This window comes from Sminthopsis crassicaudata, chromosome 6 (genome assembly GCF_048593235.1).
Source record: "Sminthopsis crassicaudata isolate SCR6 chromosome 6, ASM4859323v1, whole genome shotgun sequence".
Taxonomy (NCBI): domain Eukaryota; kingdom Metazoa; phylum Chordata; class Mammalia; order Dasyuromorphia; family Dasyuridae; genus Sminthopsis; species Sminthopsis crassicaudata.
Window position 1 is genome coordinate 42718449 of NC_133622.1, and position 72089 is coordinate 42790537.

At 34.8% G+C, this 72089-nt stretch overlaps 1 long non-coding RNA gene across 1 annotated transcript; it reads left to right on the top strand.

The window, feature by feature from the left end:
• The first annotated feature begins 490 nt into the window (after positions 1-490).
• Positions 491-60396, top strand: LOC141546832 (uncharacterized). Its single transcript, XR_012483432.1, has 3 exons — positions 491-700; positions 57588-57654; positions 60246-60396. It is a non-coding gene; the product is annotated as an uncharacterized LOC141546832 (long non-coding RNA).
• Positions 60397-72089: the final 11693 nt, after the last annotated feature.

The window sequence follows — 72089 nt, forward strand, 5'->3', positions numbered from 1 at the left end:
GAAGACTGACTTGTCCCAAGCCACATTGGCAATACTGGGGCTGAGATTGAAATCAAGGCTCTCCAGCTACAAATCCAGTGCTTTTTCAGTATCTTGCCCATTTTGCTTTTCTGTGCTCTTGTAGATGACCTTGGGCTGAGATTTTGATTTCTCACTCATTTACTACTGAGTCTCCAATCTGCTGAACCTCATCTTTAAGTAACTGCTCTACAGCTGCTCAATGTGACTAGAAAACAAATCTCAAAATTCATTAGATTTCACTCCTGTAATTCGGGTAAACAGTCTCAGCTGGGTCCTCACGGCTGTTCACAAACCAATCTCTCTACTCTTCTCTGATCTCATCCCTCTTAAGCTGGTTTCAACTTTTTTCCCCTCTTCCTTTTCCAGTTATTCTGTAATTCAAGCACTTAAATAGGGTATTGTAATATGCTACTTTAAGGAAACATAAATTCCTCATATTACATGTATTTGCTTATTTATGTATATTTTATATCCTTAATTGCAGTTGCAGATATGGGTTTTTCTTTTGGAATAGAATAAGAATAGGAAAATATACTCTCTTCTTAGTATTGATGGTAGAGCTTCCTTCACCTTACTTAGGCTTAAAAACCTTGTCAGTTTGTGACCAGGAGGAGTTTGGCTAACAACGAAATTCAAGGATGAGGTCTTTCTTCTGGTGTGAAGAGAGCTTCTAAGCAAGGTATGATTGTCCCCTTATCCCACCTTCAAAAAAAAAAAAAAAAAAAAAAGAATTTTATCTGCTCCAGAACTTGGAGTTCTGAACTTTGATTTATGTTTATAGCTTCAGAAATCTTTCCTCTTCTTATGTGATCCAGAACATTAAGACAAATGTTTGCTAGAATCAGTTCTAATTAATTGGAGAAAGCTGATTGTTAAATGTTCAGTTGGAATATTCATACTATGGAATTGCAAGTGTTATAAATCAGGGACTGATTTATTGTTTTGTTGGTTATGTAGACTTAAGATGGGAATGGAAAAATATTAACAACACAGATTAAATTTTAAAGTGTTTGTGCACATATTTTTGAGAGCCAGTTATTAAATATTTACCAGCACACAAATGTATTACAACTACTGTCTCAGAAACAACAAAATTTAATAGATTTGAAAGGACCAACTTATCAATATATTTTCTCTGCTAATAGAAAAGAATTGTCATTAGAATGATCCAAAATTCACATGTTTTGGGGTTGGAATGATTTGCCCATATATTTTTAAGTGGATGTCTCCAATTCTGTTTTGCTTTGGGCTAATATGAAAATTCACCCACTAGGCTGGATTTTGAGTCCACATACACTGACTGGGAAATGGGCAAAAGTTGGCTGAGTGATGGTTAAGATTTGATCTACCATTAAAAATATATTTTGGATAAATGACCAAGAGAAAAATTTTAAGTGCAAGTAAATGTGTGATCATTCTCCATATAAAGCCAAGATTGCCAAAAATATAGCAGATGCAATCTGCTGTCTTATTTTAGTCTTCGTCTTGCCATGTTACTTGTCATAGGGAGGAAGTTGATACGTGGCATTATTCTGTTCTGCTCCCCGAGGATCATGATTGATAATGTCTTTAGATTTCAGTTTATTAGATCTTATTTTCAGTACAGATAGTCCTAAAATGTAATTTCTTTATAAGCAAAGCCTTTTCCTATCAATATTCCACCTGAAGCATCAGAAAGGAATCCAGTTTGCAAAAGTCCACTCCGAGGGATTGGTTTATACACTCGCAGCCCTTGTCTGACCTCAACTGTCTTGGAATTTTAAAGTAAAATTGAATGCAATGCTGCTGGGCTTTGATGATGATGGTTACTAGAAGTAACGAACAACTGACCCTTTAATAAGATTTAAAACTGGCTTATTGAGCTGTTAGGTTGTCAGGAGTAATGAGATTTCACTCTCATTTTCTCACATCTCTTTTAATTTAAAGCAGGGCTGAAAAATATTTTGTTTTTAGGGAAATTTAAAAAAAAGATTCATGATTCTTTCTCTTGGATCTCCTACACTCATTACAAAGTTATGAAGATACATAATGCTTAGGATAAACTAAAGGGTCATAAAACATTTTAGTTTAGTTAAAATTGATTTGAAATGTGTGCAGGAGAGTAAATTTTAGTTAGCCTTCAAATTAATTTCAGCCCCAAGACTGCACTGTACTGGACACGGTAGTTCTTTAAATTAAGGATAGCATAATTAAAAGTGCAATAAATTGAAAGAATTACAGTATTTTATATAATTTCTATGCAGCCTTGTCTCATTGTCTAATCCTGCCCTAGCACTGCAATGAATGGGGATGACTATGTTCTGGCTTTCAGTTCTATTATTCTTCACTGTAATCATCCCTTTATTATAATACTTCTCTGTGAGGGTACATCGATCAGGAAATGCCTATTTATTATACTCCTAATGGTCAGCTAGTGAGAGAATTATGCTAACCTGAATAGAAAATGTACTCTTAATAACTTTGAGATAGTTGTTGGAGTAAGGCTAACATGGATGAAAATCGGACTTGCAGGGATGCTGCTGCTTGATTTTGAAACCTTCCATTTTCTAGACAAACTGGAAAACAGACAAACTTGGAGCACAATATTTGACTGAAGACTTGGAACATTTTCCTGGGGAGGGACATTCTGAAAAAAATAGATGTCCATCTGATAAGTCATTGAGCTGAAGAAGTTTCTACATGACACGGCTCAATCATGCTTTATGCTTTCAAATGGCTCTTTCTGGAAATTAGAAAGAATGAAAGTTGAAGCATGAACCACATTCTATTTAAGACTTTGACTTCAGAAGCTGCTTATTTTAGACCACTAGATTCCAGATGTTTAGGTTAATGGGCATCCATATTAGCACTTGCATTTTTAAAGCCAAATAAGAAAGTCAAAAGAGTTATTTTTCTCCTAATAGTTTCTATGTGTTTTTCAGTTTCTTTGCAGTATTTACCAGTATATTAAAATGTCCTATTATAAAGGAAACTACACAGACCTAAAAGCCCATGTAATCTCACACCAGTGACATTTTATGTGAAATTTTGGCTTGGAAAACTGTACCTAGTGAGTACTAGAAATTCTTTCATTTGCCAAGTACCCCTTGTGGAATGGGGATGTTGTGAATATATTTTTAAAATGAGAAACTTAGACATACACCATGTAAAGTAAGAAGATGGGGAAGGGAGACATTTGAATCTCTTTTCTTTGGTAAGAAAAAAGATAGATTGTTTATTATTTTCCTGAAGAAATGATAACAGAAAATAGTTTAAGTCTAGTTTTATGGGAGGATTTTGGAAGTGGGGCAATTGATGAAGTTTGAAGAGGGGAAGATAATGGAGAGAGTGGCAATAATTCCTAGTCATTTAAAAAAGAAAGTAGGTAGATTCTGTTCTTATCTGACCTTAATTTTAGCACTGGGAATTTAGGAAGCTTTTTACCCCCATGGGGATGGGAGAAAATGTGAAGAATTCTACAATCTTGCCACCCATCATGATTCAGGATATTCAAATATCCTGCACTATTAAGTACCAGTCTGCAACATAGAATCATTGAAATGAGAGGGTAGATGGGAAATTTCAGCATTAAATTCATCATTTTCAACAATCTTTATATCTTATTGTTTTCAGATTGCCTTAACTTACCACTTGATTTCTGGCTTTGGAGAAACATAGCCTTTGTCTCCAATCCCTGCCAAATGTAAAATAAAGCTAATTTTCAAAAATCCAATTTTCAGAAATTTAAAAATAGTATTATTTTTGAGCATAGTCTTATATGCCTGTAATTTGTGCTGTTGGAGAGACTGAGGCAGTGGATCTTTTGAATTTAGGAGTTCTAAACTTCAGCAGCTTTGACATCATTATGGTGGGTTTTTAGGAGTAGGAGACACCAGATGACCCAAGGAGAGGAGAACCAGCTCAGGTTGGAAAAAGGGTAGATCAATGCTCCTGTGCTGATCAGAAGTAGGATTTGGCCTGTTAGTAGCCTTTTCAATTTCTGCCTGGCTGATGAAATAAGTAGACCTAGTCTTAAAAATATAATAATATTACAGTACTTCAAGATGATTCCTTTGATTATAGAGATGTATTTAATTAGGCATTAAAATGAACTGTTACTTAAAAATTGGAAGTGATTTTTATTATTTCCATAATTCTTTTGCCAAATTAATTAGATATTGTCGACTAAACGTTGTAGTCTGAAAGTATCAAATTAATGTAAATGACATTTTGTATGTAAAAATTAAAGGGGAACCATTTCAGAGATTTCATGATTTAATTTGAAAGCCAAAATGGTTCTCTGTACCAAAATTAAAGCTGTTATTTAAAATTGATGTTAAAACTAAAGGACAAACATTACTTCAGATTAAATGTTAAAGGACAAAGATTAATGGTGAAAAATCTTTAATTAGTAGGAAGGAATTGAGTAGAAAATGATTAACTTGTCCCTTCATAAATCTTTAATGTTAATTGATTAGTCTGTTATACCTAAAAATATAATCAGCAGACTGTAAATAAGATGTGTAACCTTCCTTAATATTGAAATAAAATATTCCATCACATATTTGACGTGTCTCATCTCCTTTGTGAGAGGCACCTTATTCTGTAATAGTAGCAGAATTTTTCCTGAGGAGAAAGAAACCATGTTAGGCTCAGTTTGACCAGGCAAAGTTTACACTCTTGTATTGTAAAGGGTCTAGAATTGGTGTCTGGAATTATCTTTTCAGATGGAATCTAGATGTCTTAAGGTATTCCATGAGAAGGTCATAATAGATGCAGAAATTCACACCCAAAGTCCAGTTGGTTGTAAAAGGACAGAGTAAAAATTTGAACCCTGGGCCTCTATCACTTTCCAGGGGTCTCTCTACTATAGAAGAACTGTATACAAGGAAAATCTTGATATTAGATAGAGTTTACCTTTAGTAAGACTTTACTAAATGAGTGTCCTTTGTTTGAATATGTGTTCCAGTATTTGATATGGAAAATATGATTGCTAAATATATATATATATATAAATAATATATAATAAATATATATAAATAATATATATATGTATATATGTATATATATATATATGTGTATATATATATATGTGTATATATATATGTATATATGAATAGCCAGGTGACTCAGTGGATAGACTGCAGGGGCTGGAATTGGAAATATCTGAGTTCAAAGCTGGTCTCAGGTCATTCCTAATTGTGTGACTTTGGGCAAGTCACTTAATGTTTGCCTCAGTTTTCTCATCTGGAAAATGAGTAGAAGAAGGAAATGGGAAACCACTCCACTTATCTTTGCCAAGGCAACCCCAAATGGTGCTCCCTTTTTCTAGACATTACATAGATAAACTTGGATCTTTCTGTTAAGAATAATTAAATGCTATAATTATATAATCACAATACATATGTTATAATACAGTGAGTAGATTTTTTAAAATGTCTTTCTCCAATCTGTAAAAGATACCCTGTTCTTCTGAAAAGAGCACTAAACTTGGAGTGAGGAGATTCATATTTAAACATACTTAAAAATACCAATCTCTTGAAGAATGGTCTTTGATATTTATTTTTAAACTCCATAGCTATATTTCCCCTTTTTTTTAGAGCACTTATAAAATGTGCTCACTTGATTCTAAGATGAGAGAGTTATCAAAAACTATATGCTCTTTTTATAAATAGAATATAAATTACATTATATGATCTTTCAATTCTGATGAAGACTAGATACTAAAGAGAATATTTTTACCAAGCTTAATATACAGAAGAAGTTGGTGCTTTTTTATGTCACAGACCCTTTTTGGCAGTCTGATGAAACCAATGGATCTCTTCTCAGCATCATATTTTTTAAATGCCTCAACAAAATTCATAAGGTCACAAAGGAAATCAATACAGTTATCAAAATGAAAAAAAAAATAAAAATGTCTATAGATCCCAAGTTAAGAATCCCCAATATAAGAATTATACAGATATCCAGCATTTTACCCATTGGCCCTTACTGCAAGGATCACTGATTTCATTAGTGTGAGTATTTTCTATTTTGCCATTGCATATTATTCAGTAGAGAATCTTTGAGAGTTGATACAACCACAAAAAGCTGATCACCTTTTGTCCAGTCTTGTGGATATCTCAATACCTAGTCTGATTCTTGGAAAGCAAGCCTGAAGTCAATCAGGACTGCACATAAAGCATCTCTATTTTGACAGTATACTCTTCCAAAGTTTGTTCTCTCCTGCACTTGCCTTAGTGGAGGCATTTTCCTTAGGTGATACAAAATAATAGATAAAAGATGCAAACGTTTTTAAGAGACAGAAAACTCCAGCTATTTAAAAAGTTATATATTAGCTGCAATCTGTGAAATTTAAAAGTCCCAAGGCACAATGTTTCTAACACCTTGTGCTCACTGAAGGAGGTTTGTAAGAGAACATTTATTTTAAAACCTTTTTTATTAATATCTTTTATTTTTCCATCACCTTCGATTCTAAATACATCTTTCTTCTTCCTGGTCTCCAGGGAGCAATTCCTTGTCACAAAGAATAAAAAAATTATGAAAAACCAGAACATGAAAAAAAATAAATTCAGCAAAACAAACCAATGCATCAATTAAACCCAACAGTATAATAATGATAAATAATAACAATAGCTAGCATTTATAGTGGATTTTAAGCTTTGCAAAGCATTTTACATATATCATTTCATTTGATCCCTGCCACAATCCTATGGAATAGGTGTCATTATCACTTACACTTTATAGAGGAGAAAACTAAGACTGAGGTTAAATGATTTTCTGAGTTGTCTAGCTAGTAAGGATCCTTGACGGAATTTCAAATCAAGTCTTGCTGATTCTAGATCTAGCACTTTATATACAATGTCCCTGAACTGCTTCATTTTACATTGATAGTTTCCTCCCTACCTAGACTCTTCAAAGAAGGAGGGGAGGAACACTTTCTTTTCACTTCTTTAAGGGCAAAATTTGATAAGTATAATTACACGATGCTGTTGAATTTGTGGTATTGTTGTCAATACGTGTATTCATTCCTGTTCAGCTTACTTCACTTTTCATCAATTCATTTAAATCTTCCCATGTTTTTCTGAATTCTTCAGTCATCATTACTTAAACCACAGCATTATACCAGCATATTGATATGCCATAATCTGTACATTAACAAGTCAATGTAAATCTACTTTTTCCTCATTTCATTTAAAATATTTAAACAGTTATGCTAAACATATTTTGTTTTCTTTTAGTTTTTGAACACTTGATAGAATATTCTTGGCAATAGAATCTCCAGGTCAAAGGAGATAGAACATTTTGAATAAGAATTAAGTTCAATACATATTTATTGATTTCACATAGTAGACTCTCGATAAATGCTACTTGACTAAGTGCCTGTATGTGCAAGCATTCTGCAAGTTGTGAGAGTTCATGGGATCATTTATTGACAACTGGAAGGACTTCTGGGGTTATCTAGTCCAAATTCTTCATTTTATAGATGAGGAAACATATAACTTGTCCAAAGTCATATAAATAGTGACAGGATTTGAGTCATGAGCTCCAAATCCAAATCCAATTTTTTTTTCCTACTCTGCTGCCAAAATGAAGAAGAAATTGTACTTTGTGCTCAGGGAAATGTTAATGTAGTTAGAGTGCTCTATAATAGGTCACTGGATTTTTGTTGTTCAGTCATTTCAATTGAATTTGATTCTTCATGACCCCATTTGGATTGTCTTGGCAAAGAGACTACATTCCAGAGATCATTGTTCATCCAAATAAATTCTCACACCTTCATTTTCTAAAAGAGTTTATCTCCTATCTACAATTTCCTTTTTCAATCATTTGAGAGATGAGGAAACCATGGCAACTAGTGTCCGAGGCCAGATTTGAACTCAGGAAAATGAGTCTTTATGACTTCAGACCCAGAACTCTATCTACTGTACCATCTAGCTGTCCAAATATTAATGTTAAAATTATTATTAGAATGAACACTGAGGAAACATGAAGTGATATAAACACTTTAAGGTTTGATAATTAGGCAGTTTGTTGATCACACACATGCTAATGTATGGCTCTCACACCTTTCAGACCCATGAGCATCCAACCATAATCATGGCATCCAATGACAATAGTGAACCATTGGATGTACCGTTGGGCGCTGAGAGTCCAGCTCTGCTAGGTCTTTAACTTTGCATCTGATTGTTGGACAGATTCACCAGGACTGAATGGGAGGGAGAACTTCAGGAGAATCAATCAGAGGGTTACCTGGATTGTGGATGGGGACCCTCGCAGATCCTCATCAAATTGCAAGGACTCTGTAACCGTGAAGTTTGATTATTTTACATAACCGAATTAGATGAAATTTGTTCAATTGATAGTTTGCTAAACTTGCACTCCAATATCTAGATTTAGTTGACCAAACCAATTGTTGAATATTTAAAAAACAAACAAACAAACAAACAAAAAACCTTTCTGGTCTCTAAACGGGTCAGCTATCAAACAAGGAGTCCTTTCTGTCAACTAAGATCTAGAAATAGCTCAGTGCTCACATTTACAATTTCTAGAAATGCTACATAGCATTTTCTATTGGTGATAACGGGACACACAGTAGGTAAGATGGCATTTTATGAGATAGATACCTGCAGAATTTAATTTCTTCACACCTATATCATTGCAATAACCTGATGATTTGTCTCCTTGTTTCAAGTCTCTTCCCATCCAATTTCCTCAGTAATCAAAATGATCTTCCAAAAGTTCAAGTCTGAGTGGCCCTTCTATTTCAATAAACTCTAATCACCTCTAGGAACAAATATAAAACCCTCTATTTGCTATTCCAAGTCCTCAAAAACCTCTCCATACTCTCTGTCCCCTCCCTAACTAATGACTCTGGTCTTTTTGCTGCTCCTTGAACAAGAGCCTTTATCCCCTGACAACCTGGCATTTTCAGGGCTGTCAGCCTTGCCTGGAATGCTAGTCCTTTTCTTTATTGTTTCCTGCCTTTCTTTTCTTCCTTCAAGTCTTAACCACAATCCCATCTTTTACAGGAAGCTTTTCTTAATTCCTTCCATTCCACGGCCTTTGCTCTGTTGATTATTTCCACTTTCTCCTATGGATGGCCTTTTAAATTAATTTTCATTAAATTAAATTTATTAATAAAATTCTAACACTAGCAATCAATTAAATAATCAATAATAATGATAATAATAAATAGATTAAATTAAATTAATTTAATGTTTTGATGTTGTTGTTTGCAAGTTATTGTTCCATTAGATTGAGAGCTCCTTGAGAGCAAGGACCATTTTAAATATTTATATCCCCAGTGCTTTTGCCCAGTGCATAGAGATATTAAATAAATGTGCCATTGGTGAGAATAGTGAATGGTATTTATAAGTGTTAAAGGCAAAACAGCACCATTAATCAACGAATCTGTCCCAGGGCCATTACTTAGGGGACCCTGTGTTTTGACTAGTTCAGGAGGACAGCCAACTAAGGGGTAGGAAGGGTGATATTAGAGAAGAAGGAGAAAGGCAAAATAGCATATTAGAAAAAGTGCAGGACTTGGAGCTTCAAGAAACCTGGGTTCAGATCCTGCATCAGCCCTAGTTAGCTGTGTGAACATAGACAAATGACTGAAAATCTCAAAATTTCATCCTAAAAATGGGGATTTTTATAATACTTGTACCACTTACCTCACAGAGTTGCCAGAAAAGGTCACAGTAAACCTGGAAGCACAAAAGAGATGTGAGTTATTATTCTAGTTGCTACTAAAACCCCCTCAGGCTACATTCAGATGTAGTGGGAATTACCAAAGAAATAAATTTCCAGTAGTTAATTCCCCACATTTCTGAGTTGCAGAGATCATTGCTTCTCCAGATAAACCTTCATTTTCTAAAAATGTTTCTCTCCTACCCATAAAATCTTGATATCACTAGGCTAGGACTTTGACTACTGGGGAGTGACCTGGAAGACAAGAGTGGGGATGAAAGGGGGGAACATGAGTGCAGATGTGGGAGGCAAGTTGTGTGGTCTATGGTTAGAGTATATGAATGTGGGAAATAGTTGTACGTTCTCCCAAATGGAGGATTTGTGGATGAATCTGGATGCTTGGGGAAAAGGGAGAGCCTTCATCAGAAACCAAATGATCCCAAGAGGTTCCAGCAGGTACAAGCTTTTGTTGAGTTTTCCACAGATAACCATGAGGTAAAAGGTACTAAAAAAATTTTTTTTAAACTATTGAATTATTAATTCTGAAGTATATTTTCCCTACTTGCTTGAGGGAACTAGATTATAATTTCCCTGAAATCCATCAAAGGTTGCATCCATTGTTGTATGGAAGTAGAAAATTATATTTTTATTTAATTGCCTTCTGTTATAATTAAATTTTAATTACATATTTTTGCTAAAAGCCTTGCAATTCTTGTGTGGACTGAGATTAGCAGAGGGCGCTGCTTGGAGTGGGGTAATTTTATGACCGGCATAATTCAGTTACACTCAATCTAGAAAAGTAACAAGGGGTTCCAATAGTCAGAACTGAAAATAGAAACTTCAGGGGCTTAGTTCTGTGCATAAAATTGAGATGACTCTTTTACTCCTATTGTTTTTGTAAATTAAAACATTTTTATTGCTATCTTAGAACTTTTCTTTCTCTTTCAGGCTACTCTTGATATTCAACTTAAAATGTCATCTATGTAAAATGAAGGCTGCATTAAATGTTTTCTCTGATTCTCTCCAGCTCTAGTCCATGATTCCAAGATCATAAATTCATATGCACATCCACATATTGTTTACTGTCATGTACTGTAAATATTGTATAGCTGAAATTCTTTTCTTTCTGTTTTTTTAAATAAAAGTCTTTGAGAGTAGCTATTTTTTTGAAATACTTTCCCAGACTTTCTCTATTAATAAGGAAAAAAGACCCCACACATTCTCCTTTCAAACTTGACCAGAATTTCTGTTACCTTTATCACATTAAAGGTACCTTAACTGTGAAATAAAGTGTAAATTAACAAGAGAAACATATCCGCTTGATTCCCTAACAAGGGAGGGGAGGTTTCAACACCAGGGATCCAGCTGGCTCTTATTTTTGGCTTGCAAGTGTTGTATATTTTTTAGCAGTGCTGACAAAACTCATTAAAATGAATAATAAGCAAGGGATGAAAACAAGTACATTTGTAAAAGGAAAACATCACTCCTAAAGAATTCTGTCTGATTTATTTGGTTTAGGACATACATCAGTGCACATATCATAGTTGTGTATAACTTGATCTATAATCTGTATCTCAATAGGTTCTGTATCTTTTCCAAGTATAATCATTATAATTTAATGACATTAAGAACTTGAAAAAAATGACCCTATTTGTGTCCAAATGTAGTTAATTGTGGGATTGCGTTTAGGGCCTGACATTCACTAGGGCTGAAGAATTAAATTAGATATGTATTTTTTGTTAGTATTTAATTGTATGATCTAGATTAGAATTAGTAATGAATATGTTTTCATTAACTTGGAAACATTTTCACACAGTGTAATTTGTGGATTATGTGAAATTGCATAGTATTTTAGATGTAGTGAAATGTGATTTATTTGAAATAGGAAGGCAATAGATTTTGAAATTGGAAATCATTTTAAAATAGAAGCAACAACTATAATAACATGAAAAGAATATGTGATTTCTCCTTCTCTCTCTGCCCCAGAAATTCTCTAGAACCAATAGTGTTTTGGTTAATGCTTAGTAGCCATCTTTTCAAGGAAAAAAAGTAAGTTTAATCTGCATGGTGGAAATTTTCTTTATCACTTTGTTAAGTCCAGGAAAAACAAAAACAAAAACAAAAAACAAGCTCTGCTTTATAGAAATTTCCAGTTTCTTGGATATAAACCATGCCTGATTACAACCCTTTTATTAGTTAATAGATAAACCCTCTGGAGGTGTTTAAGGCCAATAAAAGGTAAATAATTTGCCCATATTCCCACAGCTAATGAGTATCATGGGTAAGATAGACCTCTGATTTTTTGATTCCATTTTTGATTTGATATTCAAAATGAGCTTATGGAGGCTTTTCCAAGTGTGGTTACTATACTAACTCCAGAATCGGCCCTTAAAGGAGCAATGCATACAAGTAGGACTTAATTACTATTAAGAAATGCAGGCCATGCAAAGGATGTCCCAATAGGTACAAAAACAATTAAACCACTTAAATTGCTCATTAGTTTCTCTTAGAAGAGATAGAAGTTGGTCTTGACATCGAAGCAAACCTTTGACTTGTTTTGACCAAAAAGTAAAAATGTATTGGTGGCTTCTGAACAAGCAACTCATTTTCCATCAGAGTTGCATTGCCATCTGCCATGTTCTTTTGCCAAACAATTGTTAATACACTGCTCCTTGATATAAGAGTGAAAATCTCCCTCCCTTTCCCCCTTTTCCCAATATACTATTGTGTGGAACGCTAGGAATATGGCATAAGCAAAAAAAGGGACTGGAAAAGACTAAAGAAAGTCTATCACTGTCCTATATAGCTACCTCCTTAGAGTTGTTCCTCTAAGAGAGTCTCTCCTGAGTCCTAGGCAATTCTACTAATTGAATGACATACTCAGGAGTTGCCTCTGCCTTTTAAGCAAGATTCCTATGGGCATATAGTAGGAGTGTACTTTACTGACCCCAGCCAAAGGCTCAAGCCTTGATAAGCTCATACAATTGATAATTGATATTGGATCTCATCAAATTGTTCCTCCCTGGGCAATTTAGCTTAATTGGTCTTATGCATAATAATCCCTTTTCTGTCTTTATGTCTTTACATGGATTGTCTCTCTGCCCCTCCTCATCCCCCAGCCCAGGCCTGGAAGGTGCTGATTCTTTACTTCTACTTCCTTCAGTGCTAAATTCAGTGTTATTTCCTACAGGTAAGTCTATTTTAATTCAACTCTCTTCCCAATTGCTAATAGCACACATATCACGCCCAAATATGTGAGGGACATTTTGTCTTAGCTGTATTCATGTTATTTTCTTTAAATAGGAGAAAACTTATTTAAATCAGGGAATATTTCATTTAGTCTTTGTATCTTGAGGATATACTATATTGCTTGGCGCACAGTAGGCTCTTAATGTTTATATCATGATTAAATGAAATATATTGCTCAGGATGTTAAGACAAATCCCTGGCTGTGCTTGGAGATTTATGCTTCTTTAGAGGGAGAACAGTGACCAAAATCATGAAGTCAAAGAATTCTAGGATTGTAATGGGATGTAGTGAGAAATGGGGAATAGTCCACTTTATGTAAAAGAGAATCATAATATAAAACTGAGAATGTGGAGTTGAGCCAGATTGAATTCCAGGCTAAGATATGTGAACTTTTCTAAATAGGCAAAAAAAAGATAAATTGAAGGATTTCCAAAAGAATTGTGACATACATAGAACATTGATAATTGATTACTAATATAATACATTAAGAAGGGCCAAATAATTTATGAGAGTATCTTGGTGTGCTATGAGATATATGATGGAACAAAGATTGTATTTGCCTTAGTTTCCAGGCTTGGATCTCTTTTGGGATTGATTTTGAATTTCATGACTTTATTCTAGACATATTGTTGAATGGGCTTAATGTTATATGTGGCTGGAACAAGAAGTGTACATTTTTGTATTGCATAAAAGTTATTGAAAGAGAATTGTGTGTGTTTACATCTATTTTGGGGCTCATGGGTGTCCTGAAAGTCTTAATGCAGTTTTACGATATTAACTTATCATGAAGGACTAGTAATTATTTTAGTACTTCCAAATACCTGGCAACAAGAAGTGAATTTAGGGTAGAAATAGGCAATGAAGCCATAGAGATGTAATTGCGCATATGATGAGATTATATAATCTGCCATGAGCCACATTTTCATACACTGGAAGTCTTGTTTTTTTTTTTTTTTTTTTTTTTTTTTAAAGATTGTTTTCTCCTAATGAACATAGTTAAATTCTCTTTTAATTGAACCATAAATAGAATTACCAGAAAAAAGCTTATGTTCTGCTGAAATCTTGATTTGATGTTCCTCCAATTTAGACATTCCAATAAAAGTTTCTGCTTCTGTCACTGCTTCATCTATTTGATTTTCTTTATCTGATTTTATCAGATTCACACTGGATCAGATTCTATTCCTCCCTAGAGAGGAGGATCTGTTTTATAAACACTTAGGAAATTATAGCTGAGAGCTTAGAGAGATATTGGCATTTCAGAGAAAAGGGAAAATTGGAAACCCATGGCAAACTTTGAATTTTGTTCTGAGGGTATACTTTATAATTTTATTTTGATGCTTTGTTTATATTAAAACAGAGCCTTGTTACAGGTGTTTTTAAGTGAATTTGTAGGTAAGTAAAATTTGGACGAGATTTTGTCTGAGTTTTTTTTCCTAAAATGTGGAAATTCTATTATTCTATGATTCATTGATTAAACATGTTTTTAGACATACTTCAAGGCATTCTATATTCACATACAACTCCATTCTGAATACAAGCTAAAGTTAAGCAAAAATTTTCTTTACCATAGAAGACCAATTGAAATGATTTAAATTCAGTGAAAGTAGTTTTTTGATTTATTTTCACTCAATTGCCCAATAAATGGATGGAACTGGCCAGATATAAGTATCATGTTGACATAGTCATAAAGAAGACTTGGTCTTGACTACAAGAGCTTAAGATTGTTGAGGAATTGATTTAGTAGTTTTTGCTTTTTTTTTTTTTTAATTCAAGGAACTCTTTATTCCTTTAGCTGCAAAGAAAGAATCATATCGTGCGTATACTAACAGGTGACAAAGGTAAATGCTATCTCAATTGAGAAAGGGCTTCTTATTTTATAGTCTTTCAGATGGATTTGAGAAAAAGTAGAACAACATTTCCTGTTGTATAAATAAATATATTGGAGATCACTATAGTAAATTAAGCACAAAAGTTTCTCTTCTGTTTAGACACCAAAGTTTTCCATACGAAAGGCAATTTTCCATAGTTCCTCAAGACAGCAGTCTAGCCTACCCATAATTTTTGCACTAATGGCAAGTTCTAGGAGGACAATAAATGAACCCTCATTATATGAGATAAAGTAAAATTATTTATATAAATAGACAGTAAATCATGAAGTACAATAAAAATGTCATGTTACTATGACTACTACTATTACTGCTACTACAACTATCATTATCCATTGTTTTGAGTAGTTTTTAAAAAGGTCTGTACCCCTTGGAAGGGTCAGTTTAATAGAGATTTTAGTTCTGGGTAGAATAAAGGAAAAATAAATTTCTCTTAAATATAGGCACAATGGAACATTTCTGAGAAATATATAAATGAAGGGATTAGATTATAGCAAGCAAATGGAAGTAAAAAGTTTTCTTAAGACCGTACCAACTTCTACTACAAATTCATGTAACTGAACTTTGTAAATCCATGGCAATCCTTTTATTCTTCTGTGACTCTATGATGCTTCCTTCCAAACTTTCTCCTTTCTTCTCCAATACCCTTTACTTTCTCAGTAAATGACTGTCCCTCATACTCAAAAGATAATCATTTGCCGGTTTTCAACAATTTCACCACCACAATTTTTAATTTAATTGAATGTGAAAGATACTTATAAAGTGCCTACTATGTGCGAGGCACTAGCTTGAGCACTGGGGGAATAATTGCACATTGAAAGGTAATACTTGCCCTCAATACATTTATATTCTAAGGAGAAAGAGGCATCAATTAAACTGATAAATATATACACAAAAATTTTAGGAGGGTTACCACTTTAATAACTATTGTAGGGGGAGGCAGATCAGGAGACAACATCTCAGTTAAACCTTGAAGGGGCCAGAGATGAAGGTGAAGAGCTGTTGAAGCATGAGGATCAACCTATAAAAAGGCACAGAGGAAAAGGATGAAATGTTGAATTGGTTAATTACTTTTAGAAAAAGTACTGTCAGGTTAGATCAGAGATTTCATGAATGGGAATCTTGTAAAATATCTTTACTGATACATAAAAATTCCCTTTTAAGAAACCAAGGATTTTATCATTAGCAGTAATAATGTAACCTTTCTATAATTTTACCAAAATATCAGAATTTCCATAGAAATTGAGAACATGATGTGTATTCTGCCTTTTTAGGAACAAAATTTAATTTGTATAAGTCATTTACATTAGGTCGAAGCTAGACTGTTGAAAGGACTTGTATATCAAGTTTAGAGGTATTTAAATTTTATTCTAGAAGCAATAGGGAGCCACTGAAGATTTTTTTAGCAAGGGACATACCTGTTCTGCAGAAAGATTATTTTTCCAGATGGGTGGGAGAAGGACGGGGCTGTTATATAAATCTACTTTAGATGATGAGCTCCCATTTTAGGGAGTTGGATAAGAGAATGAAGGGAAGAAAAATATAAAAAAGCAAAATTATAGATATAGAATTGGAGAGACTTGAAAAGGGATTAGATGTAGGGAGTGAAGAAAAAGGGAAAAGATTTTGAGAGGTTGAGATTGGGAGACTGGGCAGGTAGTACAATTAACTTTTAGAAATAAATGAAATAAGATGCAAGGAAGGCATATTTTTGAGAGAGCCCAAGTAAAACTTTGTTTTAGCTGATTTTGAAATGCTAGTGAGGAAAAAGAGTCCAGAAGAATGGGAAAATATCAGGATACTTCTACTCCTCTCTGCCAAAAAAGATTTCAGCTACTATTGTCATATATTCCTCTTTTCTTATTTTGTCTTATTATGTAAAATATTTACGAGAATGGCTTATACATGTACTAGAAAACATGATGAGGGAACAGGTGGGATTTCATAGATGACTTTCTACAGTTGACCACATCATTACTATTAGACCAATGACTTAAGCTATGAAGAGTATAATATATGTCCATGTCTATTAATTCATTTAATTCACTCTTCAGCCTTTGAAGGCCCTCTTCATACAAGAGTTTTTCCATGTGTACATGAAAATTACATAAGTAAGCATAAGTCAACCAGTTTAAAAGTACCAAAGGAATCCCTTGAACTTAGCTCTCTACTAAATCTACTTAAAATCAATGGATACTTTCTACTATGTCATTAAACTATAATGGGTATGTACTATGTTCAAGGTATTAGATACTATATGGGTTATCAAGAAGAATAAATTATAAGATAATGCCCTTAAGCAGAATATAATCTTGTAGAGAAACAAAAATATACCTAGGAGGGAATATGCAAGTATAATCTTGAAGAGAAACAAAAATATATACCTGTGAGGGAATATGTGAAAAATATCATATGAGTGATACATAGGACAATAGGATTTAAGAGATAAAAGAAGCTTAGAGGATCATTTCTCATCATTTTAAAGATAAATTAAGACCTAAAGAAGCATAAACAAACAAAATGCACCAAGTGATCTCTTCTGGCTGGGAGACATTTGAACTGGTGGGCTTTGAAAAAAGATTATAAATTCATTAAATGAAGATGAAAGTTATTTCAGGAAGAGGAAATTGATTCTATAATTCCCTCAGTCTTCCAACTGGTTAAATGTGAATGACTTATACAAGTTAAATTTTATTCCTAAAAGGGTAGAATACATATCATGTTCTCAATTTCTATGGAAATTCTGATATTTTGGTAAAATTATAGAAAGGTTACATTATTACTGCTAATGATAAAATCCTTGGTTTCTTAAAAGTGAATTTTTATGTATCAGTAAAGGTATGGACACAGATATTTTCATTTCAATAAGCAAAAACCTATAGGCATTAAAGGAAAATGGACTAAGATTAAAATGAATGATTTTGTGGGCTGGTAAATAACTAATAAAGACTGAAAAATATAGTGAATAAGTATCTGATGACTGCTTCTCTCAGTATATTATTTCTTTGCTGAAAGTTTATAATTTCTCACTTTTTTATAAATGCTTAAAATAGTTGGTCTTTTAAGTTTCGGGAACTAATTACAGAAAAAAGTTGATAATGAACTGTTAAATTAACTGGAAAAATATATCCATGACCAGGTAATCATTTCGTGAGGTGCTGACAAATCTCTTGAGTGAGTTAGAAAGGGAGAAATACCATTGGACAAACAGTGATTTAACCATTTCTCCAAGGACCTTTAAAGGACATTAGAATAGTTTGAAATTATGAGTTCAAAAGAGGCCAGGCAGGAGCTAGATTCAAGGAAGAACTCAGCTGCTGATGAGACATATATAAATTTGTCTTGTGAATGAAGAAACATGGTGGCTATGAGAAATTCAGTGTAATTATGTGATTGGAAACTTGAAAAGAGGCAAGGTTTGGAACCAGGAGTCCGGGGCTTGTGTGGGCTAATTGGACATGAGCAAACTTGGAACAGATTATGAGTTGCTGAAATACCATATTACTTCTCCTCACCTCCTACTATAACGTAAATGTGGTAATTCTTTTTTTTTTTTTATTATATATATATATATATATATATATATATATATATATATATATATATATATTTTATAATATTATCCCTTGTATTCATTTTTCCAATTTACCCCCCCTCCCTCTATTCCCTCCCCCCGACGACAGGCAATACCATACATTTTACATGTGTTACAATATAGTCTAGGTACAATACATGTGTGCGAATATCATTTTCTTGTTGCACAATAAACATTAGAATCCGAAGGTACATGCAACCTGGGCAGACAGATATTAGTGCTAACAATTTTCATTCCCCTCCCAGTGTTTCTTCTCTGGGTGCAGCTACCTCTGTCCATCATTGATCAACTGGAAGTGAGTTGGATCTTCTTTATGTTGAAGATTTCCACTTCCATCAGAATACATCCTCATACAGTATCGTTGTTGAAGTGTACAGTGATCTTCTGGTTCTGCTCATTTCACTCAGCATCAGTTGATTTAAGTCTCTCCAGGCCTCTCTATATTCCTCCTGCTGGTCATTTCTTACCGAGCAATAATATTCCATAACCTTCATATACCACAATTTACCCAACCATTCTCCAACTGATGGACATCCATTCATCCTCCAGTTTCTAGCTACAACAAAAAGAGCTGCCACAAACATTTTGGCACATATATGTCTCTTTCCGCTCTTTAGTATTTCTTTGGGATATAATCCCAGTAGTAGCGCTGCTGGGTCAAAGGGTATGCACAGTTTGATAACTTTTTGGGCATAATTCCAGATTGCTCTCCAGAATGGCTGGATTCTTTCACAACTCCACCAGCAATGTATTAGTGTCCCAGTTTCCCCACATCCCCTCCAACATTTGTCATTATTTGTTCCTGTCATCTTAGCCAATCTGACAGGTGTGTAGTGGTATCTCAGAGTGGTCTTAATTTGCATTTCTCTGATCAGTAGTGATTTGGAACACTCTTTCATGTGAGTGGATATAGTTTCAATTTCTTCCTCTGAGAATTGTCTGTTCATATCCTTTGACCATTTATCAATTGGAGAATGGTTCGGTTTCTTATAAATTAGGGTCAGTTCTCTATATATTTTGGAAATGAGACCTTTGTCAGAACCTTTGTTTTTAAAAATATTTTCCCAATTTGTTACTTCCCTTCTAATCTTGTTTGCATTAGTATTATTTGTACAGAAACTTTTTAGTTTGATGTAATCAAAATCTTCTATTTTGTGATCAATAATGATCTCTAGTTCTCCTCTGGTCATAAATTCCTTCCTCCTCCACAAGTCTGAGAGGTAGATTATCCTCTGTTCCTCTAATCTATTTATTATCTCCCTCTTTATGCCTAAATCATGGACCCATTTTGATCTTATCTTGGTATATGGTGTTAAGTGTGGATCCATATCTAATTTCTGCCATACTAATTTCCAGTTTTCCCAACAGTTTTTTCCGAATAATGAATTTTTATCCCTAATGTTGGTATCTTTGGGTTTGTCAAAGATTAGATTGCTATAGATGTACCCTTTTTTGTCCTTTGTATCTAATCTGTTCCACTGATCTACCGGTCTATTTCGTAGCCAATACCAAATGGTTTTGGTGACTGCTGCTATATAATATAGCTTTAGATCAGGTACACTTAGACCACCTTCCTCTGAGTTTTTTTTCATTAGTTCCCTTGCAATTCTTGACCTTTTATTCTTCCATATGAATTTTGTTGTTATTTTTTCTAGGTCATTAAAATAGTTTCTTGGGAGTCTGATTGGTATAGCACTAAATAAATAGATTAGTTTGGGGAGTATTGTCATCTTTATTATATTCGCTCGGCCTATCCAAGAGCACTGAATGTCTTTCCAATTATTTAAATCTGATTTTATTTTTGTGGCAAGTGTTTTGTAATTTTTCTCATATAATTCCTGACTTTTCTTTGGTAGATGGATTCCCAAATATTTTATACTCTCAACATTTGTTTGGAATGGAATTTCTCTTTGTATCTCTTGCTGTTGCATTTTGTTGGTGATATATAAAAATGCCGAGGATTTATGTGGATTTATTTTGTATCCTGCCACTTTGCTGAAATTTTGAATTATTTCTAGTAGCTTTTTAGCAGAGTCTTTGGGGTTCTCTAAGTATACCATCATGTCATCTGCAAAAAGTGATAGTTTGATTTCCTCATTTCCTACTCTAATTCCTTGAATCTCTTTCTCGGCTCTTATTGCCGAGGCTAGCGTTTCTAGTACTATATTGAATAGTAATGGTGATAGTGGGCAACCTTGTTTCACTCCTGATCTTACTGGGAAAGGTTGCAGTTTATTTCTATTGCATATTATGCTTACTGACGGTCTTAAATATATACTCCTGATTATTCTAAGGAATAATCCATTTATTCCTATACTCTCAAGAGTTTTTAGTAGGAATGGATGTTGGATTTTGTCAAATGCTTTTTCTGTATCTATTGAGATGATCATATGGTTCTTATTAATTTGATTATTAATATGGTCAATTATATTAATAGTTTTCCTAATATTAAACCAGCCCTGCATTCCTGGAATAAATCCTACTTGATCATAGTGTATTATCTTGGAGATGATTTTCTGAAGTCTTTTTGCTAATATCTTATTTAAGATTTTAGCATCAATATTCATTAAGGAGATTGGTCTATAATTTTCTTTCTCAGTTTTCGATCTACCAGGTTTAGGTATCAGTACCATGTCTGTGTCATAAAAGGAGTTTGGTAGGACTCCTTCATCCCCTATTTTTTCAAATAATTTATATAACATTGGGGCTAATTGTTCTTTAAATGTTTGGTAGAATTCACATGTGAATCCATCTGGCCCTGGGGATTTTTTCCTGGGGAGTTGATTAATAGCTTGTTCTATTTCTTTTTCTGAAATGGGACTATTTAAGCAATTTATCTCCTCCTCTGTTAATCTAGGGAGCCTATATTTTTGGAGAAAGTCATCCATTTCACTTAAGTTATCAAATTTATTGGCATAAAGTTGGGCAAAGTAACTCCTTATTATTTCTCTAATTTCCTCTTCATTGGTGGAAAGATCCCCCTTTTCATTTGTAAGACTATCAATTTGATTTTCCTCTTTCTTTTTTTTGATCAAATTTACCAAAGGTTTATCTATTTTATTGGCTTTTTCATAAAACCAACTCTTGGTTTTATTTATTAATTCAATAGTTTTTTTACTTTCAATTTTATTGATTTCTCCTTTTAATTTTTGTATTTCGAGTTTAATTTTTGGTTGGGGGTTTATAATTTGGTCTTTTTCTAGCCTTTTAAGTTGTAAGCCCAATTCGTTAATCTTCTCTTTCTCAATTTTCTTCAAATAAGCCTCTAAAGATATAAAATTTCCCCTTATTACTGCTTTAGCTGCATCCCAAAGATTTTGATATGATGTCTCATCATTATCATTATCTTGGGTGAAATTGTTAATTGTTTCTATAATTTGCTCTTTCACCCAGTCATTCTTTAAGATGAGATTATTCAGTTTCCAATTACTTTTTGGTCTATTTACCCCTAACTTTTTACTGAATGTAGCTTTTATTGCATTGTGATCTGAGAAGAAGGCATTTATTATTTCTGCCTTCCTACATTTAATTTTGAGATCTTTATGTCCTAATATATGGTCAATTTTTGTATAGGATCCATGAACTGCTGAGAAGAAAGTATATTCCTTCCTATTGCCATTCAGTTTTCTCCAAAGGTCTATCATACCTAGTTTTTCTAATGTTCTATTTACTTTTTAAATTTCTTTCTTGTTTGTTTTGTGGTTTGATTTGTCTAAATCTGAGAGTGCAAGGTTGAGATCTCCCACTATTATAGTTTTACTGTCTATTTCTTCTTGCAGTTCTCTTAACTTTTCCTTTAGAAAGTTAGATGCTATACCACTTGGTGCATATATGTTTAGTATTGATATGGCTTCATTATTTATGCTACCTTTCAGCAGGATATAGTTTCCTTCCTTATCTTTTTTAACGAGATCTACTTCTGCTTTTGCTTGATCTGAGATAAGGATAGCTACCCCTGCTTTTTTGGCTTTACCTGAAGCATAATAGGCTCTGTTCCAACCTTTTACCTTTACTCTGTATGTATCTCCCTGCTTTAAGTGTGTTTCCTGTAGACAACATATTGTAGGGTTCTGCTTTTTGATCCAATCTGCTATCCGTCTCCGTTTGATGGGATCGTTCATCCCATTTACATTTACAGTTAAAATTACTAATTCTGTATTTCCTGCCATCGTATTATCCCCAGATTATACTTTTTTCCCTTGACCCCCCTGATTCCCCTCCCCGATATTTAATTTACAGACCCCCCTTCTTTACGCGCAACCCTCCCTCTTTTTTTTTTTTTTAGGATCCCTCCCCCCTCCCTCCAAGTCCCTTCACTTATTCTCCTTTTCCTTTCCCCTTTTCCTCTCCCCCCTTTTAATGAGGTGAGAGAAAATTCTCTGAAAAACAAATATGTTAATTATTTACTCTTTGAGCCTCTTCTGATGAGAGTAAGATTCACACAATGATTCTCCCCCTCACTAAGTTCCCTCAGATATGGTGTATTTTCTATGTCTCTTCCTGGGATGTAGTTTCCCTCTTTTTATCACTCCTTCCCCTTTTTCTGAACAGACCTCCTTCCCTTTACCACACCCCCCTTTTTTTCTTTTATATCAGTAAAATCAAATTATCCTTGAGTATTTTTTATATACCCACAACAGAGTTACAGTTCTCAAGGGTTCTGTGTACCTTTTTCTGTTTCTCTTCAGTCTTGTGGATGTAGATCAAATTTTTTGTTTAAGTCTGGTTTTTTTCTTAGAAACATATAGAATTCCTCTGTTTCATTGAATGACCATCTTCTTCCATGGAAAAAGATGCTAAACTTAGCTGGGTAGTTCATTCTTGGTTGCAGTCCTTGATCTTTTGCCTTTCGGAATATCAGGTTCCAGGCCCTTCTATCTTTTAATGTGGAGGCAGCCAGATCTTGGGTGACCCTTATTGTGGCACCTTAGTATTTAAATTGTTTTTTTCTAGCTGCTTGCAGGATTTTCTCCTTTGTGTGGTAATTCTGCAGCTTAGCCACAATATTCCGTGGTGTTCTTTTTTTAGGGTCTATTTCAGAAGGAGTTCGATGAATTCTTTCCACATCTACTTTCCCTTCTGTTTCTATTATCTCTGGACAGTTCTCTTTGATAATTTCCTGTAAAATAGAATCTAGGCTCTTTTTTTGGTCATAGTTTTCTGGAAGTCCAATAATCCGCAGATTATCTCTCCTAGATCTATTTTCCAGGTCTATAGATTTTCCCAGTAAGTATTTGACGTTGTTCTCCAGCTTCTCATTTTTTTTGTTTTGTTTGACTGATTCTTGGGTTCTCTGTGAATCATTCATTTCTATTTGTTCCATCCTGACTTTTAAGGAGTTATTTTCTTCTTTCACAGTTTTTAGTTCTTTTTGTAAATGCCCAATTTTGTTTTTAAATGAATTATTTTGCTCTATTGAGTTTTTTTCCATTTCCCTAATTTTTTTTTTGAGAATTATTTTCTTTTTCCAATTCAGAAATTCTATTTTCTTGAGACTTTTTTATCTTTTCCAATTCAGAAATCCTACTTTCCTGTGTTTTTTAAACCTTTTCTAATTCACTAATTTTGTTTCCCTGCATCTCCTGTGAATTCTTTATTTTTTCCAACTCCAATTTCAGGACATTGTTATTCTCTATCATAACTTCCCTTTCTTTTCCCCATTTTTCTTCGATCTCCCTCAATTTTTTAAGAGCTTCTTCTAGGAGAGAGTTATGTGATGGGGGGCAGGAATCGTTCCCCTTTAGGTTGTTATCTTCTGATTCTCTGCTGTCAACTTCCTCGGGGTTGGATACCCGCTCTTTCTCTGTATAGAAGAAATGTATAGTTTTTCTAGCTTTTTTGCTCATACTTAAAAAATGTTTTGGGGTCTGTCTCTGGGGTAGGAAATTATTTACTTCTTTACCAGCTTCCTCCCAGACTGGATGGATGCAGCGGCCCCCGCGCCTGCGCTAAGAGAGAGCTCTGGGAGAGAGTTCCCCACCCCCTCCCTGGAAGTGCCTCAGAGGTGATTAGCACTGCCGTGCTAGAGGGCGTAGAATAGTGAAGACAGCACGAAGCCCAGCCTATGTGTCCGGGTGGGGAGTGGATGTCTGCAGCAGGTGACGTGAGAAGCCCCTGTGCTCAAACTGGAAGTGTCTGCCAGAAACCGCGGTCCCTAGTTCAAAGGTTCCGCTTCTCTGGGACTTCCTGGAGCTGAGTTCCACTCCCTCCAGCTAAGCTAGGCAGTGTGTGTTGCCTTGGGCCGTATCCACCCACTTGTCAATCTCTTAACTATTCTCAGGTGGTAGCTGAGGCCACGCCCCCTGGTGCCCAGATCTGCTGAGTCACCCCCAGGATCGGGAAAATCTACTCTGAGTTTTAAAATATTTTGGCTTTCTCTTCTGAACTGCTAAATAATTAGCAGAGAAGAGCTAACAGCCTGTGCCAGATTCCTTTACCTCAGTGGCTTCTCTGATCTCAGAGCCCCTCCCAGTGCAATGGGCGCTGTGTGCCCCTACCCCACCGTCTGTGCTGGTCTTTCTTATTCCTCCCCTGAGAACTGACCTTTCCTGTTGAAACTCCAGATTCTCTTCAGCTGGTAAGTCGTGCTTCCAGTCCTTGTGGTATCTATCAGTCCGGAGCTAATTTTGAGACTTAATTTATCTAATTGGTTGTGAGGGAGTGAGGACGTTCACTGAGTCGTGTGTTTCTTCTCCGCCATCTTGGCTCCGCCGTGTGGTAATTCTTCATTGTTTTTCTATTGGGCTCTACCGTATTATTGGGAATATGGTTGGAAGGAGGAGAATGGAGTGGGGAATATCTCCAGAAAACAGAGAGAATTAACACTAATATGTTAAGAGAGAGTTTTGCCTCTGTCTAGAAGTTCAAAACTTTAAAAAAAAAGGATGATTTCAAATCCTTTTGTTGCATTTTTCCAGAGCAGAGGGGAATGCTTTTCCCTCTAGGAAAATTATGAAGATAATTGGTGAATAATATGAGAAGGAGAAAAATACATGTACTTAAACAGTCTTGCTCACCACACAACCCCTTTGACTGCTATAGAACTGATTAAATGTTGGTAACCAACTAGAATATTGATAACTTTAAGATTACTTGAGCTAATGTTTTACTTTAAAATATATTTCAGACTTATATTTTTCTTTGTAATTCTTAGTAACTAACTAGAATGTTGATAACTTTATTTAAAAAAAAGAAAACATTTGTTTTAATAGCTTTTATTTGCCAGATATATGCATGGGTAATTTTACAACATTGACAATTGCCAAACCTTTTGTTCTAATTTTTCCCCTCCTTCCCCACCCCCAGATGGCAGGTTGACCAATACATGTTCAATATGTTAAAGTATAAATTAAATACAATATATGTGTACATGTCCAAACAGTTGTTTTGTTGTACAAAAAGAATCCAACTTTGAAATAGTGTACAATTAGCCTGTGAAGGAAATAAAAAATGCAGGCAGACAAAAATAGAGGGATTGGGAATTCTATGTAGTGGTTCATAGTCATCTCCCAGAGTTCTTTCCCTGGGTGTAGCTGGTTCAGTTCATTACTGCTCTATTGGAACTGATTTGGTTTATCACATTGCTGAAGAATGTTGATAACTTTAAGATTACTTGAGCCAATGTTTCCCTTTAAAGTAGATTTCAAACCCATAACTTTCTTTGTAATTCTTAGGTAATAATCAACAGGTATATGATTCAATAAGAAGCCTATAAAGTCTTAACTTTATAATATTTATGTGGAGAAAACTGAACGAAAATAAGGCTAAAAAAAAAAAAAAGGATCCATTTCATCCTTCCTTGTGTGATTAAATGTGCTCACTGCTCTACCAGTCTTTTTCTGAGCTGCTCAATTATTGTGTCATCTTTGATTATTAAGCTGCCAGCATGTCCACATTTTCTAATTTAGAGAATTAGTACCAATTTCTCCTGATGCCCATCTACAATGATTCCCTTTCTTGATATCCGTGTTGGGGAGTACAAGTTTGAGTTACAGTTCCTGACATTTTTAATTTTGTCAGTGAACTGAAAAACTAAAAACCTGTTCTCCCAAGGAAGCAGAATAGTCTGGCAGACAAAGCACAGAATTAAAAAGTAGACCACATCCTGAGTTTGATTAGTTATGTAAACTTGGGCAGGTAATTTGACTAAATGCCCTTTTGCTTCACCTCCCTCATCAGGTAAAATTGGATGGTGGCCAAATACTGAGCAAAGGCGGTTGTTGTTTAAATTATTCTTTCTTTGTCTTAAAAAACAAACTTTAGAGGTGGAGCCCAGATGGAGAAGTAAAGGCAGGTATTTGCCTAGTTTCTTCCCCATACTGCTCCAAATTCCTTTCAATGATGACTCTAAACAAATTTTAAAGCATCAGAACACCCCAAAAGATGGATTTTCCAGCTGAGGGAACTTAGTTCAGCAGAACATGTCTGTGACATAGTATGCAGTCCTGCGCCCAGGTCTGTCCTCTCAATCAATAGCAATTCTGGTAACTTCCAGACCTCTCAGCCCAGAGACTGCAAAAAGGACCCAAAAGAGCAGCAGAAAAGACCAGAGTGGAACCACAGTGTGCAACTCTAGCTCTGGTGGACCCCAGGGTCATTGAGGGGGGACCTCTAAATCAGCTGGACCCCTCAGCCTGGGGACACCAGGGAGGACTTGAAAAGTCAGGGGCAAAGTCTGTGGAAATGGGGTGGGAGTTTTGCTCAGCAAAGTCCCCTCCCCTTTGAGAACTCTATATCTTACAGCAACCTTGGGTCAGGGACACATCTAATAGCTCCAGGGCAGAAAAGAGCACTTGTGGTCAGATTCTAGAAGGATTTCTGAAAATTGCTGTACAAAACCCCTGAAGCCTCAGACAGTGAACTTTCCACTCTGGAGACAGAGCCCTGCTTTAACAAAGAGTTAAAAACAGAGTAATAGTCCAGGAAAATGAGCCAAAAACTAAAAAAAAAAGTTTCTGATCATTGAAAGTTATTATAGGGAGAAGGAAGATCAAAACATACAATAAGGAGATAACAAAGTCAAAGTTCCTATATCCAAAGCCTCCAAGAAAAATAAGAATTGGGCTCAGGCCATGGAAGAGCTCAAAAGGAACTTTGAAAATCAAATAAAAGAGAGAGGAAAAATTAGGGAAAGAATTGAGAGATGCAAAAGGAAATATAAAAAGCCAATGAGGAGAAGAAAGCCTTAAAAAGCAAAATTGCCCAATTGAGAAAGGAGGAAAAAAGTTCACTGAGAAAAATAATTCCTTAAAAAATAGAAGTGAGCAAATATAACCTGATGACTTTATGAGAAATCAAGATATTACTAAAGCAAAACCAAAAATGAAAAAAAAAATAGGAAAACTGTGGAATCTCATTGGGAAAAAAATGACCTGGAAAATAGATCCAGGAGAAATAATTTGAAAATTATTGGTCTACCTGAAAGTCATGATCAAAAAAAGAGCCGGGATATCATTTTTCAAGAAATTATCAAAGAAAACTCTTCTGATTTTCTAGAACCAGGAGGTAAAATAGAAATGAAAAGACTCTACTGATCATCTCCTAAAAGAGGTCCTGAAATAAAAATTCCCAGGAATATTATAGCCAAATTCCAGAACTCTCAGGTCCAGGAGAAAATATTGCAAGCATCCAGAAAGAAACAATTCAAATATAATGGAGCCACAGGCAGGATAACACAAAATTTAGCAGCTTAGAATATGATACTCTGGAAAACAATGGAGCTAGAGTTATAACCAAGAATCACCTACTCAGCAAAACATAGAAAAAAATAGTCATTCAAAAAAACAGAGGATTTTCAGTCATTTGTGAGGAAAAGAACAGAGTTGAATGGAAAATTTGATTTTCAAATACACAACTCTGGAGAAGTATAAGGAGGTAATTAGGAAGTGATATCATAAGGACTTAATGAGGTTTATCTGTTTACATGGGAGGATAATACTTGTAACTCAACAGAATATTCTCATTATTATGACAGAAGAAGTTCCTATAGACAGAGGATATGGATGTGAGTTGAGTGTAAAGGGATAATATCTTTTTTAAAAATTAATGAAATTAAGGGATAAAAGAAGAATGTACTGGGAGAAAAGGGAAAAGGAGAAGTGGAATGACACAAATTATATTCCATAAAAAAGAGACATGTTTTCTTAAAAGCCTTTATAGTGAAGAGGGAAAAGGGAGGAGAGAGTGAGTGAGTGAACCTTACTCTCATCACAACTGGCTCAAATAGGAAATAACATACATACTCAGTAGGGTAACTTAATTGTGGGTGGGGATAAGGGAGAGAATGTAGAACTCATTTTAAAAGCAAATGAAAAAATTATTTTGAATGTAACTGGAGAAAATATTAAATGAAAAATAAACTTTGTCGATTCTTTTGGAAGTAATCACATCTAACTATAGTTCAATAGGTAGTTTGTATTCTCAAATTTATGAAACACTGGGTCTTTCAGTGCTTCTGGGTCTTCTCATTGAGACAATTTGATTCATTTTCTTTACTTTTAAAAGAGCAATAAATAACTTACTTCGATCACTGCTTTATACTATACTGCATAGCATGAGATCTGATGAGATCTGGTAATAGAATCCCTTCTTCATTGTTTTTTTTTTTTTTACTACTACTACTATTTGATTTAATTTTAAAAGGCCAGCAACAGCCATAAGAAAAGAAAAAAGAAATTGACTTGGTGATAATAACATGTTTTACCAAGAAAATCTTAAAGAATCACCAAAGGTGCTAATTGATGCAATTAACAGCTCCAGCAAAGTTACAGGCTTCAAAATAACTTTAAAATAAATATGTTTTTATATAATAATATCAAAACCACAAAGAAAACAAAAAGTAAAATACCTTCAAAATGTTTACAAAATGCAAAAAAAAACAAAAAAAAAACAAAAAACAAAACCCAAACCCAAACCAAAAAACTCTTGGGGATCAATCTACTAAAGCACAAATTATCTCTGTAGTTAAAATTTTAAAGTTCTCTCTCTCTCTCTCTCTCTCTCTTCTTTTATTAAATCTTTTTATTTTCACAACATATGCATGGATAATCTTTCCAACACTGACCCTTGCAAAACCTTTTGTTCCAAATTTTTCCCTTCCTCCCCCCACCCCCTCCCTTAGCTGGCAGGTAGCCCAATATATGTTAAATATGTTAAAATACATGTTATATATATATATATATATATATATATGTATATAGGCTATAACATGTATATGATATATATATATATACATATATATATATATATGTATATATATATATATATCAAGAAGGAAGAAAAAGAAGAACCTAGAAAGAAAACAAAATGCAAGCAAATAACAACAGAGAGAGTGAGAATGCTATGTTGTGTCCCACACTCTATTCCCACGGGTCTCTCTTTGGGTGTAGATAGGTCTCTTCATCACTGAACAAGTGAAACTGGTTTGAATCATCTCAATATTGAAGAGAGCCACATCCCTCAGAATTGATCATCATATAATCTTGTTGCCATGTATAATGATCTCCTGGTTCTGCTCATTTCACTCAGCATCAGTTGATGTAAGTCTCTCCAAGCCTCTCTGGATTCCTCCTGTTGGTCATTTATTACAGAACAGTAATATTCCAAAACTTTCATATACCACAATTTACCCAACCATTCTCCAATTGATGGGCATCTATTCATTTTCCAGTTTCTGGCCACTACAAAAAGGGCTGCCACAAACATTTTGGCACATACAGGTCCCTTTCCCTTCTTTAAGATCTCTTTGGGATATAAGCCCAGTAGTAGCACTGCTGGATCAAAGGGTATGCACAGTTTGATAACTTTTTGAATATAGTTCCAAACTGCTCTCCAGAATGGTTGGATCCATTCACAACTCCACCAACAATGTATCAGTGTCCCAGTTTTCCCACATCCCCTCCAACATTTGTTGTTATCTTTTCCTGTCATCTTAGCCAATCTGACAGGTGTGTAGTGGTATCTCAGAGTGGTCTTAATTTGCATTTCTCTGATCAATAGTAATTTGGAACACCTTTTCATGTGGTTACAAATAGTTTCAATTTCATCTGAAAATTGTCTGTTCATATCCTTTGACCATTTATCAATTGGAGAATGCCTTGAACTATTATACATTTGAGTCAATTCTCTATATATTTTAGAAATGAGGCCTTTATCAGAACCTTTAACTGTGAAAATGTTTTCCCAATTTATTGTTTCCCTTGTAATCCTGTCTGCCATTGCTACTTTTTCTAAGTATTTTCCTTTACTTCTCAAACTTTTGTTCCTCCAAATAATTCGTGATTATTTTATCTACTTCCATAAAATAATCTCTTGCTACTTAGATTTGTATAGGATTGTTTGTAAATTTCTGTAGCTAATTTTTATGATATTATGATTCAGTCATGATCAATGGATATCTTCTGAATATTTGTTTTTGTTTTTCTTTTAAAATTGTCATTAATACATTTTGTTAAGTTGGAATCCAAATATTTATTTGTAATTATTTTTATATAATTTAATCATTTTCCTCATTTTGTTAATATTCAGAAATTGTTATGGGCCAGAACTTGAAACAAGGGGCATTTAGTATTTATTAGAGTTCACACCTTTAAGAGAGGATATATAAGGAGGAGCTCCCACAAGCCCACTCTTGAACTTCCGGGAGATTCACAAGTCAGAAACCCACAAGCCTACTCTTTGGGAGGAAGAGTCAAGATTCATTCCAACTTCCATCTTTGTGTTGGCTGGAGACATTTGGAGGGAGCTCTCGGAACCAAGGAGAGAACTAGGCCTCTAAGAAAGCTAACCGGGCCCAAGAAAAGAGACAAGACTTTGAAGGAGAAAATAAAGGATCTGGACTTTAACTCTGGGCTGCATTTGGGATTATTGAACTGAACTGAAACTAAGGCTGCCTCCAGAAGCTCCCCAAGAAGCCTGCTCCCAGAGAACAATATATTTTAGAGAAAAGAACATTACAAGAAATTATGATAGTTTTAGTGGATTTATTTTGTATATTTTTTATTGAGATTATTGCTTTAGTTAATTTCTTTACTACTTCTCTGAGTTTTTCTAAGTAAATGGCTATGTCATCTGAAAACAGGTAAAATTTTGTCATTGTCCATACCTATTCCTTTAATTTTTCCCTTTTATCTTATTCCTATAGTTAGATTTTATGAAATTATGAAAATAATAGCAGAGGAGGAAATATCTTTGCTTTACTCCTGTAATTATTAGGAAAGCTTATAATTTTTCCTCTATGTTGCTGAGCAAAGTTATAGAAACTTTGCCTAGTTCAAATTAATACTTGTAAAATGCAATATAATAGAGTACTTTTTAAAAGTTATTATTTTTAAAGAGTACAGATCTGTCATATATAAGCTAATTTCCTCTAACAATTGTTTATAGCTGAGCACTTGTATGAAAGATTTTACTATTGTTACATGTACATTAGTCAATACTAGAGTAATGAGGGAATTCTAATTTGTAAAGTACCTTTTAAGAAAATGAAAATGCATGCCTTTCAGAGTTTAATTTATTAAATTTCCATAGTATTAGAATATCTTTAGCAAAACTTAGATTTGATGAAATTGAATAGGACTTGAAAAGAAGAAAACTTTGACTTACTGTGTAGTGGTTCCTTTTATTTTAATACTGTCTGTATACCATTACAATACAAAGAAGTTTTCTTTTTTTTTTTTTTGCTGAGGCAATTGGGGTTAAGTAACTTGCCCAGGGTCACATAGTTAGGAAGTCTTAAGCGTCTGAGGTTGGATTTGAATTCAGGTCCTCCTGACTTCAGGGCTGGAGATTTGGTCTCTAGAGACTTAGAAATCTATCCAAATTCATATATTACTCCAGTTTGTCTCCTTTAAGACATTGTGTGTCTTTTTATAGAGACAATGAAAAGCAAAATGTCATTATCTTAAATTTTTTAATGGAATGGATATTGGCAATGTAGAAACATAAAGTGAACAAAAAAGAAAGAGAGAACCTCTCCTTCATGCACACTTAATTATATTTTTATATTTTAACTGTTTGATAATATTTTGCTCATAATTTCTTCAGTAAAGTCTTTTTATATCTACATGCTTTACCCAGTGCCAAGTCTATTATTGGTGTCCAATGTCCAATTACCAGTGCTAATAATGATGAACCGGATGGACCAATTTTTATTTCCTTCCCAGTGCCTCACTTCTTTTTAGTTTAGCTCAGATCTTACAAAGCCTATCTGTGTGGAAAGACTCAGGTGGTTATGGGGGTTAAGGAGGAAATGGTTATAATTTTTATTTAGTATTTTTCATATAAACTGCAGCTCATTATCTGTGATCTATTTCCCGTTCAGATTGCTTGCCTTAGCAGCCCTACCTTGATTCTGTTATTCTTGCTGTCTCAACCTTCAACTTTATGACTCCATTACCTCGGCTCACTGCTGCCTACTGTCTGTCTCCCCGCACGCACGCCTGGGATGTGCGTGAAGTGACTGGACTGTTGTCAGGCTAGCATCTCTAATCAATTCCACGTCTGTATGGAGTAGGGAGAACAGCAGCCATGGGAGCAGCGGCGGCTCTGGGTAATGCTTTCATATCACATCATTACCTCATCACCAGACTCTCATTAGGTGCTTCTGAGAGAAATTACCACCCATGCTTCTGCCGGCACAATAGCATTAATGAAGTTAGGGAATTACTCCCACAGATGTTTGACACTCAATCAATCCTACTTAATTTAATTACACTCCTGAATGAAAGACAAAAGAGATGCTCTTATGGTCCACCCCAGCTTTTTATTTTCCTCTAAGCCTTTTTCCTTCTGACTTACTTAATACTTGCTGAAAAATGTCAGTGTAATTAACTTTGGTTATAATTATTTAAAAGTGGACTTTATTATAATACCTTGCATCGTTATCCTGCCTTCTTCCAACCCCACTGCTAGACTTGAAGTACCAGAGAGCATTATAATCGAGAGAAAGGGAAGAAAGCAGCGGTCACTTATGACCTTGCCGATTCATCAACTTGTTATACCTCTGTAATTAAGGGGGCTTATGACATGGGCACTTACAACTTTATGTCTCTGGGTTTTGTTGCTTGGCATACTGCGGAAGCCTGCTCTTCAATTTAGTCGATGAGCACGGACTCTAGCCAGACTTGGGTATTAGGGGATTAGTTGCGGTGACAAAGTAAGCCTTCATATATTTAGGAATATACTATTTCTGCTCTATTTTAAGAGTCCACTGAAAAAAGATCGGAACTAGAAATCAGGAGATGAATTTTCTTGGCCCCGTTCAGTTAACTAGTAGTATTACTTTGGATAAGTCACTTAGCCTATTTGTGTGCCTAAGGTTCCTCCTCTGTAAAATTAAAGAGTTGGGATTAAATGGATTCAGAAGGGCCAATTTCTAAAAGAAGCAGGGGTTTGCCAGAGGTAACTAATTATTAAATTTTCAATCTGAGCATTATACCTTAGAAATCAGAAAATGCTCTAAATCAAGGCTTGATTATTCTTTTGATTGTCTGGACTTAAGAAAGTGACAAAGACAATGATAATAATCAAGATTAAACATGCAAGTGAATCATATGAACATTGTTTTTCTGGGAAGCCAGTTGTTGACTATTTACCTCCAAAAAGAAGCCTTTCTTGGTTTCCCTTGAAGGCCACTTGGTACATTCTTTGCTTGTATTTTGTAGAGCAGGAATGGTGAGAATTGTAAGGGCCCTTTAAATGGGCGGACACAGTGCATCGGGAGATTGAGGCCCAGAAGTAATTTCTGTGGATATTAGGACTGCCCTTGGGCGGGATCCTGGCCATATTGAGATAGTTTTGTAATGGGTGACTCTCTCGCTGATTGGCTGTGTGTGTGACCTCACAGGCCCTATGTAAGCCCACTGCAGGCAGCAACCGCTCTCTTTAACTTCGTGCTGTTCACCCTGGCTCCTAGCCTGGGTGGCCAAGCCAAGATGGGTAGCCAAAAGAGGTAAGGGTTTTGGTAGTGAACACATGGGTCTTCTGACCAGGTGTTCACCAGGGAACCAACAAGTCAGGGCATCAGTTAGGGCATTATGTGAGTAGGTATAATAAAGGCTTTTAAGATTACATGTGGTTGTTCTTGAGTGCGCTACCGGTTACTAAGCTATAGATTCAAGAGATTGTGGCCAGAGACCTTAGAAGGCCTCAGAGGAGGCGAGCCGGGTAGAGCTCACACTGCAAAGGACAGTGGTCAAAGGTACTCTGGTGGGTCTAGGACAGACTAGTAATTGTAACTGCCAGGAGAGCACGTTACAGAGAATGTCTATAATCCCTGCTAAAAAGAGAGGCTGTAGATGTTGGAGTGATTAGATTCAGGTATTTTGATCTGTAATAGGGATAAAGATATTGGATTTATGGGATCATTGTAGTGACTCCCCAAGAGCCAGGGGTCATGATGCTGCCCAAGCAAATTGTCCCAATTTGGGGAAAAAAAAATGAGACAGATTAAAACTCCCTTGTTGATCACAATTGAAACAGGAGTCAAGAATGACTGCTACACATCAGTCTAGTTAAGACAGGAAGACAATCTCAAAAAAAATGTATTTTGTATGTTCCTATCCCTATATAGAACCACATGTTCTCTATTTTAAGCTTGCCTTTGTATCCTAAGCACTTAGCATAAGTCTTGGATCTTCTCAGGGAAAGAGATCAATGTAGAGTTCAAGTAACAGAATCCTGTTAAGTATGATCATTTTATCATTCAGAACTGGGTTGGCCCAGAAAATCATAAAGTCACGGGTTGGGTTCTAGTGATTGTTATTATATAAAATATTGAATTCCTTAAGAGAGCGCATCTGGCAAATAAAATTGAAAATCCTCTTCTATATTATTTTTAATGGCCCCACTACAGATCACAGTGCAAGAAGTACCCTAAAACTCAAGAGACTTTTGCTCTAGTGCTCAGTTCTGCCACTGACATTGGTCAAGACCTTCAACTTCCCTTGGCTTAAATTTTTTTTATCTATAAAAGGATAGGATAAGGCTTGATATTTTCTAAGATTTTTTTCTAGCCCTTTGATTCTGTGATTCTCTTATTTAAAAGTTAATACTCCAGAGAGAAAACACAGAAAAAGAAGAGTTCTTTGAAATGCTCAGAAATCATAAATGAATACCAAATGATCTATGGCAGAAAAGTTTTAAGTGCTGAAAGGCTATATCCATTTTCCTCCAATACAACTATGTACCTGTGTTCTTATCAATGTGGCAATTTCCAGCAGTGGTAAGATTCCAAAACATCTTTGTTTTCTCATGCTGTGATACTTATCTCATTATTCCCCCATAAATCTTCCTAAGGAATCCATTCAAGAAATTAGAGACTCTCCTCTAGTTCATTTTAAATAATACAAATAATGCCACAGTCAACTATTATTTGAGAGATGACCAGTCCAATTATTTTCTAAATAATTTTTATGTATATCTTTTGCTACATTTTTTTGGGTGCAACTAGAGTAAATATGATGCATCCTACTAATGCTCATCATAGTTATGTCTATTGTTTTTTGATTGACCTGCCATTTTTATTCTTTAGAGATTGTAGTATTTTGTGATTCACATTGCTACAGCATAACAGAAGAGATTCTGTGTTTTAAAAAAAGGACCTTCATTTCAGGGAAAAGCCTAGGGTCAATTAGAACAATTGCTCAATTTCCCAAAGTAAATATAACTCTCTGTTCTCTTTCTACTCAATTTTGATTCATTTATTGACTCTATTATTCCTGTCAGAGCTATGTACTGATAGACCAGCTTAGCAAGCATTTCACCCAACAGCATATTGGAGTTTAGACAATAAGCATCCTTTATTCTTATTTTCCCTTTTATGCATAGTAAACTTTTTTTTTTGAATAATTACAGATCTTATTTAAGAGACTGTATCATTCAAGAGTTTGATACTTTAGCACAATCATTCACAAACAGGATTAGTGAGAAATTCAATATCTAAAGGGAACCTCTCTCATTTGTGCTCAGCATCAATCGCCTTCATGGAAGTGGCAAATGTTTTTAAGGTGCATGTGTCTCTCTGCTTTATGTTTCACTTGATTTTGGCAATTAGTAAATCATTAGACAAAATAATCTCTGTTGTAGCATCTATCAAAGAATCTTTTATAATGTTAATATAATGTCTGAAAGACTGTTGGTGGAGAGTTGTTAAAATGTTACTCTCCTTAGTAAAATGCCTTTCTGATAGTTCATTGAGTACAGTGGAATGTTTTGTTTACTATACATTTTAGTTTATTGCATTTCTGAAGTATTTTGTAGAATTTTTTTTTGTGAAAACCTCCCTTTTTCTTTCTCCTATTTTAAGCACATCTTTGAAAAGTTGTGAATGTGTAGCTCATTCTTAAAGATTTTCTTGAGATAAGAAAGTAGGCATATGAGTCAGTAGTTATTGATATCTTCTCAACTGCCCTTTTTGCAGAAATAATACTTTCTAGGATTTTCCCAAAAATTCAGTATTTTTTCCTTTTAAGATTTTTTAAGACCTGATTTTTCAATACTGCTGTCCCTTCCAGGATAGGTTTTCTCTATGAATTCTTGGTCTAATTCAATTTCTCATCCTTTTCACCTTTAAAGATATTTCTACTTCTCATTTAGCACACCAGCAGCTAAAATAATAAGAATGGTGCTTTTATTGTTGATGTTTTGCTTTTTTTGTTCTGATGATGTCATTTCAGTTAATTTACTTTGAGTTCATTGTGTCCACTGGATGAGTTCTAAAGGTAAACTGACTGGTGGGATTTCATGAATTATGGTTTTATGGATGTAGATTCACAGGGTTTCTTAAACTTAGGTTATTTGATCCTCTATAGACCTAAATGGTGACTGAAAGTTGTGAAAGTTATCTCAGAGAATACTATAAATACATAGTACAGTAAGAAAAATAGCTATAAAACAGGTTTTCAATAAATTTTGACACCGTCAAAAATATACACATGAGCAGTAAGAAGAATGGACACATATAGTGAGGTTTGAGGCACATTCATGCGTTTGTAGAAAGCACATGTAGCCAGAACACTCATATAGAAAGGCAACTCCTATTTTCAATGCTTTAGGAGTGCTGATATGCTTTCATGATGTCATATTGTTCCTGCCTAGTTTTCCCACTAGTCTTTGCTGGGCATCTGATCTCTACAAACCTTGTTGCCCAGCTCAAAATGTAGTTTCTATGTATTTTACTTTTCTGGGAATGGAGTGTCTTTTGGATATTGTTTGGAGCATTTATTTTTACTGGGCATGTGGTTAAACAGTTTCTCTTTGCTTCTAGATTTTAGCTTCAGTTGGATTCTTAGGTAATTTTTTTTTAGGTAGAAAGAATGATCTCTGTTATGCTCTTTTAATTTAAAGCCCCAAGGCTTCCTGCTTCCCTTTCTGAAGAGTAACAGCCCCTTCATACTTAGTTACCTAACAGCTTTAGGGGCTAAAGGAAGAGAAAACAAATTCACAGACAAAAAGCCTTAGTTGGCTTTTTTCCCCTTCATGGAGAAAAGTTTGGGATAAAACAGGCTGTTTGTCTCTAAATGCCAAAATCTTTAGAACACTGAGCTGAGTTATTCCTATTGATCTCAGTGATGTCCTGAGTCTTAATTTACCTTTGAACTGTCCTTCCTGGGTATCAGGGCTTGAGTTACTCCATCAAAGACCTCATTCTGTTTTATCTTGTAAGACTTGACTGTATGTAAAACACTTGGCAAACTTTTAAGTGCTATATCGATATATATATATATATATATATATATATATATATATATATATATATATATATATATATATATATATATACAGAGAGATAAACACATCAATACACATCAATGACATGAAAATACACATGTATATATACACACATGAAAAATTTTAAATGCATATCTGGAGATACGTAAGTACACATCTTTCCTATCTGCTCTAAGTCTTCTCTTGTTTTCTCAGGACTGAACCCCTTAACTAAATCATTTCTGAGAGACTTGCCTTATGCTTTATAGAGGGACTAGAGACTATTCATTGTGAACTCTACTTTCCTTCCCTTTATATGTCCCTTTCTTTTCATCTTTATTCCAAACAAATCATGAGCTAGCTGTTATCCTTATGTATGTACTGCTATTTTCTAATTCTGTTTTTCTGTCTCTTCACACACACTATATGCACATAGATACATATGTATATATGTAATAAGTAACTACATATCTTAGATACCAAACCAATATCCAAAAAAAATTAATACAAATATTTTTCTCATTCAATTGCTTCCTTTCTTAGATACATTAATTTTGTTTGTAGAGAAGCTTTTCAATTTCACATAGTAAAATTATATTATCTTTTGTAATTTCTGTTAGACCTTATTTGGTTAAGAATTCATGTCATAATCATAGTGATAAAATGCATATGATCTACTCTTCTAATTTTTTTTTAATGACATGATCTTTAATATTCAGGTCACGTATCAAAGACCTTTTAATTGCCAAATTTGATGCCTTTTACTTTTCCTTAATCTTTCTATCCTATTTGACAGCACTGACCACCTTCTTTCTTTCCTCTGGATTTTTGTAGGTCTGTTCTTTTCATTCCCCTTTCGTATACTAGACAGTTCCTTCTTAGTCTCCTTTGCTAGATTGCCATACCACCAAAACATGGATACACACAAAGACTCCAATCCCTCTTTTCATTCCTTTTTTATTAACACCATCAGCTCACATGGCTTTATAGTTTATCTTTGTATATCTTTGTACTCATGGCTCCTAGTACTTTATAATCCAACCCTGATTTCTAGTATAAACTGCAGTTTTATGTCATTATTTGAATATTCACAACCAAATGTCTCTTTCAGCCTGGTTTGTAAACCAGAACTCGTTATCTTTGTTTCCAAACCCCCCCTCTCCCCCAAACTTCCCTATTTTCTTGAAAGACATTACTATTCTTCAAATAATGTAAGTTTACAACTTTGGAATAAACTTTGAGACTCACATTTTCCTTCATTTCTCATATTCCACTGGTCAAATCTTGTTAATTATATTTCCACATCATCTCTTGCATCTATACCCCTTCTCACCACTCACATAATTATTATTCTAGTTCAGGATACTGTCATATCCCTCCTGGGAGTTGTGATGGCTTCTTAATTATTCACCCTGTTTCAAGCCTTTACTTTTTCCAATCCATCTTAATTTGTATCTTGAAGTATGATTAAATTTTAAATAGAAAAATGAGACAAAAATATGGTATAGAGTAACTACTTTGCAACTACAGTCAAAGAACTGTGAGTAAAAATTTCAGCTCAACTATTAATCACCTTTTTGATCTTGGGCAACTGTCAAATAAGGAAATGGGATGACATCAGAGGTAGTAAACTCCCAGGGATCCAAACTTTCCAGTGCTCACACTCAAATTTAAATGTAATTGGGCATGGGGGCAGCTAGGTGGCGCAGTGGACAGAGCACTAGCCTTGAATTCAGGAGGACCAAAGTTCAAATTTGATCTCAGACACTTAACACTTCCTAGCTGTGTGACCCTGGGCAAGTCACTTAACCCCAGCCTCAGGGGGGGAAAATGTAATTGGGCACTCAAATTTAAATGTAATTAGGAAATTTAGAATTAAGAATTCTAATTAAGATTATTAATTAAGAAATTACTCAATTAATTAAATTTAACAAATTAAATTAAATTAATTAAATTAAGAAGAATACAACACTATATAGATAATGTTAATTTGTGGTTTTCTAAGTAAATATGTGGATCCATTTTGATTTGAATTGGACACCACTGAACAGCGATTTCCTGTGCCTTTTAAACCTGTGATCAGCTATTTTAGATTTTTAAAAGTGTTAACTATGCTCTTCTGGCAACAATAAGAAATGGAAAACTCTTTAAAGCCCCCAAATAGTTTCCTCCAATTTCTTTTACCAACTGTTGTTTCTACATTGAGCTGACTTCCATCAGTGTTCACATAGCTGCATATCTTAAAAAATGTATCACAGGAAGTCCAAAGTTCAAATAGAAATAGAGCTTCTTTTGATATTTACAGTGCAGCTCTTATTATCAAATTCAAATGTGTGACTATTTTAAAAAGAATCCTTATTTTTCTCATCTCCTCAGGAATGGAGCTCTATGGCTTCTGACTTTTGCAGTTCAATTTTTAAAAAAGGCTTTGTCAGTTAAAAGAGGGAATCAGTTAGGAAAAGTGTCTGGGTTTGTAGACTGGGATTTCTATTTAAATCCCTATTCCATTCACCTTCTAGATTTCAAAGCACTGGTTTCATGCAGCCTGCAGCCAAACTACTTCCTAATTCAGCATCTAAATTTCTGCTGTACACCCCTAATTGGAGCCTTCTGATGCTTCCTCTGTGGTCTGTTTTCTTCCAATTCTTTCTCTCTTAACTGCACTCTGACATTTAACCATGCTAGGATGAGGGCAAAATATATACTACTGTTGTCTGGGAAGTACGCAGGTTGAGAATAGCATGATTGACATTTGGACATACTTAGTCCGTAGACCACAGAAAAACAGAGCTTGGAATTAGTAGCTATGTAAGCTGCCTCTCTCAATTCCTCTCCCTCAGAGTCCTCACTATGAGATGAGAAATGGCTAAACCAGGGAGCCCATTCTATTAGCAATGCTCACTGGTTCACAGGGATCATTTACCAGTATATATGCCTGTTTTTGACCTAAGTGAAAAAATTCAGACCTTAAAAATTTAAATTCTAGTGTAAATTCTAGAGTCCCACATAGACTCTCAACTCAGAAAGAAATTATATAAATACATAGACTGGAGACAATTTTGTAGTAAAGCAATTTTATAATTTTCAGTTCTATTTTTGTATCCTATCTAAATGAGAAGAAGTCTTCATGTATTTAACAAAGGATGGTTGTACATATGATAATTGGGCATTTCTGATCTTTAAATGTCCGTTAGATTTCTTTCTGTCCTTATTTTTCTCTTCTTTCCTTAGGGAAGTGGGCAATTCAAAATAAGAAAATCTTTTATCAGTTAAAAACTATATTAAATGTGGCGAAATATTCTCTTGAAATGCAAGAAAAGCTCCATCGCTTCTGGAAATTAAGGCGTGTTGTACAATAATATCATGGGATAGATAGTTTCTTCTGTCTATAAATCAAAGGTAGGAATGCTTTCAGCTACTATAGTGAACATTAATAAATTGAGATTAGTGTCTGACTTGAACTCTGAGATTCTATCATGGTAACTTTTATGTACAGTGTTCCTACAGAATAGCCCAAACCTTTCTGTCCCTCTTATGAAGGGAAAAAATGGCTGATATGTCTGTGGAACTCAGGGGATCTTGCAAAGGATGAGAATGAAATGCAAAAATACAGAAAGGAAGATCAGAGATTGCACACTTAGGGAGAAGTTCTGAGTGGGTGTTGGCAGCTGAGGAGAGAGGGAAAATTAGGATTAGCAGTTTCAAAATCAAGTCAAGTCAAGTCAGAATGGTTAAGTAAAAACACATGGTTTATGCCAAACTGTCCAATAGAATTGAGATATAAATAAAGATAAGAAAATATAAGAATTTAAACCCCTAATTTGAATATTCCATTCATGCAAATTTATTATTTGTTATTGTCTCCACTTTTCAGGAAGGAAAGAAATAAGCACTTATTAAGTGCCTAGTGAATGCCAGAAGTTATGCTAATTGTTTTATAAATATTATCTTATTGATCCCTAATGAAAAGTTTTCCCTAGAAGGTTTCCATTTCTATAGTTCTAGAAAGCAACCATGTTTTTCCAAGCCAACTGTGCTGTTACCTGGTGCTCAGAACAGCTAGCTCTAGGACCCTGCCTTGTATTTCCCTTCTCCTCAGGGGGACCATGTATTCATGCAATACTTCTTTCTTTTCCTTTGTCACTTAATAGGTTATGTAATTCTAGTTCGGACAGCCTCTTTCTCTTATATACCCCATTTATCCTCCTTCTTTCTTGTCTTCTAGCTTTTGTTCAACCACCTTGGAAGAATAACTCCTCTTCTTTTTCTCTTTATTCCATTTAGAAGGCAAAACACTACTCTAATTGATGCTGATAAAATAGCAGTCCTTCTATTACTAATGTATCCAAGAAAAGGAAAGACGGCATCTTGAAGAAAAGCTTAAAAAATAGAATAACCAAGTAATCAGTGGGAGCTTGTGTATCATTCGGTCCATGGCTCAGCAGGGGTAGCTCACCGAGAAGGCAGGATGGTGTAGTGGCTTTTGCTCAAGACTATGTGGATCCATCAGTGCTGGTCAGGGAAAGGGGTACACATACAAGTATTTTTAACATAAAGGCCTAAGGAATCAAGGTGAGTTGGATAAAGGACTTCCTGACATTACCATTATATTCTTTTTCTGAGAAATCAATGGTACAACTATGTCAGCCACCTTACCCACAACAAATTCTTCTAGTTCCTTATTGCCCCTAGGATGCACAGGATAAACTTTTCTGAAATCTCTTCATTACCTGGCCTTCTCTACCTTTCTGGGGCAACTACATGATACAGTGGATGAACTCATATTCCCAAGCTAAAATATGGCATCAGACACTCATGAGCTGTGTGACCATGGGCAAGTCACTTTATCCTGTTTGCCTCAGTTTCCTTATCTGTAAAATGAACTAGAAAAGGAATGGCAAAGGCACTTTAGTATCCTTGCTGATAAAACTCTGAAAGGGGTCACAAAGAGTTGGATATGGCTAAAATGACTGAACAACAATAAACCCCACTTTGTTTGTCTCTTATACTTTATCCCTCACTGTATACTCTATTTCAACCAGATCTACTCACCAATCTGCATATTTAGTTCTCTGTCTCCTGTCTTCTGGATTTGACACTGAGGCCTCTCAGATTCCCAGATTTTCTATTTTCTTTAAAACTTAAGTGCCAATTTATGTGAAGCTTTTTCTTATTCCCCCCAATCCTAGGATACCTTCGCCCCAAATGACTTTAGTTTTTGGAATCTTATGAGAGAAGCTATTCTCAGTTGTACATATTTTATTTCCTACTGGAATGTAATCTCCTCCAAGGCAGGGATTATTTCATATTTGTGTCCACAGTACTTAACACAGCGCATTATATAGAATAAAAACTTGAAAAATTTCTGATTTATCAATTGGCTGATTCCCTTGGAATCACCCCAGAAAGATAACCTAAGCTATAATCTCAGATTTTGGGATGAGCAGTTATCTTCTAGGGATGAACGTCCTGAGGAGTGTAGGAAGGGATACTTTTCCTACTTCTTAGCCACTTCTCAGACCTACTATCTCCAGGAAAACTCCCTTCATCTCGAATCACTGAGACCATTATAAGTTCTAGGTAAAACATTCTCATCCTATTTTTCTTAGTACTACCCTAATATATTTGTTTCATGGAGAGGATAAAATACCCACCAGAAAATCCAAAATTACTTGAAGTATTAAATGCTAATTTTTATGTTGACAATCTACAACTGATAGTTTTTAATTGCTACAGAAAACCTCAAATATTAATAATTATGGATTATTGCTGTTAAAGTTACTATAATAGTCATTATAAAGCCTAAAACATAGCATTTTCAGGTTTTCATGTGTTTTAAATAAGATATTTCATTTGATCAAATTTTGTAGAAAAAAAAGGTGAATCATATTTCAAATATAAAACATGTTTCAAGATTTTATGTTAATGTAACTCAGAGTTATGAAATTCTGGGCCTTGAACAAAACTGTAATCATCATATTTTCTGAAGAAGCAAAGCATGTAAAACAACAGTCTTTCCTTATTAAGGAAGTCTTAGATTCTTTAAAATACAGTACCGTGGTTTCATTATCTGGGAGAATTGATATGTATTGTATACTAGATCTCTTTCTCACTCTCTAGGATAGGCTCCCAGGGGTTTAGGTGATTATTTGTACTTTGATTTCTTTAATTTTAAAGGGAGAACTTTTCAAAAATACATCTCTTTTCAGAAGGTGTTACAATGGCTTCCAACTATGTGCAATAGAATGAGATAGACAAATCTCCAAAGCTTGACCTTTATTTTTTGGATTTAAGCCAGTGAGCTGATTAGATCTATTAAAATCGAGACCTTTGACAAAACAGGATTAAATTCCTCTATTACCTTAAATTAAGACAAAGAGTTTAATTTAAAACCTCAAAAATGGCCTTGAAAATAAATGGTAGAACTCTTGTACGGGTCAGAAGTTTGGTTAATAAAAATCACTGTCCTTCCTTGAAGGGACAGTAGTCCTTTAGAAATGTAGGTGATCACTGTTTAGAAAGTTAACATACATGAAAAATTGTTGGCAGAGTTATAACTAGGGAAGGGCCATCAGAGCTTTGTTGTAGGGCACTGACTTTCAAGGGTTTGTGTGTGCATGTATGTGTAAATTTATTCCACAGCAGTCTAGAAATCATACTTATTCCACTTCATAATTACAATTTCTTTCCTTAGCTTTATCCTATTCTGTACCATGAAGTACAATTTCACTCCCACTCTACATCCACTGCTGGCATCCTATTGCCATGGCATCCCTTTGCCCAGACCCATTCCTCTTCACCTAGCTCTATGAGCATATTAGTGTGTCCCTCTGGAGGAAAGCCTGTATTTATACAAATGACGGTCATTGGACAATTTTGTCCCTCAGAGTCTGAATGGTCATCTACACTGTCACCCTCAATTGTCCTCAGTACCAACACTGCCGTCACCCCACTATTTACCTGTCTATTCTCTGTATCATTGGAAACCCTACTTCTCTCTAATATCAACCTTGAGTATAAGCTCTAATTATTGCCTTTTGCTGGTGCATACATTTGCCATTAAATTGTTTCAGACTTTCCCTTATCATTTATTCCCCTGCTCTTTTCATTCTTTTCCCTCTCCTCCTCTTCTCCTTTCCCCCCTCTATGTTTCCTTTCTGTCCCTCTCTCTTTCCTTTCTGTCCTTCTCTCTTCCTTTCTTCCCCTTCCTTTTCCTCCCTTCCTTTTTTCCTGTATTTTCCTCCTTTTCCTTTTCTTCCTTGTTCCTTCCCCTTCCCTTCCTTTTTCTTCCCTTCCATTTTCCTTTCTCCATGTTTGGCCATCTCAACAACTCCATGAGTTAAGCAGAATTGGTATTATTGTCCTTAAAGATTAGTCATTTGAATCCTAAACATAGGACTTGCCTAAAACAAATGGTCAAGAGATATTAAAGGAACTCAGGTTTTCTCACCTCTTGAGTTCCCCAGTGACTGAACACCCTTGTCTCTTAGGTTAGTTGTCCAAAAGACCACGTTCCAATGAGACAACAGGTGGTCCTAAGTAGTTTTCAGTGTTCCATGAAATATAACTGGATTCTTTGAAAATGCGTCATTGAGGGATAGTTGAACCATTTTTAGGTGATCATTATATAAGGAAAAAAGTCCTGGCGGCTTTCCTGCCAGGCCAGCCTCATCTATCAGCAGTTTCTCTCCGATTCAATGTACTAGCAATGCCCCAGGGCTTGTTGGAAGCAACATTTCTATTATTGTTAATGATGGAAAATGTTTCATTGGGGAGTGTATCCATTTTCTTCTTTGTCATTTATAACTGATTACTCACAGTAACCCTAAGTGGAAAGTATATTTTTATGACAGTTATGTTTCGGAAAGAGAACAGGAATCCTGAGTTATTGGGTGTTAAATTTTGCTTATCTCTATCCTGACCACATGCAAGAGAACTCTAGAGGTAAGGATGTGTATTTAAAAAAAGTCTTTTTTCTCTTCTGACTTACTGTTTGACTATCCTAAAACAGCTGAACCAAAATCCTGAGAACATAGTATTAATATTAAATATGGGAAATTTGGGGCACAATATAATAAGCTCTAATGAATACAGGATGTCAAATTGTGATGGATTGTCTGGAAATTTGAGAGAGATCTTTCAGAAATTATTATATTCAAAGGAAATATTTGGAGGAGTGTACAAATATATTGAATATTCTGGTACTTTCCATAAGAAAGTTGATGGAGAAGATATTTTTTAAAAAATCACTATAGAAGTCACCACTTAATTGGTTTCACTTTTAAAACTCTACCTCTGAGAGGATAATTTTGGGGAAAAAAATCTCAATTCTAATTGAGAAGAATGAAAGTGAGAGTTCATGTGAAGACATGATACCTAAGCAAAAGTACAAAATAGGAAAAAGAAAAGGTGAAATCTGAATATGGTGTTCTCAAATGCTGACATAGTCCTAAAATTAGTTCAGAATTTGAGAAGAGAAGTCAAAGACAACAAAAAGAGTTCTTAATCTTTTAAGCTTTGCAGAAAGAAAAAAAAAAAGGAAAATTAAGGAAAAGGCAATGCTTTTTCTTGGACTGATTGGAATAATCATAACTAACAATAAAGATATAAGTGCTTCTCAATTTTAATTTGCTTTTCTGCCAAAGGAGATTGATCTTTGCACTGGAAATGACATCACAAAAATGATTAATAGGGAGTGAATCGCTGAGAGTACACAGTTGCTTTTGATAAATTCAAGTCACTTGGCACAGATCAACTACTTTGTATAGTAGTGAAATAATTGGCACATGCGATTGCTAAGACACTCTCAGGAGTATCTGAAAGATCAAAGAACATGGTAGAGGGGGGATAAGATCAGAGAAAGGTTTCCTGGTTCTTAAAAAAGAGAAGAACAGAGTTTTTCAGCTCTAGGTCAAAGAACTTAATCTTGATTCTTGGAAACATTTTATAATCATTAAAAAAGATGGCTAGTAAACATCTAAGAAGGGAAGTAAGTAGTAATGACAAAGACCTACCATGGTTCATCAAGAATTAATAATGCTAAAATAGTCTTATTTTCCCTCTTTTCTGGGTTACTCAACTGGCAGATAATGTGAATATAATTTAGATTTTTAGAAGCTTTTAGTAAAGCAGATTGTCCTATTCTTGTGCAAAAGAGAAATAGATATGGATTTGGTCATGTAAATATGACAGATTCTGAACTGACTGAATGGTTAGACTCAAAAATAGTTGTGGAGCTCAGTGACTGTGAAGACTGAGTCAGCACCCTGGATACCTTAGAATCAACCAGAGTCAGGATAAGCAAAAGTCCCTGGTCTTTATTCTTGGTCTTAGAGGGTAGAAATGAATTGGATCTAGGCAGATCTGCATGACTTCTCCTCTCTTTTTTCTACCATCCAAGATGACTCTCCTACTCTTACTCCACCCCCTAATCCTCCCCACAATTCTCTGTATACACCAAAAAGATTGAACCAGCACAGAATAGTGAGAAGGGCCATTTTCCAAGCATATGCTAATAGAGTATTGTCCAATCGGTAATTAGTCTTAAGTGCTTGGTTGTCCAACCCCAGTGCATCAACTCAGAGTTTCAGCCCTTTACAAGTGACAATGCACCTGAAAGTCTCAAACAAATTCCCAGGGATTTGTGCTACTCCCTGTGTAGTTTAATGTTTTTATCAGTAATTTAGATAAAGACATAGGTGAATTGCAAACCACATTTACAAAGGTTATAAAGCTAGGAGGGATATCTATGCATTTGGATGACAGAATTAGGCTTCAAAAGGTTCTTGAAAATGGCTAGAAAATGGAGCTGAATCAAATAAGATGAACTTTATTAAGGATAAATGTAAAGGGTTATACTTGGGTACTAAAAAATCAACTTCACATGCATGAGATAGGGGAAATAAAGTAAGAAGTTTGCTTGGAATCTCAATATGAGTTTGTATTATCATGTGGTACCTGAAAAAAGCTAATGAGATTTTAGTTTGAATTAAGAGACATAGCTGATATGACTAAAGAAGTTTTAGGTCTAAAACTTTTGGCTGTTGCCAGACATTATCTAAAATATGGTGGTTATTTAAGAAAGACATTGGCAAGTAAAAAGTGTCCAGAGGAGGAAAATTGGCATTTTGGAAGGTCTTGAGCCCATATGAAGCTCAGGTAAGAGAAGTGGAAATATTTAGCTTGATGAAGAGAAGATTGGAAGTAGAGAAGGGAGGAAAATGGCTACATTGAAGGACTGTTACTGGGATGAAGAAGGAGTAGAGTTATTCATTCTATTTGGGCCCAAAGAACAAAAGCAGGGACAATAAATATAGGTTAGCAAATGACAACTCATACATATATATGTATATATACAAACATATATATATATATATATATATATATATATATATATATATATATATATATATATATATATATATATATATATACATACACACATCTATTTGTGTCTTAATAGTAACCATCTATAACTGGATCAGGGGAGAGGACGGGAAAAAAAGGAAAAAGTTACATGATAATTTATAATTGAAAGGAATAGCAAGTTGTGCATAGCAGACTTGCAGTTTTCATATAATCATCTTTTCATTGTACTATGTTATAAAATACTTTTTTATTCCATAAATTAAAAATAATATAAAAATATCAAAATCCTATAGTGTGTGTGGGATGTTGCAATGATGACAGTCTCTCCTCTCTAGGTTTTCCTAACACTACTCTTTCCAGGTTCTCCTCCAACCTAATTGACCATCTGATCTCCTTTGCTGGATGGGTTATATCCCCACTAACAATGGGTGAACCCAAGGGTTTGTCCTGGGTCCTTTTCTCTTCTCCCCTTTTATTATTTTCCTTGGTGATCTCCTTAACCAGCACAGATTCCAGCTGAGTTTATTTAAAATGTGGTTGAAAGATGAGAGCAGAAAGATCTTCCAGGTACACTACTGAGGATAAAAACTCATTTCAAAGTAGATTGTGTTAAGAAAACAGTGTGGAAAATAAAATTGTGGGTGAAGGATAATAGCTATGTTCAGGTATTTGAAGGGCTGTCATGTGGATGAAGAAGAATGATTAGATTGGGAGAACAAAAACTCCAGACCATTAATACTACAATAATTGAAAATATTCTCAGTTGGTAAAAATAAATCATTTTTCTCCCAGAACTTTGCTTGTAATTAACTGAATATTACTTTTATACAGTAGCCATCACTAACAAACTTAGAGAAGTAAAATGTAATTATCACTAGTATCCAAATCTAACACCTTATTAGAACTTATGAAAATAAGACAGCAAGGAAAAGAAACAATCCTGGATATTATTAATGAAGGTGCCTTTGTTCTCATATAGGTAATTCAATTTAAATGAAAAAAAAAAAAAAAAAAAAAAAAAAAAAAAAAAAACAACCCTTAAGCCTATATTTGGGTATTGAGGCAAAGACAAAAACAAAGAAGTCCTCCCCTCCCTCAGACTTGTGGATTTTTCTGTGTTGTTAGAGTGTGATCTGTGAGTTATTCTTCTTATACACATTTGTTAGGCCTGGTTTTTCTTAATGATCCTAGATAGAGTCTGGTCAATTCATGGGGTGCTTATTATACTTTCCTTCTTTACAGTAGCAGTTTTAACATAATCATCATCATCATCATCATCATCATCATCATCACCATCATCACCATCATCAACAACAAAAACAATGGCAAAAAACTATTTGCCAGGCACTGTACCAAGTGCTGAGGCTCTTAAAAAAAAAAAAAACAAAACAAAACAAAACAAAAAAAAACAGGACTTGCTTATATTTTATTGGAGGAAACATGAGAACAATTATGTATACACAAGATCTGAGAATCATTTGCATAGAGAAAATAATCCAATCTGTGCTCAGAATCATTTGCATAGAGAAAATAATCCAATCTGTGCTCATTAAGGAGATCATCAGGAAGGATAATGAAAATGGAGAAAAGAAAAGGACAGATCCTTGGGGACATCTTTTGTTAGCGGGGTACAATCCTTATGACCATCCAGCAAAGGAGACCAGGTGATCAGTTAGGTAGGAGGAGAATCAGGAGAGAATAGTATTGTGAAAACATAGAGAAGAGAGATAGAGCACATCTCTGTCCTCCATAATTCTGGTGAAGCTTCTCATTTACCCATGTGATGTTCGTCAAGGCACTTAATGTTCCTGAGACTTAATTTCCTCATCTGTAAAATAAAAAAAAAGATTGGATTAGATGATTTGCTAGTTCCCTTAGAGATTTAAATTCAGTAGTTTCTCTGTTTAAAATGATTGTTACACTGTTTTAGTTAACCTCTTGAAATTTTTTCTGCCTTCAATTATTTTTCTGCTTCCAGGTGTTAAGTGAAAAATTGGAATTATCTAAGGTTCCAAAATATCACTTTATACTGTCAATAGCTTTAAAAAAAATCCTAGAAATGAAACTAAAAGCAATTAGGAAAAGCAAATTGACATAATGGACTGAATTCATGGAAGGAATAATGGGTGAATTATTTCATGTTTGTAGATGTTTAATAAATAAATATCAGCACTAATAGCCTGTCACCATTCCTCTCAACTTAGATCCTTGTGGTGCTCAGCTATACATACAAAGTGAAGGAAAAGTAGTAGCTCTACAGGTGAATGCCTCAGCCTGACTTCTGAATGACATTCCCAGACTAGTTTAACACTTAGAATAAGCCTTGATCAGCACTGTTCATTTCATTTCTGACAGAAGCCACACATCCACCTGAAATATCATTTCAGAGTCTACTAGTCATCTCTGAAAGGAAAAAGCTGGATGCTAATAATGTATGCAGCTCAGTCCATGAATGTTACATTTGGTTAGCAATTTCATTGAAGTATGGGATCTTTTTGCCCAAGTATATATTCTTGCCGACCACCCATATCCCTAGTACAATAAGTCCAAATCTTCATTCTAAGAAATTTGTTTTTCTTGCAGTAAATCATATCTAAGCCCTCTGATAGATGAGCTACATAAAAAAAAGAACTGTTAACTTGGCATAATGGCATACTGGGTCTGGAGTCAGGAAAACATAAATTCACATCTTTCCTCCAGGTACTTCCCAGGAATGCTAGTCATTTAACCTCTGTCTACCTCAGTTTCTCATGTGTAAAATGGGGATAATAATATCTATTTTCCGGGGTTGTTGTGAGGATGGATGATATTTGTAAAGTATTTTGCAAAACTTTAACTGCTATATAAATACCAACTATTATCATTATCATTATAAATTATTTCTATTATGTTTATACGAGGGTTAAGACCTTTATATAACATTCACAGTAAAGGTTTGGTATTTTTGCTTTTTTGGTTTTTTTTTTTTTTCAAAGTAAGGATTTAAAAATTAAGTTTGGAACAAAGTTATACTTTTAGTTATACATTTTGATGAGAGGTCAAATCTTTGGGGATTTGATACCATTTGTCTTTAGCAACATGTGACTTCTGTGCAATACATTTTTAAAGGACTTGCTAAAAACATCAAATAACTCTTCCCCTCAAATAATTTGATGGGTTGGGTTAACAGTTTCATTGAAAAGTGTGTGAGGACCAAGGTTTATTATTGGTAATAAATGTAAACAGACCTGAAATCCATCAAGTAGAATCCAAATCCCTTAAAAAGAACTAATAGGAAATTTTGTAAAATTGAAAACTACTTCTTTGCTGCAGAAAAAGCTACATCAAAAGCATGTAAAGATTTCATTCTATTCTTTTAATAAATAGAAATGAGAAAAAGCATTTTAGACTTTTGGGTGACAGCATGATGATCAAGGAAATGGAATTCAGAGTCAAGGGTGGAGGCTGGCATAATTTAAAGGAAGGGAGAGGACAAAGAAAGCATTCAAAGAAGCCTGATAACTCCATGATGCTCTTCATCTTTTAAACACCAGTCAAACAGGAACTAGGTCATCCTTACCTTTTCTTTATGGACACTTATTATTTTCCTTTAAATTAAAAAAAAAAGTTTTTTTTTTTAAAGAAATAAGCAGAGATGCTAAGTTCTTTTTGAAGGTAATGTTAAGAGTCAATGTCAGGTGTTTCTGATTCATAGTCTTGGATTCAAACCTTCTCTCAAAGAAAAGAAAACAAAATTCTTTTTTTTCCTGTTGAAAGGCTAAAGTTTTTTTTTTTTCAAGTAGCATGAAATTTAGCTTGCTTGCATTGTAGAAGGATATTGTTTAAAAAGAATCTAACCCCAAAGTAATCTAATACCAGCCCCAGGCAAAGTCCAGAAATAGATACTTTTCTTTAGCCTTCCTTTCCATTCTATTTTTTTTTTCACTGAGCTCTGCAATTTGGCTTCCTATATAACCTTGGGAGTTTCCCCCAGTAAAATGAAAGGGATCAGACTAGGTGACCTCCAAAGATCTTTCCCAGCTTTAATAGCTATTACCTTTTTCTTTCTTTCCTTTCTACTACTAGGAGAGCAATGCCCTTACATTGCTTCTGCCATGTCCTATGTTTTCAATTTATGATTTCTTACCTCTCCTAATCAAAACTTTGGCTAGTTACCACAGAGTGGGGCAAGCTGGTAAACCAATCCTTTCCTAAGATTTAATAACAGTTGAATGTGTTTTTCTTCTCAAATGTATATGCCTTAGAAAAATAATTTGTCTTGATCAAAAGGGCCTAATCTTCATTGGTAGATTTTAAGCACCAAGAGGAGGAGATATATTAGAACAGAATATATATCTCAACTTCCACCTATATGGAAAGCTGGCCTTGAGTAATGTATACAGTGCTGACACATGAACAAATATTTTATTCAGTAACATAAAGAAAGTTTTGCCTTTTGGCTATGATTTAATGTGATTTAAAAAGCCAGAATGGATGCTGGGCTTCAAGTGATTAGAGTGCTGATCCCAGAGTGAAGAAGAGCTTAGTTTAAATCAAATTTCAGGTCTTTACTCTGTTGTGGGCAGTAGGAAAGGGGGACCCAAAGTGAGTCCCAGAGAGTGGTGAGAACTGATGCAGGTTCCCTTGCCCCAACCCCATTTTCCAGGATGAGTGTATATGACAAAGATGCACCTGAATTATTCCAGAACACACTCACCCACATCCCTAAGGGACCTGATCCTTAGCAACGCCCCTAACATTGTAAATAAAGAGCAATCTTGGTCTCTCCACCTGCAGACTCAGAACTGCTAAGTATAGGTATCCCTCCCATCTCCTTTTGTCTAGTCCACATTGGATGGCACTTAAAGATGACACTTCTCTATGGAGAAGTTGTCCCATGGCTACTGTCAAACTACCTTAATCTCCCCTGAAGGCTTCTGCTAATTCAGCATGATATAGGAACCAACAAGGAAAGTCACCTTATGACTTTAAAGGATTAAAAGGGTATTAGACTTCTTGATTTGAGCTAATTCCACATTGATGCATGTTAGGACTGTGAAGTCTGAACTCTTCCCAGATGCTGACAGGATCTTTGTGCATATTAAATGGAGTTGAACTTTAGAATGGTAGCCAAGCTGGTTGAAGATGAAATGACAAGGACAGTGCTGAGAGTCTGCTCTTTTTTTCACCTTCCTCTTTTGAAAGTTAAGGAAAAAAAAGTTGATAGATTTCATTGAAAATAAAACAATATTAAAAGGCAGGAGAGATTGATAGAAGTTGGAACCCCCTTCCCAGCTGAATGTTTCACATAGGAGATAATTAATACTTAACCTTTGGATACCTTATTTAAGTCAGACACCTTAGCAGACTGTATGGTTGCACTTTGTGTAGGGCAGTTCCCTCCAGTGAACTGTATTCATCTAACAAAGTACTCTGGGATATTGAGCAAACGATATAAATTTTTTCCAATTCCTCTATCTCCCAAGTGGAAATAAAATCACTTGACCTTTACTTGACAAAGTTAGAATGAAGTACAGAGAAAGTTTCCTGAGTCCTTTTGATGGAATTATTAAATGATGTAGATTAAAAAGAAGCTCAAAGACTGAAAACCCCAAATAGCATACTATAATGGACAAAGAGTCTTCTTCCAAGTCAGCAAGACCTGAGTTCAAGTTCTATGCCTGACATATATTAGCTGAGGAATCTTCAACAACTCAGTGCCCACATGCAAATCTCCAAGATTATACTTTGTAAAGAACTGCCACTTTGCATTGGTAGATGAAGATTCTTCAAGGGGAGATAATTTCCTTACACCAGTGAAATCACAGATTGTTTCTTCTCCACCAAAAATACAAAATGAAAGACATCAAATTGAGGTGGCTGCATTTGCATAAGGGAGTCAGACTAGATGACTTTAAATGGTTTTCCCCAGGGTTAATGCTCTGTGTTCATTTTACAGGGAATAAGTTGGGAAAGGGAACATTATGAGTGAAGTTTGTATCTTTTCTTTGCTGTCACCAATGATTCCTAGGGCCATTTGCTTTGTGCCTGTAAATCTTTTTTAGTTTATAAAATAAGTGAGGGCAGAGGTTAATATTTTCTCCGCCTTTTGCTGGCACCTACAGGATGCCTAATATTATTTAAGTCTATGCACATAATGGATATTCAGAGTCAAGTTTTTTTCCCATTTTGTTTGGGAAAAAATCATTGGGTTCCTTTCAATGTATTACTTGAGGCCCTTTTGTCCTTAATTTTATCATTTTCATCTTAATATCTTACTTTATATTATTTAATTCCTTTTTTCATGTTATCCCTCAATCATTCATGGGTTCATAGATTCAGAACTGGAATAGTAATAGCAATAGCTATTACTGATATAGTATTTTAAGGTTCACAAAGAAGTTTATTTCATTTGATCCTTACAATGATCTTATGAGGGAAATTTATTATCATTTGAATTTTATAGATTGATTTTTATAGATGAAGAAACTGAGGCTTTAGATGAAATTTTCTTTCCAGGTTGTGCAAAGTTTCCAGCTCAGGTTTCCCCATTCTAAATCCAATACTCTCTTCACTGTGTCATTTCTAGTTACTTGGAAAGTATCTCAGTGGTTCATTTGGTCCAACTCCCTCACTTTATAAATAAGGAAAGATTGACTGATTTACCAAAGGTTATACAGTCAGTAAACAACAGTAAACACAGTGAAATAAAATCATTTCTACAGGTATGCTTAGAATGTACTAGCATCTTCAACACAAAATTAAATGAATCAGATCACTGGACACCAGCCATCTTATTAATAAAAATACTTTTGTACAATGATAGATTTGGTTCCGGTCCTCTTGGAACATCCAGGAATAAACTTGTTCAGCCAGGATCTCATCAAACCTTTTTATCAAGCCAGACGCTGAAGGGGTAAAAACAAACAATTAATCCCACCACCTGGTCCCAAATTGGAAGTGACATAAAACACAGTTTTATTCATTGGGCTCTCTACTGTGGACCAATATAAGAGAAAGTCATAAATAGATCCTAGATGTGCCCTACTTTGAGACAAAGGGCATGCCACATAACAACAAATACTTTGAGTATAAGACATTCAACAAGTTATGGCAAAAGGGACTCTAAACAGCTGCTTTCGGGATAAACCTCCTTAGAACTGATTTGTTGCATTTATTTGAAATTTAATTGTTTAAATGTTAGTAATGTACTTTCAGGCTTAATCCTTTATCAGACTGATAGAATATTGTTGATGGGCTCTTGCAGCATGGATGCAAGGCCAATCAATGATAACCTGCATAACTGTTTCTCAGTAAATTCCTTTTAAGCCACTTAATCAATATTGAAGAATAAAATGCTAGTTGAGAGACTCAGATGGGGAGCTTATAAGGAATAAGTCAGCAGTACCAAAATCAGTTAATAAAAAAGTAATTTATTTAAAAAATGATAAGGTCTCTAAAAATGAGGTCCCACACCTAAAGAGAGAAAAAGCAAAATAATAACAATATGGAAAGTTAGGTGGTTAGAGAGAATAGATTGCTGGGCCTGGGATTAAAAAAGCCTGAATTCACTTATGACCTAGGACACTTACTCTGTGTGTAATGTTGAGTAAGGCACAGAGTTGTCTGTTGTTATTTCTTCATTTCTAAAATGGAGGTAATAATAACTACACCTCAGAGCTGTGGCGAGGGTCAAACGAGGTAATATAGTTATTAGCAAATTTTAAAGCACTAAATAGTAGCTAACAATGAAGATGATGATAACTCTTCTAACTGAAAGGTAATGTGTTTATAACTTATTCCTGAAGACCTCCAAGAATCTTTTTTTTAATTGAATTTTTAAAGTATTTATTTAAAACAAATTCAAAATAAGAAAAAACAAAATAGAAAAACAAAGAAAAAGAAAAAAAAATGTCATGTACCCAAAAAGAAAGATTCAAAGTATGTAACAAGTTTGCATTTCAGAAAAACAATATGCTAATAGGAAGATATCGTATTTATAACTGTCCATCTTTGCTTTATTGTGGGTTTTATTTTCTTGTCTGCTGTGTACCTTTTACTTTATTTCCCCCCTTTTCATCCCCCCAACCTACTCAAGTAGGCTAGAGTTAAGCAGAGATATATTTATGTATCTCCAAGAGTCTTAAAAATGATAAGACTGAAATGATAAACTGAATTTTATCAGAAAAATGAATTCAAAGGGACAAAATTATAGAATCTGAGAATTGGGACGGATCTTAAGCATTGTGTACTCCATTTTCCCTGACTCACAGATAATCTACCAACAAATGAGCTCTGCTTGAATACCCCCATTGTGGAAAGCTTACTACCTTGGAAGCACATCCATACTATTTCCATACAGTTGTAATGATTAGACATGTCTTTTAAATATGATTTTACTTGTGTTTTCCTCCTCCCTAATTCTGCTTTTTAAGCCCCAGAAGAATGTTTAATTTTTCCTTTATATGTCTAGCTCCTCACTCATTGTGGGTTCTGCCAGACTATGGTAAACTTTGATTATTCCTTGTAGTAGCCTGAAAAAAAAATTCTGGTTTTAAAAAATTTCATATACTCATGATTGTTATATCTCCAGAACTATCATAGTCACTTGTAATAATCAGCCTCCTTCTCTGGAAATTTCCCTACTCTATACATCAAGTGTAGGGACTTCATTGACCAATCCCTTTTGTCTTACCTGTGATAACAGAGATGAGAGACAGGTGAGACATGCTCTAGTGAGCCTTCCTTCTTCCTGTAAAGTCCGTGGACTCTGGTCAGCTGGGTTGAATTATCCTCATGGAGATGAGGAAAAATGTTTTAACAGAAACAATGATGAGAACTTGATATAGCCTGGCTATGCTGAGTCATAGGCCCTCAAGACTCCTTGTCTCAGCAACATCATGAACTCTTTTCCTATTATGGCCTAAAAAACCTATCACTTTGAAGGGAGGTTATGGAAATGAGCCAAGGGGTCCCTTATGCTATCATTTGCTTTGCTTTTTTACTGTTACTTTTTGCCCTGCCTCAGAGTTGTGTGAATTTGAATGAAAATGAAATAAAGATTTAAAGGCTTATTAAATATTTGTTGATTTTTTTTCTTTTTCTTTCAGATATTATTTGCCAGCATAATTATTTTGTGAATGCTTCTAAGACCTCAAATGGATGCAAGGATCTGAGGTGCTTATATTTCAATTAAACTCCTGTGAACTAGAGATATTTAAGGAAAAATTATGATAGATCAGGCCTGTGGTTTTTTTGTAATTCTCTTACTTGAATATATATGTACATTATCCAAGATGTCAGATGCTGGATTCATATATTTTTAATCTCATAGCTGTTTTATTTTTTATCTTGCAATGAATCACACAGAGCAGAGTTTGATTTCACATTTTCTATATATTGTCTTCATCACCATTATGGTGATGTCAGAATATGGAAAACATAGTTCATTACTTTTGTGGCTTCCTCTAATGCTAAGCGAATGCTATTTATTTGTTCTATTGGCAGAAAGTCGAGACTAAATTATAATTTTCTGACAGTTCATTTCATATGAGCAGTACATTTTAAAGTCTTTTACCTTCAGAATTAAGCAATATATGTCACAGTTCCATAGGAAATGTCCCCAAATTATATTTGGTGCAAACTAATCTAAGCTGTAGTCTTTGAGATTCTGCAATATGTGGTTCCCATTAGAAAGTCCTTAATAAAAACAATATTTTCATGTATAGTTTCATGTGTAACAGACAAAATCCCATCTTTTTTTTTTATAAGGCAGGCCTATATATATTTCATTGTAAGAAATGGTACTTTATGTTGCAATTCTGTGTGCTGAAGTTATTGGAATGAAATAATCTGACAATCCATGTGAAATATTTTTAAACTCTTAAACTTAAGCTATTACACAACCAGTTTCATTTCAATTATATATTGATATAATTGTGGATATTGTGATATAATGTGGAATAACACTCAGCTTTCTGGTATTCCACAAAAGGTTGTATTCTAAAGGTATTTATGTGATTAAAACATATAAATAGAATCAGAGTATTTACAGGTAAGTTAGAATCTATCTAACCCAACACTCCCATTTTGCAGATGTGCAAACTGAAGCAAAATGCCTTATCCAAGAACCAAATAATAGTTTGGTTAGTAATGACAGCAGAGTGGAAATTATAAACTAGGTCTTTTGACTTGTTAAAACTATTATGTCATACTATATTCTAATCTTGCATTGTTTGAGAAGATAAATATTTATTGTGGTCTTTACTGTCTATAATGGTTTTTCTGAGCTTATCAAAATTTGTATTACCTCCATTATTGAATATATGACAAAGTAAGTATAGGAAAAATCAACTAGGTGGTTCAATGGATAGAATGCTGGGCTGGGAGCCGGGAAGACTTATCTTCCTGAATTCAAATGCAACCTCAGATACTTACTAAGGTGTGATGCTGGGCAAGTTGCTTAAATCTGTTTACCTCAGTGTCTCCATCTATAAAATGAGTTGGAGAAGGAAATGGCAAGCCATTGCAATGCCATTGCCAAGGAAACCCCTAATGGAGTCATGGAGAGTTGGACATGACTGCAAAATGACTGAGTGAAAGTATGGAAACCAGGTAACAGGAAATGCTGAGAGAGCCAAATGACAAGATGCAACTAGGTGTTTGGAGTTTGATCTGTGATAAGAGAACAGTTAGACATAGAGAGGAGACCTGTGTGTGAATCTTAGCTCTTCCTTGTAGTTGTGTAACTTGGACAAATCATTTTATTGGCTTTCAGGTCCTTATCTGCAAAATGGTCATAAAAAGAAGAAATGCATAAGAAGTTGTTGATTGGTAATGTCAAGAGACTGCTAAACTTGGAGTTAGGAAGACTGAGGTTGGATTTTCACCTCTGAAAACTATTTATTAGCTATGTAACCGCGATCAAGTCTCTTAATCTTATAGAACTTCCTTTCTTCATCTGAAAAAATGAGAATAATAAGACCTATAGTTTCAACCTCATAGGCATGGAGAAAAGTATATGTAAAGTACTTTGAACTTTTTAAAGTGAATGTTAATTTATTTTTATAGTAGTCAACAAATGAAGGCATTTTTTTGTTTGTATTTAGTGTTGGGAGGAACCTGCTAATTGTGGATCAAAAAGTGACTAAGTAAGAGGAATATCATCATACTGCTCTAGAAAGTCAACTAATTTTATGGAAAAAAGATATAGTCAAGTGGATTCTTGCAACTCTCACAGATCAAAGTCTGTGTACCAATTTTTGCTCTCTGGTTTGAGTAGCTCTCTTTTGGTTTCAGCATTTCCTGTTACCATTTTCACACACACACACACACACACACACACACACACACATATATATATATATATATATATATATATATATATATATATATATATATATATATATATATATATATATATATATGTATTTTCTCTCTCATTCAACTCCCCATAATCCCTTTAAAAGTCATTTCGGTTATGTTTTCAAGATGGAGGTGAAAACATTTTTTCCCTTAATTGACTATTATCAAGTAGACTCTATAATTGACCAAGTGCCTAATTTATTCATTGATCTTTTAATTAAAGACATGATCAAGAAATTCAAATACAATTGTCATGAGCTTCTCAATCCACTGCAAATATCTAAAATCTGCCTTTTCTGAAATCCTTGCCTATTGTTTGATAAGAGAGAACAAAACTTATCATCTGTGTCTCTAAGACTTCTGGTTCTTACCAATGCTTTATAATCTTTATTAATGCTTTCTAGATGCCTGAATGTGTTTTAACATGTGAAGAACCAAAAGTGAGTTATAATGATCAAGTCTGAAGAATCTTAGAAGGTTTTCCATCACATCTTGACTGCACGGTCTATGAAGAAAGCAGACTTTTTTAACTGGATAGAATGGAATGGAATAGGATAGGAGGACATGGAAATAGAACAGAATGGAAACAATAAATATTATTAATGAACTGAAAAACAGGACTACGACTAGTTCATAATTTTTTTGTAATGGCTTAATAAGATATCCATAAGCATTCAAAAGTTAGAAGACAAAAAAGTCACATTTTCACCTTTTACACACACACACACACACACAGCCTACCTAGAGACAGTCTTAGATACTTTTTCACTGTATAATATCTATTAATCTAATATTGCTGAATGGATTGACTTGGAGGAGACCACTTAAATATACTTTTATTAAATCATCTTACTCAATGACTACAGCTATATCAATTTTTTAATAGTTCTGTATCCTCTGTCTCTTTCTGTCTCTGTCTCTATCTCTGTCTCTATTTCTTGCTTGTTCTCTCTTTCTTCTTTTCAAAGTTCTCCCACCAAAATATGTCCCTCTATTTGGGGGCAAACCACTAATCAAACAAGTGTTTTCATTTCACAATTGCCACTCTATCCATAATAAGCTTTAAAAGAGCAAATCTTTCCTTTCATTGTGTGAATTAGTTTTCAATTAATACACAGCACATATTTTTAGTGATGATACAGGGTAAAAATAGAAGAATAGAGAAAAAGAGCCGTGTTGCTCATGGCTAAAAATATGAAGATAGGAAAAATGAATGGGTTTATATCAAAATTTAGGCATCGTATTCCTGGGAAAGCAATGCTATTTTGGTATGGTAAAAGAAATGAAAATAATCTCTTCCTTTAACAGGAGCTCATAGACTTTTTAAGCACCAAGAATACTATTCTTTCTCAATTTTACTTTGTTCTGAAATGGCTGGACGTTTTTATATTTAATATTTTCTTATTTATAGGAGGAAAAATAGAGCTACAAGTAAAAGAACCACTTAACTCACTTTATAGCTCTAAATTAACCATAGGAAAACTTGAGAAATGGCATCAAAAATATCATTTTGCTTTGCATAATTAAGCTAATGCATTTAGCCTAAAAGTCAAACAATAGACTTGCTGGTTTCCTTAGGAAATATGAAAAAGGAACCACTATTTTTTCTTTAAATTATGCATCAATAACTTTTGTGGTTGTCAAAGGAAATTTTAAAACCACAGAGTTTTGTTTTGTTGTGTTTTTTCATTATGTCCTTGAAAACTTACAGAGAATCATTTCTGTGATGAATTTCTCCAAGGAATCTGATGTATAATCAGTCATTGAATTTACTGATAAATCTAATTGTCTGATAAAAGCTTCCTTTGCTCTTTTAGAATATTGACCTTGGGAAAAGGCCTCAACCCTTTTCATTTTATGCTTCTGATGGGACACATTCACCCAAATTGAAGGCTGACTACTCTATAGCTATATCTATATGAAACTACTAGATGAACTGGTTTTAGTTTGTCAAATGACCATTTTATGTATTATGTTTTGTGAGATCATAAATTTGAAGTGGGAAGGCACTGAGACATTATTTAATTTAACTCCATTTTTCCAAGTTTCCTCTGTCTTGCCTGTTCTCCTATCTTCTTGGATAGCAAAGCTGCTATGACCACCATGTTGACCATTGAATTTGGCCCCACCTATTAATTTCCCCATTTTTCAAGGCCTCTTTCATAGCTTTAAAATCTTCTAAGTTTGAAGTCCACAAAACTTAACCCTTTAGATAATCCTATCTTCTTTGTTCTTTAACTATCCTGACAACAACAAAGCTATGAAATGAATCTTTCAATGTTTCTTTTGTTGCATCTTTGGATAGACTTTGGATGAACCAAGTATTGTAGGACTGGGTTCTTGTCTCTCTAGATCCAGCCTCAATTCTCTGCTTTTAATTTCTAAATTGTTACAAGAATTCAATTTTTTTTTTCTTTTTCTTTTTGCATCTTCCAGAGAGATAAATTGAAAGAATGCTAAGCTTTAGGTCAACCTTGCCTGTTCTGGGAGGAGCTGATCATATCACCTTTTCGAATAGTCCTGATTTTCTTTAGTGGACATTAAGCACCATTATCTTGTAGTCAGATTGCTTTTATTCCTATCCCAGGAACCATTATTCCCTCCTCTTGAATTTTCTTGTCCTTGACTTTTTTTCTACTGTGTAGTCTAGAATGAGCCCTTGATTAAGCAATCTAGGCTCCTTTTTTTCTCTTCCAGGGCACTGTGCATTTATGCTTCCTCTTAAATTTAATATAGCAATTCCTTCTTCTATCGTTGGGACAGACTGGTCTTACTTCAATAGCCTCTTCAAATATGTTCTTGCTTTCTTCCTAAGTTATTTTATAAGGCAAATTCTTAATGAAGAGTATCCTTGCATCTCTCTCTCTCTCTCTCTCTCTCTCTCTCTCTCTCTCTCTCTCTCTCTCTCTCTCTCTCTCTCTCTCTCTCTCTCTCTCTCTTTTGTTGTTTCTTTTGCCAAGGGACTTTGGAGCTACTGAGTTTTCCCCATGTATTTGCTGTAATCAAATTCCAGGTAGCCAAAACTTCTTGATGGCCACACACCCATAAGGTCTTTTTTTCCCTCAATGTAGTCCATGAGGCCATTTCCTACGCCCCCCCCCCCCAAAGCAGTTTTATTAAAGATCAGATTAGCAATGAAAACACTAAAATCTGTAGGTGTTTCAGCTTTCATCTTTTTTCTTGGTTTGGGGCCTTTCTGTTTAGCATTTCCTATTTATCTTTTCTAGTACTTTGACAAGCACTTCCTCCTTTTCATCTTCATCTTTCTCTCTCTCTCCTCCTCGAATTCTTTGGCTTTCCCAGCTTTCCCAGGGGCAGCTATCACAGAAACATTCTCCCCTTTGCCAGGTATTCCATCCCTAGAGTCTTCTTCAGTCATCCTCTTTTTCCTTTTCCTCCTTTTTTTCTTCGTCCTCTTCTGCCTCTTGCTTGAATTGAGCTACTCCCATTTTGTGGCTTTTGGTAGCTCCCTATTTTTATTGACTTCTTCAGATTTGCTCATCTCTTACTTGGTATTTCCTCCCATTTTGCCTCTTTTAAAGGGGTTGCTTCTTCAGCTGGAATAGCTCCCTTCTTTTCCTGATGTGATGACAACCTTGCCTGGGGTGGCCACTTTCTTGGCCATAACCACAACTGCCTTCTTATCAGGAGTCACAATTATTTTCTTGGAAGGTATGGTATCAATAATGTATTTTTTTTCCTGGGGATACTGTCTTTGTAGATGTAACCCCAAATTTCTTGGCCTTCCTCTGAGGATCCATAGCATCTCTATTGCTTTCTTCTCCCTCTTCTGATATGTCCTCATCCTTGCTATCTCCTTTTGGAGGAAGGGGGCATTTTCTTCATTCACTTCATTTTTAGCAGCCTTCCTGATCTTCACCATGGTAGCATAAAACAATAGGGGTGGAAGATTCAGATACATTAACAGAAACCCAGGCAGTGTTGGTGGAAGAAGTCGTGGAGAGTGAGTTAAAAACGTTTATCTTTAAAATGCAGGGGTTACTTTAGAATGATCTCTGAGGTCCCTTCCAATTTAACACCTATAGTCTCATAATCCTATAAAGTCCTTTAGGGTAAATTTCTCTAAGGAAAATCTTTGTCTTTTTTTTTTTTTTTGTTTTGGTTTAGGTGAAGATTATTTTCTGGTTTCATTTATAGCAAGAATATCTATTTGGATGTGGTTCATCTCTTCTGTAACATATACACTTGTTGGTTGCTGAAGATATATCACACGTTGACAATGCTATCAATTAAATTACTATTTTCAGGCAGTCTGAAACTCTTTGATTATTCATTCCCTATATTCCATTTTCTGCCATCCCTAAGGAAAAGAAGAGAAGGGCTCTTGCAGGATTGAAGGCTGTTCTGTTATTTTATGTTTAATAGGTTGTCATAGAGGGAAAGAAATTGATAACCTAAGGGATGACCTTCTGGTGATGAGACTCTCTGAACTTAGCTGAATTTCTCCTGGACCATAATCAAAGCTAAATTGAATCTACCAGAATTTGTGCTTTGTTGCCATGACCTTCAAGAAGACAAGGTCACTGAGACACCAAAATAGAGGATCACAGTAGTATTTTTCTGGCAAATAGGTATATCTAAAATGTAATTTTTCCAATCATAAGCAAATTAGGTTTTGTAAACAATATTTTAAAATATTAACCAAAATGACTTTGCCAGCAGTCCTCAGTTAAGTGACATTTTTTGGTGATATTCAGATCTCAAAGACCATAGTGCCTCATGGAGAAAATTCTGCAATAAGAAATTTCCCAAGTTATATAGGAAGAAACCTCAGTCCCAGAATAACATACTCCATAATTATCGGAGGCTCATCTTTTACCTAAGGAACCTAAACACCTTCTCACTCTGTTATCTTTGGATGATGAAAGAAGAAAGTGGTTCTTAAATTTTAGCAGCCATTTAGGCAATAGCTGCTGGTTCTTAATGAGATGGTTCTTAACGTCTAGCTACTGATGCTGGGTATAGGGCTAGCCTTGTGATATGAGTTGGGGAATTCATATATTTTCTCTTGGGCATTTTTCTCATCTGAAAAATCAGATAAGAGTCACTCAACAAACATTTAATAAGCTTATTCTAGATATTCTATACTGTGGTAACTTTGGAAGAGACGTTGTTTTATAATCTATAGCCTAGAAGGTATCATTCAGAATTAGACTTAGAGCTGGTAGAGAGCTCAGAAATTAACCAGTCTAATGCTTACTTTTTAAAGATGGAGAAAGTGAGGTCCTGTGAGCTTGTCAAGCTATAGGTAGTAGGTCGTAATAGTGACAAAGCCAGGATTGGAACCAAAGACTTCTGATTGCAAATCTACCATTATCATTCTACACGTAAATTTAAGATAATATCGTTAAATAAACAAATAAAATAATAAATGTAATATAAATTAGCATACGTGTCTAAGAAGACTAGAAAAGCCTTTAATGTGAGATGAAGGGGGGGGAAACAGGAAAATTTTCATGAAGGAAGAGGCATTTTTAGTGGAGGAATGAGGAGAATATTAACATGAAGAGAAGAGGAAGGAGAAAGTTCCAGGTATGAAAAAGCATGTGAACAAAGGGACTAGGAATCAAGTCTGCTAGAACCCAAGAAAATGTGTAGTACTGAATTGTCCAGTTTGACAGGAACATATCAGGAGTTTAGGATAAAAGACAAAAGGGTAACTTGGATTTTATATGGATGACCTTGAACAACATTTAAAACTGTTTAGAGTTTATTTGGTGGACAAATGGAAGTCAATGAAGGGTTTTGAGAAGTGCAGTGACATTCTCAGACATATATAAAAATAGATTTGACAGCATTGTGAAGGATGAGTAAGAAGAGGGGAAAACAATGGTTGGAAAATAAGTTGGGAGATTACTGCAAAAGTCTAAGTAATGAAAATGGTGTTGTGGCAGGAAGTGTCAGATGGGTTACTCAGATAGAATTAATAGAATTTATCATTTTTGTTTATACAGAATGATGAGAGAGAGTGATCACTAAAGAAAAGCTAAATAATTTCTAAGTCCCTGAGAGCACTACAATTTTATATCTATCTACTAAGTTATTATTCTAGGCCACTGTAGTAGAGACAGAGTAAAAAGAACTACAGATCATTTGGTGTCAGAGGGTCTGGGTTCAAATTCTGGCTTTTCCATTTGCACACTGTATAATCTTGGGAAAATCATTTAAGACATTGGGATTCAATTTCTTTCATAATCCATAAAATAAGGGTGTTGGACTAGATGCCCTGTAAGGTCCCTTCTAGCTATAAATCCATGACCCTATAATCCTAGGAAGCAAAAACTTCCAAGCAAATCATCTAATTCACTACCACTAATCAATCAAGTGGCAGGTGTCGTGGTAGATGGAGTGCTAGGTAGGAGGAAGGAAATTATTAGATGTGTGACCCATGACAAATCATTTAACCTCAATATGCCCTAGAAAACATTATGGGATTTTTCTAAGTCATAGACCATGGCAGATCAGCTTTGGAGGAGGGTGATCCCATGCCTGGAATTCCCTGACAAAATCAGACAGCTAGAATTTATCAGACACCTAAGCATTGATTGTTGTATTAGATGCTAAAAATGAATGACCTAGCTGTTCCTTCACCTTAAAAAGTGTTTAATTTCATTAGGGAGAGAGAAGCTTAGCACTACACAAAGTGAACCTCTCTGAGAGGTAAGAAAAGCTGGTATCAAGTACCCCCCTTTGAAATATACTGGTTGTGTTACCTTGGGGAAATTATTAATTCTCCCAATATGTTGCAGAACAGTTTTCTTACCCCAAGCTCCCAAAACAAAAAGGTAGTGGGAGGCAGAAGGAATGAGAAGGACTGGTTTAGGGAGAAGTTGAGGTAGGACAAAAACATATTAAATGATAGTGAAAACTGTGTCTTATGTTTCCCAGAAAGTTTACTCTCAATTTCATGGCATGAAACACTTTAATGCTTTTCCTTCTTTATATTTTTCTCAAAGCTTTAGGGATACATTCCAAATATCCCTTTATTCTCCTAATGTAGATCTTTAGATACTTTTTGGGGAAATGTTTACTAATATTATTTATGTAATTATCTATTTCTTGGCATTGAAAATTTCATATTTTTATTTTTACTCATTAGAGAATTCCAGCCTAGTCTTTTCTTATCTCTAAAGTACTCATATTTTATGTGTTGCTCTGCTTTGCTGAGCACACTGAGGTTCCGTGCCCATGGCTAGATGTTGCCATCACGTGTACCCACAAAAGACTGTATTGTAAGTACCAGCTAAGACAAGTCCTCAAGGAAATCAAACTTATGATAAATTGAGATTCAACCATTCTCACTGACAATTTGGCAGCTAATAAATCATCAGCTGGTATTACCTGGCACAAACAGCATGAACAATTTGACATCACTGACATGATCATGTCTCTGGATGACAGCATGTAGAGGAACAGAAGAGAATTGAACTTTCCCCAAAATAATGTAGTCCAGAACTTTAACTAGGAATTTTTCCCAAGGGAGCAACCCATTGTTGAGAAGTTACTAATGGCTTCCTGGTGAATAGTAGGGATTTTTCTCCATGGGGCATAATGAGTTGGGGGGTTAGTAGCAGCAACTCAAAGGACAATTTGGTTTTGGGTTCTGGGGAAGGAGGAGTTTCATCCTTCAGACTCTATGGTGGAGAATTGTTTTTTTTTTTTTTTTTTCCAAATTATCCCCTCCCTCCCTCCACTCCCTCCCCCCGATGACAGGTAATCCCATACATTTTACATGTATTACAATATAACCTAGATACAATATATGTGTGTAAATCCCATTTTCTTGTTGCACATTAAGTATTAGCTTCCGAAGGTATAAGTAACCTGGGTAGACAGACAGTAGTGCTAACAATTTACATTCACTTCCCAGTGTTCCTTCTCTGGGTGCAGTTATTTCTGTCCATCATTGATCAACTGGAAGTGAGTTGGCTCTTCTTTATGTTGAAGATTTCCAGGGACCAGCATGGCAGCTGCCATGAGGAGGATGCATGCCGTACAGGGGGAGGGAAAGAAAATTCCCTGAGGAAGAAATGCTTCCCACCCTCATGTGGCTCCACATTACTACCCTATAATAAATCTCTATTTGCTGGCTATAAGTTGGAAGAGGTTCACTATTTGGAGGGAAAATTAATTAACTTTGGTTAATTCTTGTAGAAAACCTTAAAAACCAAATGTGACTTGATGTCAGACTAGCCCAGAGGGAAGATAGAGAAATGCTCAATTATCTTGAAGCTCACCTGTTCTTTTTTGGAGGTAAGAGGGGGTGAACTATTATATTCTCTGAAATGTTTTCACCGAGGATTTTGTTTTATCCCTTGTGGCTGAAACCCCCTTTTAAAACAAAAAATCTGTTCAATGACCTAGTGTCTTAGGACATGTCACTGGGTTTTCTTGGGGAAAAAAATTACTCCTTCTTCTCCTCCTCTTTTTCTTCTTTCTCTTCATCATCCTCCATTATTCCTCCTCCTCCACTTCCATTCTGAGCCTTCTTCACCCTCTTGAAATCTTGAAGGAGATAATAATTCACAGCCAGTATGTGGTTTGCTATAAAGACAGAATTTTTTGTAAATCTTAAACATTACAAACCAAGGTTACTATGGGATAGTCACTTTTCTCAATGTAATTATAACTCAAAATAAATATGAAAGTATGACTTACAATCTTGGTTTCTCAGCTATGTTTTCTAACTCATAGAGCAGCAGGAATCCATTATGGATCTAGAAGAGTTACTTCTTATTAAAGGAGGTCACTTGATTCAGTCTGAGTGTCCCATTACTGGGAATGTCATCACCTCAACTGTTTTAGATCATAGAGCTTAGCACTACTGTCTATCTACCCAGGTTACTTACACCTTCGGAATCTAATACTTAATGTGCAACAAGAAAATGGTATTTACACACATACATTGTATCTGGGTTATACTGTAACACATGTAAAATGTATGGGATTGCCTGTCATTGGGGAGAGGGAGTGGAGGGAGGGGGGGATAATTTGGAAAAATGAATACAAGGGATAATATTAAAAAAAATTACTCATGCATATATACTGTGGGAAAAAATTCTAAATAAATAAATAAATAAATAAAAAAGAACATAGAGCTTAGGAACATTGGCCAGTATACTTGTACTAATTGATGAATTTTTGTGAATTCTATGAGTAAGTTCCTTCTAACATACTTAAGAGTTTATGATATGCCTGCTTCCAGATCTTTTAGGCTTTGTTTAGAAAGGTGTGCTTTTTCTGGGCTTGAAGTAGATTTGGTTTAGTATGATATATTATATTTTGCTCCACTTAATTTGTTTTCTCCTTGGGTTTATAGAAATTAATTTTCAAATCTTGGTTGGAAAAATATCAAAGTATAAAAACATGCAATCTTGTCATCAAGATGAAACAAATAATCTTATGGCATTTTTTGCCTTGTCTTTAATTTTTTTCAATAGTATTTTATTTTTCCAATTTACATGTAAAGATAATTTTTATAGGATTCTAAGTTCCAATTTTTCTCCCTTACATCTCCATCCCCAAGACAGCAAGTTATCTGATATAGGTTATACGTGTACAATCATTTAAAATATATTTCCTCATTAGTCACATTGTGAAAGAAAAATCAGAACAAAGAGGGAAAACCACAAAGAAGAAAAAATAAACAAAACAAAGCAAAAAAGGCAAAAATAGTATGCTTCCAATCACCTTGTTTGAAATATGTAATTATCTCATTAGATGCAAATGCATTTTCCAAGTCTATTGGAATTGTCTTTGATTAGTGTATTGCTGAGAAGAGCCAAGTCTGTCATAGTTGATCATCACATAATCTTGCTGTTATTGTATACTATGCGTTCTCCTGATTCTGTTCACATCACTCAGCATCAGTTCAGTTACGCCTTTCCAGCTTTTTTTGAAATTAGCTTATTCATCAGTTCTTATAGAACAATAATATTCAATTGCATCCATATACTATAAATTACTCAGCCATTTCACAATTGATGGACACCCCCTCAATTTCCAATTCCATGACAATACAAAAAAGAGCTACAACTAATATTTTTGTACATTCAGGTCCTTTTCTCTTTTTTTATGATCTTTTTGGGATACAGTGAATGTCATGGAATTTTAAATACTCCCAACCCCCAATTTGTAGGGCTTGAAATAAAATCTTTACAAATCCATGGGTTCATTCAGCTAATTGTTGTAAATGGGAAATCTGCTTTCTTAGGACAATTCAGCAGCATCTGTGAGGAAACTCCTTTCATGAATATAAATTTTAAAATCATAATAACTGTAGATTTAGAACTTCAGTGGAACCGAGTAGCTATCAAGCTCAGAACCCCTTATTTCAGATGAGGAAATGAATACTAGGAAAGTTTAAAAACCTTGTACAGGTCACACAGATAGAATCAAAGACAGAATTTGAACTCAGATTCTCTGACTGCAGAACCAATGCCCTTTCCTTTATCTATTACTTAAAATTTTAGAGAGTTATCTGGGATTTTAGGAGTTTGGCTTTCTTGTATTCACATAGCTAGATTTAAACCCTCTCTGTTATAGCACACAACTTTTCATTTTTATTATTTGTTCTCTTTCAATGTTTGTGGTTCTTTTCTTTCTGACCATGTATATGTAGTTGTTATGATCTGATTTTTCTGATTCACATAGGTTGATAGAAAACTGTAGCTAGAACAAAAGGTATCCTGTGAAATGCTTATTTGCAAAACATGTTACAAACTGACAAGATATGTTTTCAAAGTATCAAATATAAAATGTGTCCCTGCTTTGCCCAAGATTTCAAAGTAAAGGCTCATTTCTTAGCTAATAATTCATCTTCATAGGGTGCTGGCATATTAGGGACATTATGGGACTTTTCACCTTCTGCTGAAATATTACCCATCACCCATTGCCAGAGTTGCATTCCTGAATAATAAGAATATAGATGGGAAGCCAGTATGGCAAAACTCGTGTCCTCCTCACTGCTCTAAGCACTGTGAAGGGAGGCAAGGCTGTAACTCCGGGCTCGGTGTTTTGTGAATTATTGCCCAGCAGTCTTAATAATCTTGAACATGCAGTTCTTCACGCATTGGTTCGTGCTCATCACTTGAGCCAGGCATTGATTATTTGACATCCAACTACTCAGGCAGAATAGATTTCCGTGTCTAAAGCTGGCAGCATTTTTATATTTGTTTCTTTTTTTTTTCCTTTTTTAGTCTCTTGACTATATTTTAGATGCTGCTACTTTTCCCCCTGGTCTTTATGGTGGGAAAGGTAGTCAAGTTTCCTTATTTCTAGTTACCCTTAACATAAAACAATTAATGGGTTCATCATTATGGTTAATTACTATGGTAATTTTACAATTTTGGGGAGTATTATTCTGATTTAAGGGCAGGGAGAGAAATATGAACTGCTATGGACTGAACTTGAATAGCTTCTATGGAACAGCTTATTTATATTTAGTTCAGGAGTTCAAGAAGGTTATGATTGGTATATTCCTATTCAAGGAAAAACCTTAAGTAGCATTAGAACTCTGGATAAATTTATCATCTGAGATAGATGAAGCACAAAGTTGCGTCAAAAAATTCAAGAAAGTCAGTGGCAATAATTAAAACAAGAGTCCAGAGGGTAAATGAAGAAACATGGGCTACGGACATCATCACTGTCCAAATTGAGATAGATAAGAGAAGCAGAGATTCAACAAAGAATTTTCTTAATTTGCTTCTCTCATCTTTCTTTCCAGCCCTTTCATAAAAGGTTATTGTTATTCTTGAGCTCCCTCTAAACTTATAGCTAGATAGTTCCTCTCTATCCCATCAGCCCTGAAAAAAGTTAAAAAGGATCAGTTCCATGCAAGGAAGAACTACATTTGAGCATCTTTTTATCTTCCTCATTGCCTAGTAGTTTAGTCAGTTAAAATGTTTGCCAAATTAATGGATATCAGACAAAGATGTGGAAGAGAACAGCAGAGTAGTAAGGAGGCCAATCCTACAAATGTTCTTTCTTCATGTGTCTTGGACCTCTTTGATAGTCATGCTTAGCCTATGGAATCCTTCCTGGAATGTTTTAAATGCATAAAATATGAGATATATGATCACAAATGAAATCATATCTATTGAAATATGCTTCTCACTGTATTAAAAAGCAAACAAATACAAGTTAATGGACAAATTAAAAAGTCATTCTGAGGAGAAAGTGTTATAACATACACAAATTATAAATAGACTCTAACATTATAATATTGG